General features: G+C 54.7%; 2 pseudogenes; one reads left to right on the top strand and one right to left on the bottom strand.

Annotated features, from left to right (window-relative positions):
• LOC127042186 (E3 ubiquitin-protein ligase TRIM39-like) overlaps window positions 1-6,249 on the bottom strand; it is a 15,351-nt pseudogene extending 9,102 nt beyond the window's left edge.
• Window positions 6,250-24,525: 18,276 nt separating this feature from the next.
• LOC127042172 (major histocompatibility complex class I-related gene protein-like) lies at window positions 24,526-45,015 on the top strand (annotated as a pseudogene).
• The last annotated feature ends 25,676 nt before the right edge of the window (window positions 45,016-70,691 follow it).

The raw sequence follows: 70,691 nt of genomic DNA, 5'->3' as shown, positions 1-70,691 counted from the left end.
GAGCGGCTGGGGTAGGATGAAATGGCCAGTTCAACAATCAAACACCGAGCTCACTGAACCTTACACCCTCCTCTCCTCTGCCTTGGTTTCTTCTCTGTCCCTCCTCGCTGGGCTTGTGGGGAGCGGTTTGGATGGGAGCAGCTCATGCTCAGCCGTTGTGACAGGGTCTCACTCACTGAGCAGCAAACTACTCACCCAGCCTCACACTGGGCTGTGCTCAGAGCAGAGGAGGGGCCTGAAGGATTCAGCTTGTTACCCAGCAACACATAGGCCAGGTCAGACCACAGCAGCCAGAATGGCCCCTCCTCCAGCTCATAAACTCGGCCAGCCTTGGCTAATGGGGCCTGGGGCAGTTCTGAGCGGTGCCCACACAACGCAGTCCTCACATGTCCCAGGAGAGAGGCACAGACACGTCATCCGTTACTCATCTGTGCAGCTCCCAGCACAATGGACCCAGTCCAGGCCTCACAGCACCTGGCTCAGGGACACCCAGTAACTCAGCCATGGAGGGGTCAGGATGTCAGAGTGACAGGGCCTGGTCAGACACCTGGGGAAGTGCCAGCAGGTGGCTGTAAGTAGCAGGCAAACTGCCCAGCACTGAGCACATCAGCCTCCAGCTATCACAGCTCCAAGCCTGTCAACTGGATATATGCGTGTCCTGGTGTCCCAGGCTCTGTCCAGAGCCCCAAGCACAATACAGCTGAATGCCCCAGTAGAATCCACTCACCTACGAATCTCTGCAGTGCTTCCCTCATGTCAAGGGAAATTTTATACACGTTCTTCAGGTCAGTAGAAACAGCTTCTGGTTCCTGGAGTTTCACATTCTCACTCCTGTGAAGAAAACGTCCCATCATCACTCAGCTGCTCTGTACACATTATCCCAGAACCACCACCAAGAATATAAGAGCAATGAACATAGGAAACACCTGCTCAATGTGCTTTTCACATCCTGAAAGGAAAAAGAGAATCAATGTTCTGTATTAACACAATGCGCACAAAACTGAGGGAGTCTCACTCTGGGCATCAAACTTTCATCTAGAAAATAGATCAACCCTCCCAGGCTTCACTGTATTGAACATTTCTTTCATTTATGTAGGTGAGACAGGAATTTAGCTAAAGGATTCTCCCTTCTAGGGACCCAGCCCATCACTATCTGTGTTTATCGACTGGGTTGGGTCCAATGTTCTGGGGTCAGAGCAGGGATGGGTTCAGCTCAGGATCATTCTTGTAAAATCCATTTAATCTCCCATGGCCTGACTGGGTCTCCATGAGGAGAATTCCCCTCTAACGTGAACTGTGATATTTTGGAACTGATGGAGCTTTTAGCCTCATGTTCTGTTTGTCAGAAAACCATAGAACACATTTACACTAATTGCTGGAATCCAGACCCAGGGATCTGAGTTCTAATTCAGGATGGGTGGAGAATTTTGATGCCATCTCACCTTTAGCAGCTCGACAACTGGTTGCTAACACTTCTCCTCAATCTCCGTCATCAACTGCTGCAGAGAGGAGCTTTGCTGGGAATGTTTGGTTACATTTTCCCTAGTCTCTGCAGAGACTTCCTCTCCTCCTCCAGGCTCTGCAGAAGCAGCTGCTCCTCATATCTCAGCAGTGTGCAGTTTGTTAAATTCACCTGCAATCATCTCTCTTATTCTTCACTTTCCCCTTGAAATAGAAGAATAGGAAAGGCACAGAGAAAACATGAGCCAGATGTTGAGCTACACAGAGTGGGCCTCTGTCCATGAAGCAGGGGATTAGATCAGTATCAGGTTTGTAAGGCTATTTACTTCTTTCGGAAATGTCACAGTAACAGTAGCAGGTGACTGGGATGAAGTGGCCACGGGATGGCAACAGAGGTTGTGAAGTGGATGAGCAGCACCTGGCTTAACTCTGACCTGCCCCTGCCTCTGATCACTCAGGGGGTGTCCACACTGCAATGAAAGTGTGAGTGCACCATGTGTAGACACACCCAGGCTATCTTTAATCTGGCTAGCTTGGATACTCATAGCTATGAAGTCGCAGCAGCAGCGCAGGCTATACAAGCCCACCCAGAGGTCTGGGTATTACTCAGTGACTAGCCTGCAGCTGGCTTTTGGGACCATGTAGATGCACCCTATGGACAGATTTTCCACACAGCTCCACACCCGCAACTGCGTTTGATGTTCAGAAGAGCTCAGCTCCCAGCATGCCCCTAGCCCAGCCAGCTCAGTGAATCTGAACCTCACCCATGGGGGGCAAATCATCCTCCCAGCTCCAGTGTCTGGCACAGGCACTGGGCAGATTCACTGCAGGGATTGTGGGTGCAGACTGAGAAGGAACAATCTGTTTCCTCTAGGCTGCAGAGAAGCTGCAGAGCTTTGTCATGGAGGCCAACGAAAACCGATGGCTGTAGCAGCCAACACACCGTCCACATTTGTAGGAGGGAAACAGGGGCCATGTAATAGCGAAAACACTGCACCCAATATTGAGAATTTGCCCCTATCAGAGATATCAGGGGTAGGTCTGCACCACTGTACAAGGGCCAGGAACTGCTCCTCCTCTTCTGCCTACAGGAGCTGCTGTGCTGAGATCCCCACCAGAGACACAGCCTGATGCTGCCTGCACCCTGGATGGCAGGTATCATAGGCCAGGGGAGGCTGAGCTTCCCCAAACAGGATGCAGCGCCCCTCCCTTTGGGGGCAGGCAGCAGACCTGCCACCTTTGGAGTGCTGCCTGCGCTCCTCTTCCCCCGAAGCAGAGCAGGAGGGTAGCGTGGACAGGGCCTAGAGGAAAGGAGGACAAATGGGGGTGGAGCAGTGGGCAGGGTGCTGATCTGGGCACCGGGGAGATTCCCACACTCACGCCTGGCCTCCCCAAATGCCAGATGCATGTGCTGCCCATGGCCGGCACCAAGCCTGTGCAACAGTGCAAACAACCAGAGCAGGTTCATAACCTCATCCTGGAGCTTTGCGGCCCCATCATTCCTGGGAATGCTGCAGGGGGAAGGGCTCAGGGAGGAATAAACCTGGACACTCACCTGCCACTCTGTGGTTCTCCTCCTCTCTAGACATCAGAGCCAGGACCTCTTCCAGCTCCTTCCTCAGAGGGCCCAGGGCTCCCTGGAGTTTCACCTGCAGGGGCATCGCGTGCGATAAACAGCCATTAGCCTGCCTGTCCGATGGGTGGACACTGCTGCCACCATATCATAACCTAGTCCCAGATTTGGACCTTAGCGTCCAAAATATGGGGGTTAGCATGAAACCCTCCAAGCTTAGTTACCAGCTTGGACCTGGTAAAGCTGCCAACACCCAAAAAATTAGAGTGTTTTGGGGCACTCTGCTCCACCCAAAAACCTTCCCTGACCCCAAGACCCAAATCCCTTGAGTCTCACAACAAAGGGGAATAAACCATTCCCCCCCCTTCTCCCTTTCAGGTGTTCCCTCCCTAGGTTCCTGGAGAGAGACACAGAAGCAAGCTCCGTGAATCTAAACAGAGGGACTTCACCCTCCCCGTTCCCAGTCCTGGAAAACAGAATTACCGAGAGCTAATTTTTCTTCCCCCCCTCACCCAGAGGGAATGCAAAGTCAGGCTAGTAAATCTAACACACAGATTTCCCCCTGACTTCTTCCTCCCACCAATTCCCTGGTGAGCACAGACTCAATTCCCTGGAGTTCCCCACTAAAGAAAAACTCCAACAGGTCTTAAAAGAAAGCTTTATATAAAAAGAAAAAAATACATAAAAATGGTCTCTCTGTATTAAGGTGACAAATACAGGGTCAATTACTTAAAAGAAATATGAATAAACAGCCTTATTCAAAAAGAATACAATTTAAAGCACTCCAGCAACTATACCCAGGTAAATACAATAGAAACCTTACTGCCTTACTATATTTGTACTTACAACTTGGAAACAGAAGATTAGAAAGCAGGAAACAGAAAAATCCTTCCCATAGCCGAGAGGGACAGATTTAAGACAAAGAACTCAGACACAACTTCCCTCCACCCAGATTTGAAAAAGTCTGGTTTCCTGATTGGTCCTCTGGTCAGGTGTTTCAGGTACTTCTTTCCAGGTGTAAGAGACATTAACCCTTAGCTATCTGTTTATGACAACTGTCCATACTGGCTTTTCATACACAAGCAGTAAATACCCTGGAAGCGAGCAGCAGACTCGGCTCTGCCGGCCCCAAAGGCCCCATGGGAGCAGAGACGCCAGTCTCAGAGCAGGGGCTCTGCTCCCTGCAGACACTCAGGACTTCTCAGAGCCTGTGTTTGAGCTAAAGCTTCATGTCACTGCGCACAGGCCAGAGGGGAAATAGCTGGGAAGGTTCTGAACGAACCCTCCTGCCGGTGAGAGTGAAGAGGTTGGGGCAGCACCTCACCGCACTGTACCCAGACCCAGGCCAGGAACAAGACCCAACTGTGCTCTCCTCTGCCCAGGCTCCCGTGTGGCCTCCCCCAGGAAGCAGTCCCATTAACTGCCCAGGGTGAAGCTGTGATGTGGCTGGAGGTCAGTGAGGAACAGGGAACACTCGGTCTGGGGGACTGTGTCACCCATAGTTATAACTGCTCCACAGCTGGAATAAGCCAGGGCTCTCTTCCCCTTTGACAGCGTGTGATTCATTCACACAGCACAGCAACGTGCTCCTGCCCTGTGAGCCCCGCTCTGTGCAACACCCCTGGCAGCCCCCCAGAGCCCCTCCTGAACCCCTGCCAGAGACATCCCCATTTCACTCTCTCTCTTTTCTCTGGGCCCTCGAGTTCCCTCCGCGCCTCTGCCCAAGGGCCCAGGCTGCTGCTGCAGCTGAGAGCTCCTGGGGAGCTGCTCCGTGACACCCCTGCGGTGCTGCTGCAGCTGAGAGCTCCTGGGGAGCTGCTCCGTGACACCCCTGCGGGGCTGCTGCAGCTGAGACCTCCTGGGGAGCTGCTCCGTGACACCTCTGCGGGGCTGCTGCAGCTGAGAGCTCCTGGGGAGCTGCTCCGTGACACCCCTGCGGGGCTGCTGCAGCTGAGAGCTCCTGGGGAGCTGCTCCGTGACACCCCTGCGGGGCTGCTGCAGGGAAGCAGGGAGCGATGGAGCCAGCAGGGGCTAATGAGAGACAGGAGGTGGATAAGCCAGGATCAGAATGGGGGAGGGGCAAAGGTGGCAGGATTCTTTGAAGCTCCACCCACAAAATAAGCTCCACCCGTGTGAGTCACCGAAAGGAGACACCGTGATCTGTTCAAATGGTGCAATGTTCAAAACAGGGTGGAGTTGCTGATTGGCTCCAAGGGGCTCCTGGGGCCAGACTCCCCTCAGAGGGCTAGAATGTACCCCTGGGCTCTCTGGGCCTGGTCCTTCTTTACTGGGGGAAATAAGAGGTGGCATCTCCCAAACATCACCCGCTTGTGGCACTGGAAGGAGGCGGCACTGGCAATAAATGGTGCCGCACTGTAATTCTCCCTCTGTGGTCTCACACGGGGAACAAAATAATTAGCTGTGTTGATATTTAAATGATCAGTTCTCCAGTCTGAAGGTAACACACTCACCTAGACTGGCCTGGAGCTCTTGTAATTTAAATCTCACCGATTGTTAACACCGGCCGTGGTGTAAAAATCCCCTTATTTCAGCAGCGGAAGCTGGGTTTGAAAAACATTCAGAATCTCAGAGAAAAGTTTCCCACATCAGGTATCTTTAAGACTTGATATTCTGATTCTGTCACCACACTGCCAGATCATTAAATTTTGTTAGGGCATCTCCCACACAACGAAGGCTTTACAGAGTTGAATGATGCATCACACCCATGACAGGCAACTTTCAGTGAAATCTGCCTGTAATTAAAATCCAAAGTTATTATCCATTAAACTTGACAGCAATTCCCTACCTTGTACTCCTGGGCAGCCTCCTTTATGGGAATCACCCTGTGATCCCGGGACAGATGGCAAACCACACAGAGAGAAGTTTGATCCTCTTCACAGAACAGTTTCAGAGTCTCCTGGTGTTCCCCACACACCCTCTCCTCTCTTGTTCCCTTTGCTGCCTGTAAACTCAGCCGTTTGGCTATTTCTACAACATCTGCCAGCTGCCTATTCGGCCTGAGGTTTCCCTGTTGCACAGTTTCTCTGCACTGAGGGCAGGAGATGTCTGTATCTGGTCTCTCCCAGCACTGGACGATGCAGGCTCAGCAGAAATTGTGCCCACAGTCTATAGTCACTGGGTCCTTAAAATATTCCAGATGTATGGGGCATGTAGCTTCCTCCTGGAGATTTTCCACGGGGTTGTCTGTGGCCATGGCTCCCTCTGGACAGCGTCACAGGGTTAGTTTCACTTTCCTGAGCTCAGAAATATACCCTGCCTGCAGCAGCAGCAATTCGTGTTTCCCTTCCTGGAACGGACTCAGGCTGTTTGCTAAGCTGGAGCCAGATCACTGGAGGCTTTGGTGAGAAACGTCTCAACAAGGCTCTGATCCTGCAATCAGCCCCCTTTGCTGGTGTGTGGGGTGTCACTATTGCTGGACATGGACATCAGCTTCCCCTTGTCCTGGTGAGCTGACAGAACTGTGTGTCCAAGGAGTGATATTTAGGCTTGGCAGAATTCATTTGATTTAATATGTAAATTTTGACTGAAGTATATAAACATTCTTACAAATAAATATTAATCTTATTTAAACTTTCAGTTTTTATCAATATTATTGTTCACAGTTGTGGGAAATTGGGAGGTGGGGTCAGACAATATTTTAGTCAAGACAATAATTATTTAGGACAGTAGATACAGATTCAAGAAGTTTAAAAGTGTAACTGTTAATACACAAATTGTCAAGATCTCATGTCAAAACATGCAAGTAAATATCCTTAAATTACACTCTAAGTTTTCAAGCAGCATTTTTCTTACCATACAGATTTGTAAATTTCAGTTCTTATCAATGGAAATGTTTTTTCATCAGTTTACGTGGGCAAATGTGAAGTCAACATTTACTGACATCTACCGATAAAATCTAATCCTTTCAAGTTTAGGGATATTCAATTCACAGGCCCAAAAAACTTGTGTAACCCTTCTGCCCCTCTGAGTTGGCAGCAACAAGGGCTGGGTTCAGTATCCAGGGGTTCCGTTTCAATAACCCAATGCCAAACCAGCTCGAGCCCCCACCCAGTGACCTGGGAAAATTTTACACACACCCCTAGGTGCCTCAAAGAGGCAATGCTTCCCCTCTCGCAAGCACAGAGTCTCAGTGTAGCAGAAAAGATTTAATACATGAGAGAAACAACAAACACTAAATTGGGAAAACACCTCAACTAGAGTTCATAGACCAAACCGTGAGCAAAGATCCATCCCAGGAAATTGGGCTGTGTCCTCTTTCCTGGGCTCTTGAGTCCAGCAACTCCCAAATCACCCACAGTCCCAAAAGTCCCACAATCCAAAAGTCTCTGTCCTGGGTCAGTGCAGCCCCAAAGTTCGAGAGTCTATCTGCAGAGGTCCCTCCCCCCAGCCTGGGTAGAAAGGGGAACCTTAAGTGGTTCGGGGCCAACTGCCCTGCCTCTCCGTGGGTTCTGCTCCAGCCTTCTGCACGAACTGCTCAGCTTTATCAGCCGCTGCACTCTGCTCCTCCAGCCGTCCTCACAAACTGCTCCGCTCCACCAGCTGCTCTGCTCCACCAGCTGTCCCGTGATCCGCTCCAGCCGTCCCCACAAACTGCTCCTCTCCCCCAGCCGCTCTGTTCCACAGTATAGCTTCAGGCTCCCCACTAGTTAGCACAGTACTCAGTGCTCTCAGCTCAGTAATTTCAGCTCTTTAGTGATTTCAACTCATAGTAGGGGAGCCCCAGTGCTAGTGCACCATTAGCCAAAAGTGAGTTCAGCTCAGCAACCTGTATCTGGATTCTTACGGGAATAAAAAATCAACTCTGATATTCCACAGTGGAGAGAGGAGGATGTGCAACTGGTGTTCCAGGCCCTCACAAGGGGCCCATACCATCAGGTACACACACCAGTCCCCAACCTCTCTCCCTTCATGGGGTTTGGAACCCATGTCCCATATTTAGCAAGTACCACCCAACTGAGGTTGAGTCATCTCTGTCACAAAGCAGTCCCACAGCTCCCCATTCACACAATGAGGGTGACAAACTTTTTTCCTGCCCCAACAACAAAGAAATTGGGGATCCCAGAGCTGTTAAAATAACCATCCCAGTCTGCTCTGGGCTTATGCTAAGTGGAGGGTGGATGCCAATGCAAATCTTTCCCCATCCTTTGAAATTCTTGGAATTCTTTCCACATTCCCTACAATTCACCACCAGATGTCAGGGTAGCACTCATCCTGACTCTGCTTACACTTGGTTAAACTGAAATCCATGTTTCAAAGGCCTGATGCTAACGTACGCTAAGGCAGCTCTGCCTCTCAGTCAGTGTAAAGGAGACGCAGTATCAAAAGTGTTGCCAACATTCATGATTTTTATAATGAATCTCATGAACTTAACAATGGCCGTACTGGGTCAGACCAATGTTCCATCTAGCCCAGTATCCTGTCTTCCAACAGTGGCCAATGCCAGGTGCCTCAGAGGGAATGAGCAGAACAGGTGATGGAGTGATCCATCCCTTGTTGCCCATTCCCAGCTTCTGGCAAACAGAAGTTAGGGACCCCTAAATAAAGGAAGTTTCTAGTTTTCTTGGTTGCAGAGAAAAATTTAAAGTGTGATCTGAGTCAGTCTAAAGTGTGAGAAGGCAAATAGAAAGAACTCAACATTTATTATTATTTTTATATTTTAGTCTCACAAAAGGCAATCATCATTTGGGGGGTCCTGACTCATGATTTTCAAAAGTTTGGGGTTGGCAATACTGTGCCACTGGGAACTCAGGCCTTAAATCTCCATCCCCCATGGAAAGCCCCCCAAGTTATTGCCATCATTTATCTAAAACAGCAGAATTAACAGATGGGGAAGCAGCGAGGGCAAGGTGTGGGAATGCACATGGAGCTGGGCTGTGGGCCCAAGCAGCAAATGAGCACAGCCCCCCTGGATTGGGGATGACGTAAAGGGATCCCTCAGAATGCTCAGTTTTATACTTAGGTCCTTAGAGCCTTTGCTGGAAAGGCCAGGCCTGAAAACAAACTGATCACTGCCAAGGCGTTATTGCCAGCACCACATAAGCAAAAATCAGGAAGCTGCTGAAGAAAACATGAGGGTTTTTCTTCATCAGGCTGCTGTGCAAAGACACCTGTACCTGCCAGCAATGTGGGAGCAGAGTCAGGGCAGTACCTTCAGCTGATGTTACTGGGCATGCTCACTACAAGCCAAGCAGCAAATTGGGGGAAGGCATGTGGGTTCATTTGTCCCCTCCTCCCCCCCCCCACAATGTCTCTGCTGCTGTGCTATGTGGAAGGGCTGTTACCCCCATTTAGAAGAGGGGAAAATCAGGCCCAGACAAAATAAATGACTTACCTGACTTCACACAGAGCAAAACCTGGATCTGTGCAGGCTAACTTAGCACCTTAACTACTGGGCAAACCTTTCACTCTGCAGCCAGAACCTGGGAGCAGAGGATGACGAGATGGATGGACACGCACAGACACAGAGTTTGTCTGATAATCATGTCACTGACCCTCCCCACAGGCACTAGGCCAGTCTGTGCAGAGTCAGGTGATAATGGTGAGATCACCAGTCCCTGATGTGGGCTTTCAGAGGGCTCTGCTATCCCCTGATTGCCTTCCTTTGATTGGCCCTGGCATCTAATTAGGCCTAGAAGTTTGTTTCACTGCCTTTGGGCTACGTCTCCAGAGGCAGCCTGAGACAGGGTTTTTACCTTTTTCTTTTACTCACTTGCTTGCCTGCCTTCCTTTCTATCCCTTTCCCAACCCTGGGTTCTCTCCTTTTATAGGAGGCCTTGTTTCTCCAATTGGTTGCAGCTGTGGGTGCCTGTCTCCATGATTGGCAGGTGAGGCAGCTGTGTGGGGGCGTGATCAGGCTGCTTGCCTGCAGGCAGGAGAGGCTCCCCTCCCCCTACAAAACTCTGCTCAGTATGGGCTGGGGGGGTGTAGACCCTGTTACAGGTGGACAGGAGTGAAAGTGAATCATTTTTCAGGCCTGCTCTGAAATGCTCAGGCTGTGTCTGAATACCTAGTCACTTGCTGTGCTCAGCTGCCCACCGCCCCATCTCCCCTGTGGATAAAGGGTTAAAAGATTTAAATATAGGCCCCTCAGTTGTAAGAAACAGAGCAATGGTCATGCTAAGTCTTAGCCTAATCTCGTGGGAGCTGTAGAAGCAGGGCCCACATCAGAAGCGGGTGGGAAGACAACAGAGTAGAGTCAGCGTGACCCAGCCTTGAGATAGTGATATTATGAGAACAGAAGTGAGAAAATACAGGAATGGGCAGGACATAACAAACAAACTGCAGATGTTTTTAATTAATGCAAGCTACTAAAATGTATTAATGCTTGTGTGATTTGTTTGTACTTTGGAGAAACTGAGGCAGAGATGCTCTCTGCCAGCTGTATTCTTCCCTTGCAATTGCTGAATAAAGCTGTCTCTGATTTTGTTGCTTCCAACCTGAGAGTGGAGTTCATTTCTTCCACACACCCCAGTTCTGTTTTCATTTGCTAGACAAGCTTTCCACCGGGGAACCCCCATTTCTGAACATATCCCTGTGGAGGAAGGGATGAGAAACAGAGACACAAACATCACTCCCTCACCCACAGTCTCTGCCAGTCCCTGCTCCTCATCTGGTGCAGAACTAAATTTAAAACCAGCCAACTAGGGCTGTGAGCAGGTAAATCTCCCTCCCCCAGTAGCTCCCCCAGGGCAATAACCCAATTCCTCCCCCTCCACCACATAGACAGAGGCTGACAGTCTATCTGATGGCAACTCAGGGGCCTGTGGAATGTGCTGGGATCTCAGCCTGTGCCCTAGTAGGGGAGGTGACCCCCCACACACACACACAACCACACACCCAGCACAGTCTGCCCCTATTTTCTCCCTTCTTACTAGTCCCAGCAGCAAGGCCAGGAACTAAGTCAGGAGTCGGCAACCTTTCAGAAGTGGTGTGCAGAATCTTCATTTATTGACTCTAATTTAAGGTTTCACGTGCCAGTAAAACATTTTAATGTTTTTAGAAGGTCTCTTTCTATAAGTCTATAATATATAATGTCGCTTTTCTTCTTGTATTTATAAAACTCTAAAAACAGATAAAGCCTTTAAAATTAACCTGTACCAAAAATATCATTTGGGTTCAGGTTCTTTAATTTCCAAAATGCAGCCTGGAGCAAGTATCTATGCCTGAAAGAGAAGATCCTAATGGCTGAGATGCATAAAATTGGACTGTTACAGAGCCTTTAACCCTAGCAGCACTGTTGTGCAATGGAACTGAAACAATACATATTTCCATAAACTCACCCTTTCAAAATACGCAAAGTGAGATGTATAAAAATAGCTATTGCACTAGTTTTAATTATTAATTAAATTGTTACAGATGTTGGAAATCTTGCAGCTTAACGTTATATATAAAAACATATTAATAACTTTCAAGAGATTTGTGGCTTATTTAATATTAATATCAGAGTTTGAGAGAAAACAATTCTTAGTGCGCATGAACTCTCCATCTTGTCTTTATGATTAAAGTCTTTCCAATAACAAATATACCCCCCCACACGTGTATTAAGAAAATAAAACATGAATAATTACCGTGAAGTACCGGTTAAAACTGTGCTATTGCTACTGAAAATGTCATTTTAAACAGCAATACAAGTGTAAAATAAACTATGTGTGAAAAATGATAATACCATCAGGGGCAGGTCCTCTGCTGGACAAGGGACTCGAAGTTTGGAGTGAGTTCAGTCAAGAAAAGAAGGCCCTGATTCCCCCCCCCCCCGCCAACTCCGCTGCTCTCGCCCCCTTGATCACCCAATATCTCCCCTTCCCTGATCCTCCTATGGCCCCTGACAGCTCATCCTGCTCCTCCTGCAGCCCCAGGGGTTCTCCCCCCACCCTTGGGGTTGCAGGGAGCAAGAAGAGCCTTCAAGGGCCATAGAGATGAGCTATCGGGCTGAGTAGACAGGGGACCTGCAGGACATAGAGACTAGGATGACAGTGGCAAGAGCAGATCATTTTTCCATTCCCAGTGGGCTCTTCCCCAACCCCCGTCAGTGACACTGACCAGGGATCCCCCAAGTATCACAGAGTGTCATACCCAGAGGGTTAGGGGTTAATGTCTCAGTAACCTGTAAAGGGTTAACTAGCTCAGTGAGCCTGGCTGATACCTGACCAGGGATCCCCCGAGTATCACAGAGTGTCATACCCAGAGGGTTAGGGGTTAATGTCTCTGTCAGTGAAACTGACAAAAGGTCCCCCGAGTACCACAGAGAGTCATATCCAGAGGGTGAGGGGTTAATGCCTCTGTCACCTGTAAAGGGCTAACTAGCTCAGGGAGCCTGGCTGACACCTGACCAGGGATACCCCTAGTATGATAGAGTGTCATACCCAGAAGGTTAGCCGTTAATGTCTCTGTCACCTGTAAAGGGATAACTAGCTCAGTGAGCCTGGTTGACACCTGACCAGGGATCTCCCGAGTATCACAGAGTGTCATACCCGGGGGTTAGGGGTTAATGCCTCTGTTACCTGTAAAGCGATAACTAGCTCAGTGAGCCTGGCTGACACCTGACCAGGGATCCCCCGAGTATCACAGACTGTCATACCCAGAGGGTTAGGGGTTAATGTCTCTGTTACCAGTAAAGGGTTAACTGGCTCAGTGACCCTGGCTGACATCTGACCAGAGGTCCCCGGAGTATCACAGAGTGTCATACCCATAGGGTTAGGGGTTAATGTCTTTGTTACTTGTAAAGAGTTAACTAGCTCAGTGAGCCTGGCTGACACCTGACCAGGGATCCCCCGAGAATCACAGAGTGTCATACACAGAGGGTCAGGGGTTAATGTCTCTCTCAACTGTAAAGGGTTAACTAGCTCAATGAACCTGGCTGACACCTGACCAGGGATCCCCCGAGTATCACAGAGTGTCATACCCAGAGGGTTAGAGGTTAATGTATCTGTCAGTGACACTGACCCAGGGTCCCCCGAGTATCACAGAGTGTCATACCCAGAGAGTTAGGGGTTAGAGTCTCTGTCACCTGTAAAGGGTTAACTAGCTCAGTGAGCCTGGCTGACACCTGACCAGGGGTCCCCAGAGTATCACAGAGTGTCATACCCAGAGAGTAAGGGGTTAACGTCTCTGTCACCTGTAACGGGTTAGCTAGCTCAGTGAACATGGCTGACACCTGACAAGGGATCCCCCGAGTATCACAGAGTGTCATACCCAGAGGGTTAGGTGTTAATGTCTCTCTTACCTGTAAAGGGTTAAATAGCTCTGTGAACCTGGCTGACACCTGACCAGGGATCCCCCGAGTATCACAGAGTGTCATACCACAGGGTTAGGGGTTAATGTCTCTGTTACCTGTAAAGGGTTAACTAAATCAGTGAGCCTGGCTGACACCTGACCAGGGATCCCCCGAGTATCACAGAGTGTCATACCCAGAGGGTTAGGGATTAATGTCTCTGTTACCTGTAAAGGGTTAACTAGCTCTGTGAACCTGGCTGACACCTGACCAGGGGTCCCCCGAGTATCACAGAGTGTCATACCACAGGGTTAGGGGTTAATGTCTCTGTTAACTGAAAAGGGTTAACTGGCTCAGTGAGCCTGGCTGACACCTGACCAGGGATCCCCCGAGTATCACAGAGTGTCATACCCAGATGGTTAGGGGTTAATATCTCTCTTACCTTTAAAGGTTAACTAGCTCAGTGAACCTGGCAGACACCTGACCAGGGATCCCCCGAGTATCACACAGTGTCATACCACAGGGTTAGGGGTTAATGTCTTTCTTACCTGTAAAAGGTTAACTAGCTCTGTGAACCTGGCTGACACCGGACCAGGGATTCCCCCAGAATCACAGAGTGTCATACCCAGAGGGTTAGGGGTTAATGTCTCTGTTACCTGTAAAAGGTTAATTAGCTCAGTGAACCTGGTTGTATTCTGACCAGGGGTCCTCTGAGTATCACAGAGTGTCATACCCAGAGGGTTAGGGGTTAATGTCTCTGTCACCTGTAAAGGGTTAACTAGCTCAGTGAAACTGGCTGACACCTGACCAGGGATCCCCGGAGTATCACAGAGTGTCATACCCAGAGGGTTAGGAGTTAATGTCTCTCTCACCTGTAAAGGGTTAACTAGCTCAGTGAAACTGGCTGACACCTGACCAGGGATCCCCCGAGTATCACAGAGTGTCATACCAACAGGGTTAGGGGTTAATGTCTCTGTTACCTGTAAAGGGTTAAATAGCTCAGTGAACCTGGCTGACACCTGACCAGGGGTTCCCCGAGTATCATAGAGTGTCATACCCAGAGGGTTAGGGGTTAATGTCTCTTTTACCTGTAAAGGGTTAACTAGCTCATTGAACCGGGCTGACACCTGACCAGGGGTCCTCCGAGTATCACAGAGTGTCATACCCAGAGTTTTATAGGTTAATGTCTCTGTCAGTTGTAAAGGGCTAACTAGATCAGTGAACCTGGCTGCCACCTGACCAGGAATCCCCCGAGTATCACAGAGAGTCATACCCAGAGGGTTAGGGGTTAATGTCTCTGTTACCTGGAAAGGGTTAACTAGCTCAGTGAACCTGGCTTACACCTGACTAGGGGTCCCCCGAGTATCACAGAGTGTCATACCCTCAGGGTTAGGGGTTAATGTCTCTGTTACATATAAAGGGTTAATTAGCTCAGTGAGCCTGGCTGACACCTGACCAGGGATCCCACAGGTATCATAGAGTGTCATACCCAGAGGGTTCGGGATTAATATCTCTGTCACCTGTAACGGGTTAAAAAGTTCTGACAACCTGGCTGACACTTGACCAGGGATCCCCCGAGAATCACAGAGTGTCATACCCAGAGGGTTAGGGGTTAATGTCTCTTTTACCTGTTAAGGGTTAATTAGCACAGTGAGCCTGGCTGACACCTGACCAGGGGTCCCCAGAGAATCACAGAGTGTCATAACCAGAGGGTTAGGGGTTAATGTCTCTTTTACCTGTAAAGGGTAAATAGCTCATTGAACCTGGCTGACCCTGACCAGGGGTCCCTGGAGTATCACAGAGTGTCATGCCAACAGGGTTACCAGTTAATGTCTCTGTTACCTGTAAAGGGTTAACTAGCTCAGTGAGCCTGGCTGACACCTGACAAGGGATCCACCGAGTATCACAGAGTGTCATACCCAGAGGTTAAAGGGTTCATGTCTCTGTCAGTGACGCTGACCCAGGGTCCCCCGAGTATCACAGAGTGTCATACCCATAGAGTTAGAGGTTAATGTCTCTGTCACCTGTAAAGGGTTAACTAGCTCAGTGAACCTGGCTGACACCTGAACAGGGATCCCTCGAATATGACAGAGTGTCATACCCAGAGGGTTAGGAGTTAATGTCTCTGTCACCTGTAAAGGGTTAACTAGCTCAGTGAGCCTGGCTGACATCTGACCAGGGATACCCCGAGTATCACAGAGTGTCATACCCAGAGGCTTAGGAGTTAATGTCTCTGTCACCTGTAAAGGATTAACTGGCTCAGTGATCCTTGGTGATTCCTGACCAGGGATCCCTCGAGTATCACAGAGTGTCATACCCAGAGTGTTAGGGGTTAATGTCTTTGTTACCTGTAAAGAGTTAACTAGCTCAGTTAGCCTGGCTGACACCTGACCAGGGATCCCCAGAGTATCCCAGAATGTCATACCCAGAGGGTTAGGGGTTTATGTCTCTGTCACCTGAAAAGAGTTAACTAGCTCAGTTAGCCTGGCTGACACCTGACCCGGGATCACCCGAGCATCACAGAGTGTCATACCCAGACAGTTAGGGGTTAATATCTCTGTCAGTGACACTGACCCAGGGTCCCTCGAGTATCACAGAGTGTCATACCCAGAGGGTTAGGGGTTAATGTCTATGTCACCTGTAAAGGGTTAACGCGCTATTTGAGCCTGGCTGACACCTGATAAGGGATCCCCCAAGTATCACAGAGTGTCATACCCAGAGGGTTAGGGGTTAATGTATCTGTCACCTGTAAAGGGTAAAATAGCTCAGTGAGCCTGGCTGACACCTGACCAGGCATTCTCCAAGTATCACAGAGTATCATACCAAGAGGGTTAGGGGATAATGTCTCTGTTACCTGTAAAGGGTTAACTAGCTCAGTGAGCCTAGCTGAAACCTTTCCAGGGGTCCCCCGAGTATCACAGAGTGTCTCACAAACAGAGGGTAAAGGGTTAATGTCTCTGTTACCTATAAAGTGTTAAGTACCTCAGTGAGCCTGGCTGACACCTGCCCAAGGATCCCACGAGTATCACAGAGTATCATACGCAGAAGGTTCGGAGTTAATGTCTCTGTCACCTGGATAGGGTTAACTAACTCAATGAGTTTGGCTGACAGCTGACCAGGGGTCCCCTGAGTATCACAGAGTGTCATATCCAGAGGGTTAGGGGTTAATGTCTCTGTTACCTGTAAAGGGTTAACAAGCTCAGTGAACCTGGGTGACACCTGACCAGGGATCCCCCGAGTATCACAGAGTGTCATACCCAGAGGGTCAGGGGTTAATGTCTCTGTTACCTGTAAAGGGTTAACTAGCTCAGTGAGCCTGGCTGACACCTGACCAGGGATCCTCCGATTATTACAGAGTGTCATACCCAGAGGATTCAGTATTAATATCTCTGTCACCTATAAAGGATTAACTAGCTCAATGATCCTGGGTGACACCTGACCAGGGATCCCCCGAGTATCACAGACAGTCATACCCAGAGAGTTAGGGGTTAATGTCTCTGTCAGTGACTCTGACTCAGGATCCCCCGATGATCACAGAGTGTCATACCCAGAGGGTCAGGGGTTAATGTCTCTGTCAGTGACTCTGACCCAGGGTCCCCCGAGTATCACAGAGTGTCATAACCAGAGAGTTAGGGGTTAATGTCTCTGTTACCTATAAAGGGTTACCTAGCTCAGTGAGCCTGGCTGACACCTGACCAGGAATACCCCGAGTCTCACAGAATGTCATACCCAGAGGGTTAGTGTTTAATGTCTCTGTCAGTGACACTGACACAGGGTCCCCTAAGTATCACAGAATGCCATACACAGAGGGTTAGAGGTTAATGTCTCTGTCACCTGTAAAGAGTTTACTATCTCAGTGAGCCTGGCTGACACCTGACCAGGGATCCCCCGCGTATCACAGTGTGTCATACCCAGAGGTTTAGGGGTTAACGTCTCTGTTACCTGTAAAGGACTAACTAGCTCAGTGAACCTGGTTGACACCTGACCAGGGATCCCTCGAGTATCGCAGTGTGTCATACCCAGAGGTTTAGGGGTTAATGTCTCTGTCACCTGTGAGGGTTAATTAGCTCAGTGAGCCTGGCTGACACCTTTCCAGGTTTCCTCCGAGTATCACAGAGTGTCTCACAAACACAGGGTTAAGAATTAATGTCTCTATTAAGTATAAAGGGTTAACTAGCTCAGTGAGCGTGTCTGACACCTGACCAGGGATCCCCCGATTATCACAGAGTGTCATACCCAATGGGTTATGGGTTAATGTCTCTGTCACCTGTAACGGGTTAACAAGCTCCGTGAACCTGGCTGACACCTGACCAGGGGTCACCCGAGTATCACAGAGTGTCATAAGGAGAGGATTAGGGGTTAATGTATCTGTTACCTGTAACGGGTTAACTAGCTCATTGAACCTGGCTGACACGTGACCTGGGGTCCCCCGGGTATCACAGAGTGTCACACCCAGAGGGTTAGGGGTTAATGTCTCTGTTACCTGTAAAGGGTTAACTAGCTCAGTGAACCTGGCTAACACCTGACCAGGGATCCCGCGTTAATCACAGAGTGTCATACACAGAGGATTCGGGGTTAATGTCTCTTTTACCTGTAAAGGGTTAACTAGGTCAGTGAGCCTGTCTGACACCGGACCAAGGATCCCCCGAGCATCACAGAGTGTCATACCCAGAGGGTTAGGGGTTAATGTCTCTGTCACCTGTAAAGGGTTAACTTGCTGCTCAGTGAACCTGGCTGACACCAGACCAGGGATCCCCCGAGTATCACAGAATGTCACACCCAGAGGGTCAGGGGATAATGTCTCTGTCAGTGACACTGACTCAGGGTCCCCCGAGTATCAGAGTGTCATAGCCAGAGGGTTAGGGGTTAATGTCTCTGTCACTTGTAAAGGGTTAACTAGCCCAGTGAACCTGGCTGACACCTGATAAGGGATCCCCCAAGTATCACAGAGTGTCATACCCAGAGGGTTATGGGTTAATGTCTCTGTCACCTGTAAAGGGTTAACTAGCTCAGTGAACCTGGCTAACACCTGACCAGGGATCCCCCAAGTATCACAGAGTGTCATACCCAGAAGGTTAGGGGTTAATGTCTCTGTCAGTGACACTGACCCAGGGTCCCCCAAGTATCACAGAGTGTTATACCCAGAGGGTTAGGGGTTAACGTCTCTGTCACCTATAAAGGGTTAACTAGCTCAGTGAGCCTGGCTGACATCTTGATCAGAGATCCCCCGAATATCACAGAGTGTCATACCCAGAGGGTTCGTGATTAATGTCTCTGTCACCTGTAACGGGTTAACAAGCTCAGTTGAACAGGCTGACACCTGGCCATGGATCCCCCGAGTATCACTTAGTGTCATAACCAGAGGGCTTGGGGTTAATGTCTCTGTTACCTGTAACAGGTTAACTAGCTCAGTGAACCTGGTTGACACCTGACCAGGGGTCCCTCGAGTATCACAGAGTGTCACACCCAGAGGGTTAGGGGTTAATGTCTCTGTCACCTGTAAAGGTTAACTGGCTCATTGAACCTGGCTGACTCCTGATCAGGGATCCCCCGATTATCACAGAGTGTCATACCCAGATGATTCGGGGTTAATGTCTCTGTCACCAATAAAGGATTAACTGGCTCAGTGATCCTGGTTGACACCTGACCAAGGATCCCTCGAGTATCACAGAGTGTCATAACCAGAAGGTTTGGGGTTTATGTCTCTGTCACCTGTAAAGGGTTAACTAGCTCAGTGAACCTGGCTGACACCTGACCAGGCATCCTCAGAGTATCACAAAGTGTCATACCCAGAGGGTTAGGGGTTAACGTCTCTGTCAGTGACACTGACCCAGGGTCCCCCAAGTATCACAGTGTCTCATACCCAGAGGGTTAGGGGTTAATGTCTCTGTCACCTGTAAAGGTTTAACAAGCTTAGTGAGCCTCGCTGACATCTGACCAGGGATCCCCCAAGTATCACAGGGTGTCATAAACAGAGTGTTAGGGCTTATTGTCTCTGTAACCTGTAAAGGGTTAACTAGTTCAGTGTACCTGGCTCACACCTGACAAGGATTCTCCGAAGTATCACAGAGTGTCATACCCGAGGGTTAGGGGTTAATGTCTCTGTCACCTGTAAAGGGTTAACTAGCTCAGTGAGCCTGGCTGACACATGATAAGCTATCCCCCAAGTATCACAGAGTGTCATAAACAGAGCGTTAGGGGTTATTGTCTCTGTCACCTGTAAAGGGCTATCTAGCTCAGTGAACCTGGCTGACACCTGACCAGGGACCCCCCGAGCATCACGGACTGTCATGCCCAGAGGGTTAGGGGTTAATGTCTCTGTCACCTGTAAAGGGTTAACTAGCTCAGTGAGCCTGGCTGACACATGATAAGCTATCCCCCAAGTATCACAGAGTGTCATAAACAGAGCGTTAGGGGTTATTCTCTCTGTCACCTGTAAAGGGCTATCTAGCTCATTGAACCTGGCTGACACCTGACCAGGGATCCCCCGAGTATCACAGAATGTCTTACCCAGAGGGTTAGGGGTTAATGTCTCTGTCAATGACAGTGACCCATTGTCCCCCAAGTATCACAGAGTGTCATACCCAGAGGGTTAGGGGTTAAAGTCTCTGTTAGTGACACTGACCCAGGGTCCCCCGAGTATCACAGAGTGTCATAACCAGATGGTTAGAGATTAATGTCTCTGTCACCTGTAAAGGGCTAAATAGCTAAGTGAACCTGACTGACAGCTGAACAGGGTCCCCCGAGTATCACAGAGTGCTATACCCAGAGGGTTAGGGGTTAATGTCTCTGTAACCTGTAAAGGGTTAACTAGCTCAGTGAGCCTGGATGACACCTGACCAGAGGTCCCCCTTGTATCACAGTTGGTCATGCCCAGAGGGTTAGGGGTTAATGTCTCTGTTACCTATAAAGGGTTAACTAGCTCAGTGAGCCTGGCTGACACCTGACCAGGGATCCCCCGAGTATCACAGAGTGTCATACCCAGACAGTTAGGGGTTAATGTCTCTGTCAGTGACACTGACCCAGGGTCCCCCGAGTATCACAGAGTGTCATACCCAGAGCGTTAGGGGTTAATGTCTCTGTCGCCTCTAAAGGGCTAACTACCTTAGTGAACCTGGCTGACACCTGACCAGAGATCCCCCAAGTATCACAGAGTGTCATACCCAGAGGGTCAGGGGTTAATGTCTCTATTACCTGTAAAGGGTTAACTAGCTCATTGAGCCTGGCTGACACCTGACCAGGGATCCCCCGAGTATCACAGAGTGCTATACCCAGAGGGTTAGGAGTTAATGTCTCTGTCACCTGTAATGGGTTAACTAGCTCTGTGAGCCTGGCTGATACCTGACCAGAGATTCCCCGAGTATCACGGGGTGTCATACCCAGAGGGTCAGGGTTTCATATCTCCATCAACTGTAAGGGGTTCCCTAGCTAAGTGAACCTTGCTGACAGCTGACCAGGGATCCCCCGAGTATCACAGAATGTCATACCCAGAGGGTTAGGGGTTAATGTTTATGTCACCTGTAAAAGGTTAACTATCTCAGTGAGCCTGGCTGACAACTGACTAAGGATGCCCCAAGTATCACAGAGTGTCATACCCAGAGGGTTAGAGGTTAATGTCTCTGTCACCTGTAAAGTGTTAACTAGCTCAGTGAGCCTGGGCGACACCTGACCAGGGATCCCTGAAGTATCACAGACTGTCATACCCAAAGGGTTAGGGGTTAATGTCTCTGTCACCTGTAAAGGGTTAACTAGCTCAGTGAACCCGGCTGACACCTGACCAGGGATCCCTCGAGTATGATAGAGTGTCATACCCAGAGGGTTAGGGGTTAATGTCTCTGTCAATGACACTGACCCAGGGTCCCCCGAGTATCACAGAGTGTCATACCCAGAGGGTTAGGGAATAATGTCTCTATTACCTGTAAAGGGTTAACTAGCTCAGTGAGCCTGGCTGACACCTGACCAGGGGTCCCCTGAGAATCACAGAGTGTCATACCCAGAGGGTTAGGGGTTAATATCTCTGTTACCTGTAAAGGGTTAACTAGCTCAGTGAGCCTGGGCGACACCTGACCAGGGATCCCTGCAGTATCACAGAGTGTCATAACCAGAGGGTTAGGGGTTAATGTCTCTGTCACCTATAAAGGGCTAACTAGCTCAGTGAACCTGGCTGACACCTGACCAGTGATCCCCGTGTATCACAGAGTGTCTCACAAACAGAGGGTTAAGGGTTAATTTCTCTGTTACCTGTAAAGCGATAACTAGCTCAGTGAACCTGGCTGACACCTGGCCAGGGATCCCCCGAGTATCACAGAGTGTCATACCCAGAGGGTTAGGGTTTAATGTCTCTGTCATCTATAAAGGGCTAACTAGCTCAGTGAACCTGGCTGACACCTGACCAGTGATCCCCGTGTATCACAGAGTGTCTCACAAACAGAGGGTTAAGGGTTAATTTCTCTGTTACCTGTAAAGCGATAACTAGCTCAGTGAACCTGGCTGACACCTGGCCAGGGATCCCCCGAGTATCACAGAGTGTCATACCCAGAGGGTTAGGGGTTAATGTCTCTGTCACCTGTAAAGGGTTAACTAGCTCAGTGAGCCTGGCTGACACCTGACCAGGGGTCCCCCGAGTATCACAGAGTGTCATACCGAGAGGGTTAGGGGTTAATGTCTCTGTCACCTGTAAAGAGTTAACTAGCTCAGTGAGCCTGGTTGACACCTGACCAGGGATCCCCCGATTATCACAGAGTGTCATACCCAGAAGGTTAGGGGTTAATGTCTCTGTCAATGACACTGACCCAGAGTCCCCCGAGTATCACAGAGTGTCATACCCAGAGCGTTAGGGGTTAATGTCTCTGTCACCTGTAAAGGGTTAACTAGCTCAGTGAACCTGGTTGACACCTGACCAGGGATCCCCCGAGTATCACAGAGTGTCATACCCAGAGCGTTAGGGGTTAATGTCTCTGTCACCTGTAAAGGGTTAACTAGCTCAGTGAACCTGGTTGACACCTGACCAGGGATCCCCCGAGTATCACAGAGTGTCATACCCAGAAGGTTAGGGGTTAATGTCTCTGTCAATGACACTGACCCAGAGTCCCCCGAGTATCACAGAGTGTCATACCCAGAGGGTTAGGGGTTAATTTCTCTGTCACCTGTAAAGGGTTAACTAGCTCAGTGAACCCGGCTGACACCTGACCAGGGGTCCAATGGGGGGACAAGACACTTTCAGAGCTCGGTGGGGGGACGTCTTTGTTTGGGTTTTGGGGTTTTGTTTGTTCTCTCTGGGGGCTAGGAGAGGCCAGACATGCATCCAGCTTCCTCCAATCTTTCTGAAAAAGTCTCTTCTGCTAAATTTAGTAAGTACCAGTTAGAAAGGTGGTTTAGTCTTTTATTTTCTGTATTGCAAATCTGTATTTTGCTGGAAGGATTGTATCTCTGTTTGCTGCAACTTGTATTGTGCTGGGGGAAGGATTCTCTCTAGTCTCTATAAGCTGAAAGACCCTGTAACATTTTTCCATCTTGATATTACAGAGATAATTTTTTACTTTTTCTTTCTTTTATTAAAAGCTTTTCTTTTCAAGAACCTTATTGATTTTTTCCCTTGTCTAAGACTCAAGGGGCGGGGGGGTCTGCACTTACAGGGAATTGGTGGGAGAAAAGAGAGAACGGGGAAGGAAAAGCCTGATTTCTCTCTATGTTAGGAATCTGTCTCTCTCTCAGGGAGTGGTGAGGGGGAAAAGAGGAGGGGGAAAGGAAAATTTCCTCTTTGTTTTAGATTCATGGAGCTTGAATCTGTATGGTCTCTCCAGGATAAGCCAGAGAGGGGATGCCTGGGAGAGGCAATGGTGCGGGAAAGGGTTTACTTTCCTTGTGTTAAGATCCAAGGGGGTTTGGGTCTTGGGGGTCCCCAGGGAAGAGTTTGGGGAGTCAGAAAGTGTCCCAAAACACTATATTTTTAGGTGGTGGCAGCTCTATCATTTCTAAACTAGTAATTAGGCTTAGAGGGGTTCATGCAGGTACCCCATCTTTTGGATGCTAAGGTTCAGAGTGGGGGATCATACTTTGACATAGAGGATAGCAGCAAACCGGCTGCACAATCCCTGGGGCAGTGGGGCAGTGATGAGATCAGCTTCTCTATCTCACCAACCTAATGATCTCTATGGTGTGACACCAGAGACTGCACAGAGCTGAGACCGGATGCAACTGCCTGGGTCACAGAGACTTCATGATAGAAAGTCCACAGGAGCAGATCATAGAGACTACACTCTCTTTCCCTTTCCCCCCACCCCCGGGTCTCAGGGACACAGGCTGAGCTGGGATCCTACTCCCAGTACCCAGAGCCGAGGTCGGATTGATTCTCTCTCCAGGGATCTGCAAGGGTGCCCCTGTCCTGCCTGGCTGATGTCAATATCTCTCTGTGAGATCATCGCCTCCCCACCACCTTTGTCCAATAGGCTGAGGTCCTGCCAAAGGCCCTTGTGATGTCACTGCCACACCCACCCCTCCCCTGCAGGGCTCACGTCCTGCCCCTGTCCAGCCACATTGGATGTTTGAGCTGCTTCCCCTGGATCACCCCACTCAATGGCTCTTCACTGTGGGGATGACACCGGCTACACAGTAGAACACGAGTCGCTCTTCCCCATGTTATGCTCAGTTATTCATAAATTAGCAGACTTTATGGACAGAAGAGACAATTAGAGCATGTAATCTGACACCCTGCATAGTGCTTGCTTTCTGTAGAGCATAGTAGCTAGTTTTTCACTAAACACATTCCAGAAAGGCATCTAGTCTTCATTAGAAGACATCAAGAAATGAGCAATTCCCATCGTTTCCCTTTCTAGTTTGTTCCTTTGATTCATCCTCACTGTTGAATATTTGTGTCCTATTTCTAATATGAGTTGGTCTCTTTTGAGTTTCCAGCCACTGAATCTTGTTATGCTTTTCTCTGCTAGATTAATGAGCCCTTTAATACCCAATATTTTCTCTCCATGAAGTCACTTCAACACTTCAAAGATGTCACCTCCTGATCTTTTGATCATCTAAACAGGCCGAGCTCTTTCAATAGCTCACTAGCAGGCATTTTTCTCCACTCCTCAAAACGTTTCATTGTTTTTTGCTGCCCCATCTCCAATATTTCAAAATCTTTTTCAAAGGTGGATGCCAAAACTGGATTCACTATTCCAAGATCAGTCTTACCGATGGTGTGTCACCTCCCTATGCTACTCACTGCTCTTTTCCTACATCCATAGCATCATGCTGGGTGCTCATGTTGAATGGCTTCCCCAGCATGGCCCCTAAATCATCTTCACGGTTAGTGCTTTCCTGGATACACTTCCCCATTCTGTAGGTGTGGCCTGCATGCTTTGCTGCTAGGTATAGGACCTTTCATTTGGTTCTTTTCAAACTTGTTTTTTTTTTAATGGGGCCAGCTTATCAAGGGATCTGATTGCTCTGTGTCACTGCCCTGTCCTTTGCATTAATTACCATTCTGCTGGTATTTTATCACTCACCAATGTTAGTGGCAGTGATTTTATATTGCGTTGTAGTTCATTGATATTTATTTTCAAGAATTAGTCCTTGAGAGACTCTTCATATCCTGAGTGCCCAAAACCTGCTCCGCACAGTGCAGCGAGAAAAGGCCATCCAGCCCAGCTGTTCCATAGGGGCTAAGCACAGAACAAACTTAGGCGCTTGTGTTATCCATAGGTTCTGAACAACAGGTGGGGGTCATCAGCTTACAAAGACACTCTAGACCGGTAGCGTAGACTGGACCCAAATGTATCTACGTTTCCCACCTTGCAAAATAAGAGAAAGAAAAAACAGAACCTTGGTTTGCTTTATTTTATAGTTGTGGAAACTGAGGCACACACAAGCAAAGAGATTCGCTCATGGTCAAAAAGCCAGGAATAGAAAATGGCAGATCTGCTGATAGTCAGTCCTGGGCCCTAGCCACGTTTATTCTGGCCTCTCTGCTTCAGCTCCAGTAACAACCCGAGTAGAGGTTTTCTTCTTCTGCATGTTTTTAACTTCACGTCACTGCAGAAGAAAGAGATTTTTTCTTACCAGCTGGCTCGAATGCATGTAGATGTCTTTCCAGAAGATGTGCTCTGGCTTAGTCACATGTCATAGGTTTTCTGGAGGATGCACTAGGTGATGTTTTAGGGCCTGTATTATACACATGTTTTAGGGCTGTACCATCCATCCTCGCTACTCCTTCTACCAGCTCTGCAGATGCCCCTTCCCCAACTCCCAGGGCATACACCCAGGTGGTGCGACCTCTCCACCTGCCACTACATCATCTCCTCCAACCACTGCCTCCGCTACCATCTATAGAGGCTGAGGCCTCTTTCCCCCCTTGACCAGGAAGCACGGCATCCATTGCCTCCTGGTGCCCACCTCGCCCCATGTGGAGACCTATGTGCGGGCCTTGGTGAGGGTGGTGGGGCTGACGGCCATCGTTGCAGCCTCCAAAATGTATGGAAAAATCGTCTTCTTCCTAGCTTCGGAGGCCATGTCCCAGGATGCGGTGGAGAAGGGCCTGGCCGTGGGGGGCATGTTCATCCCCCTGGAGCCGTTGGAAGACCTGGGTGTCTGGTTAGTCCTGACCTCCATCCTTCCCTTCCTGCCCAATGCCACCCTGCTGCCCTCCCCTTCTACCATGGGGAGACTAATCTCTTTCATCAGCCCTCTTCCATTGGGCTGCAAAGACCCCGCCCTCCATCACGTCCTCTCCTTCTGCCAGCAGGTGTAGTTTCAACTGTGTGATGGAGAGGCACTCAAGGGTTCCTTCCTTGTCCCCTGCCAGGGACCCCACTACCGGGTGCATTATTCCACAGGGGAGGCCCGGTACTACCTCTACCGGGAGATGGGACACGTCTGGAGGGACTGCCCCTTGGCCCAGCATGGAGGAGCGTCCGGGACCCCCGAGCTCTGGGAGGGCACTGGCCCCATCAATGCCGGTACCCCTGGCTGCCCGGCACCTGGATCTGCCCCTCCTCCTTCCCAGTTCACCACTGCTCCCGCTCGGGTCTGAGGGGTACCTCCCCCAGTGTGCCCAGACAAGCGGGAGAGCCCCACTACCTCTGTCTGCTATCTGGCAGGGTCTGTGGAGGAGGATTCGATGAGGATACCGCCTGGCATGGGAGGGGACCATCCCAGGGAGGATCCTCTCTCCCTCATGCTGCCCTACCATTGCCTCCCTGAGTCCCCAGTCATTGCCCTTGCTCCCTGACCCGACCCGTTAGCCAGCCCCCAGACGATGCCATGGAGGGATGGGCCCTAGTACAGGGGAAGCAGAGCAAGGGGAAGACTCAAGCTCTGCTCCTTCCCACCGATTTGGAAGCCCCCTGGAAGACCAGGAAGGGGGGCACCAATGCCGAGCCTTTCGCTTTTTCCCCGGCAACTCCCATTCAATGGTGCTGGCAGGGGACAATGTGGCAGCACCGGAAGGTAACATCGCCCCTTCTCCGAAGTCCCCGATGGAGCCCCTCCCGCCCCTTTACCATCTGAAACCCCTACAAGCCCTGAGGCGAGCATCGCTTCAGGTGCTGGCAGGAAGAGCCCTGGGGTGGTGGAAGGCGATCTCCCCTCCATCTGTGTGGTGATCGAGGCCCTGGATCTGACCCAGGTCACCCAGAGTGAGGACGATCCTCTGCCACCGGGCCTTGATCTGGACGACCTCACCCTGGCCCCCCTTTCCCTGTGCTCCATCTCCCAAGCTGTTGCCTCTGCTCCCACGTCCGAGAAGCCGCTGGACACTTCCACTGACCCGGCCACAGATGGCACCCCGCTAGCCACCGCCGAGCCTCTTGAGGCGACACCCACTGTTGTGCTGCCGGGACTCGAGTCATCAGAGGAATCCCTCGTTGGTGCGGGGCTGCCAACCTCTTTCCCGGGTGGGGGCCCTATCGCTGATTCCCCATCTACGGATTCTGTGGCCACACCACCTGCCTTAGAGCACGAGCCTGGCATCACCGAGGGTCCCCCTCCAACCCCACAGACCCCTGAGCCCTACCGTGGGATGCCACCCCCCAGTGACCTGGCCACTGGGGCCCCCGGTTCCTCTGCCGCTCCTTTCCCTGTCCCTATTCCTGACCCCAGCCCTGTCCCTACTCCTGATCCCAGCCCTGCCCCGAAAGCAAACCCCTGCCCTTTCTCCTCCACCTCCTATGATGTTATTGCCACTACTGGGGCCGACTCCTTCCCCTTCCCCTTCCCAGAGGATGACCCCCAGGGAGCGGCTTTTGTGTTTCCCTGTCCCGACCCATTAGGGGCTGCTGTCTTGCCTCCGCCATCCCCCATTGCGCCGGGGATCGAGGCAGGCTGCGTGGCACCGGCCCATTGGTTGCCACGCATGAGCGTAGCTAGGGTGGGAGCAGGGTGATCGACTGCTTCTCCTGAGCACATTATCCAAAAGTGGTGCATTAAGCTCCAAATCCGTGGGTGCTCCGGGGCTGGAGCACCCACAGGGAAAATTTGGTGGGCGCGAGCACCCACCAGCAGCGTCCCGGTGCCAGCTTACCTCCACTCTGCCTCCACCTCCTCCCCTGAATCCTCTGCCCAGTTTCTCCCCCTCCCCCCTGCTTCCCGTGAATCAGCTGTTCGCGCGGGGTGCCTGGAAGGATGGAGAAGCAAGCGGCAGCTTCAAGCTCAGGCCCAGGGAGGCAGAGACGGAATGGAGGCTGTATCACTCGCAGTTTCCACTGCAGGACAATACGCTGGTGGTGAATTGACAATGCAGCGGCGGAAGGGCCTGATCTGTGTACCTGTGCGGGGCAGCCTGCTCTGCCGTACTGCTGGGGAACATGCCTGGAGGGGATTGGTCATGGGGATAGTCCCAGCCCTGCGACCGCACTCACTGGCAGCTGCCTCCCTGGCTGGACTCCAAGGACTGGGAGCAGGAGTGGAGCTGTGTGGCCCCCAGACAGAGACATGGATGAGCTCTGTCCACCAAGACGAACCCTGGATCTGCTGAGTCAGCCCTTAGCCTATGGAGTGGGTCTCAAGCTTTTGTACTGGTGACCCCTTTCACACAGCAACCCTCTGAGTGAGACCTCTCCCCCTCTTATAAATTAAAAACACTTTTTAATATATTTAACCCCATTGTAAATGCTGGATGCAAAGCGAGGTTTGGGGTGGAGGCTAACAGATCACAGCCCCCCATGTGGTAACCTTGTGACCCCTTGAGGGGTCCTGACCCCCCAGTTTGAGAACCCCTGGCCTATAGCACCAGCTGGGCTCTGCTCGGTACATGCTGCCCACATGGGCTGGAAACTTGGGCCACAACTTTTATGTGGCACCTTTTTTTATTTGCCACCTTGCTTTTACTAGGCTGTGTGATCCGGGAGTGGGGGGGGGCAGGAAAAGGGCTGAGGGCCACCCCTTAGCAGCACCCTCCCCTGTCCCTCTCAGCCTGGGGCCCAGCAGAGACTGCTGAGTTTATGCAGCGGAAGGAGCTCCCCTGCTGGAGCCCTTCCTCCCTTAGGCAGGGGAAGCCCAGCTTTGCAAGGGGCTAGGAGAGTTTGGGAAAGATGCTGCTCTCCAGACCTTGTTTCTCCTCTTAACTCTCCCTCCCTCCCAGCTGGGAACTGGTGCCATCCCCAGAGCCTGTGTCCTGGGTACTCTGTCATTCTGCATCTTGTTTTTTCCAGTCTCAGCTCTCTTCTCTGACTGCTGCAGAGATGCCCCACTGAGGGCATCACTGAGTTGCACTGTGCTGGGTGCTGTCTGCAGCCTGCACTCCTGATAGGTCAGCTTTAGTTTTGAAGGTGTTTTTTAAAATGTTTTCAAGCTACCTTCCCCTCTCGCAAGACGCAGTGCTGGGGGAGGGGAAAGGAGGGGAGGGAAGGGAAGGGCTGGGCCCTTCCTGATGCCTCAAGATGTTTAAAAAAGCCTTTTGGGCCTTTATTTTTTGTCTACATTTGTTACCTTTAGAAGCAGTCTGCTCTCCCCTGTTCCTGCTAGAAGTCTTCTTTCAGGAGCAGAGAGTTTGGCAGGGTGGGAGTATGGCTTCTGCCTGCTGACAAGGGATGGCATGCTGGGGCCTTGCACAGACCTCTTCCACCTTGAGTGTCTGGCAAAGCCTTGGGTTCTGCACCAAGCTCTTCCTATCCAAAGAGCTGTGGCTCTTGGTCTCGGATGCCACAATTTTGCTAGACCTCAAGCCCTTCAGAATCCTCCAGCTCAGGATGGCTAGCCCCTTGCACCACTGTGGCTCCATTTCTATGTTTAGCACACTAGCTTGATCAGCACTAGCACGGGTATGTGGACACAAGCCGGAAATTACACCTCCCTTTTCCAGTGGAAACATAACCCAAATCATGGGGCTATTTCCTTTCATCCACCCTCTGTATGTATGGGCAGGAGAATTATTGACCTTGTGCATATGTAATGGTGTTTAGTGTTTGTAAGACAGGGTATAATAATCACACTTCCAAATTGCAATGAACTGTGGAAAAGTTTCTGTGTCGTGTGAGAGATGTTACTTATACCTAGATGCACTCCCCTTCCCCACTCCCAGCCTTACGCATGCTGGCTTGGGAATATCACTGTGTAGTGTCAGCTTTTAAGACACTTTTCACGTGCACCACTTCTTGTATTACGGTAAGTTTAAACAAGCTACAGTACGTTGGGACATTAATACTGGGCCAAAAGATACCTGATGAGGTTCAAGAAGGACAAGTGCAGAGTTCTGCACTTATGACAGAAGAATCCCATTCACTGTTACTGTCATGGTATAAATCCCCACTCTGAACCTTAGAGTCCAAAAGATGGGGTACCAGCATGAATTCCTCTAAGCTCAATTACCAGCTGAGATCCTGTAGTGCTGCCATCAACCAGGACTTGGAGTGCCTGGTACACTCTGGTCCCTCCAAAACCTTCCCTGGGGACCCTAAGACCCAGACCCCCTGGATCTTAACACAAGGAAAGTAAACGCTTTCCCCCACCGTTGCCTCTCCCAGGCTTTCCCTCCCTGGATTACCCTGGAAGATCACTGTGATCCAAACTCCTTGAATCTTACAACAAAGGGAAATGCACCTTCCCCCTTCCTCTTTCTCTCCCTGTCTCCCACCAATTCCCTGGTGAGTACAGACTCAATTCCCTTGAGCCTCAACAAGGGGAAAAAATTAATCAGGTCTTAAAAAAGAAAAATTTTTAATAAAAGAAAGGAAAAAGTAAAACTTGTCTTTGTAATTAAGATGGTAAAGGTTACAGGGTCTTTCAGCTTATAGACACTAGAGAGAAGCCTTCCCCCCAGCACAAATACAAATTAAAATCCTTCCAGCAAAATACACATTTGCAAATAAAGAAAACAATCAAAAAGACTAAACCGCCTTCTACTGGTACTTACTATTTGAACAGAAAATTAGAGAGCCTGTAGGTACGTCTGGTTACTCTCAGAACCCAGAGAGAACAACAGACAAACAAAAAACACACAAACAAAGACTTCCCTCCACAGAGATTTGAAAGTATCTTGTCTTCTGATTGGTCCTCTGGTCAGGTGGTCCAGGTTCACTGCTTGTAACCCTTTACAGGTAAAAGAGACATTAACTCTTAACTATCTGTTTATGACAGTTACAGACTAGGGACCGAATGGCTAGGAAGCAGTTCTGCAGAAAAGGACCTAGGGGTTACAGTGGACGAGATGCTGGATATGAGTCAACAGTGTGCCCTTGTTGCCAAGAAGGCTAATGGCATTTTAGGCTGTATAAATAGTGGCATTGCCAGCAGATCGAGGGATGTGATCATTCCCCTCTATTCAACATTGGTAAGGCCTCATCTGGAGTACTGTGTCCAGTTTTGGGCCCCACACTACAAGAAGGATGTGGAAAAATTGGGAAGAGTCCAGCGAAGGGAAGCAAAAATGATTAGAGGGCTGGAGTACATGACTTATGAGGAGAGGCTGAGGGAACTGGAATTGTTTAGTCTGCAGAAGAGAAGAATGAGGGGGATTTGACAGCTGCTTTCAACTACCTGAAAGGGGGTTCCAAAGAGGATGGATCTAGACTGTTCTCAGTGGTACCTGATGACAGAACAAGGAGTAATGGTCTCAAGTGGCAGTGGGGGAGGTTTAAGTTGGATATTAGGAAAAACTTTTTCACTCAGGGAGTGGTGAAGCACTGGAATGGGTTCCCTAGGGAGGTGGTGGAATCTCCTTCCTTAGAGGTTTTTAAGGTCAGGCTTGACAAAGCCCTGGCTGGGATGATTTAGTTGGAAATTGGTCCTGCTTTGAGCAGGGGGTTGGACTAGATGATCTCCTGAGGTTCCTTCTAACCCTGATATTCTATGATTCCATTCTATTACAGGGTTTGTATTAGCATATTAAAAGCAATAACACTTAACAGACCAGTATATCCAGGACATTGCTAGCACACTTTTCTCCCACCGATACCGAGTAGTTGCACTGTCATCTCCCATAGCTACTTATATTGCAGCTTTTTTTTTTGTTAAAACTAAATTGGGAGGAAAGACTACTGATTCAGAACTTGTTTAAAGGCTACTTTCTTGCTAAAGGGTGTAGGCTTGGAGGGAGGAAGGTTTCTATAATGTGGTCAAGATCAGGTGTTTTATCCAAAATGAGAATATGAATGGTGCCGGTCTTCTTGGTGGCTGGCTGACCTTGAATTATAGTCAAAAGTCAGAGGGTGACTCTTTTCCTTCCTCACATTTTGGTTGAGGATTCCATTGATAAAGGGATTGGCCTCAAATACCTTGTTGTAGGACTCTTCCATGGTGTAGTTTTCATCTCGGGAAGGCCCAGTCTTAATTATATTAAAGCATGTACTTTAGTCTTTGTAATTATCTGTTATAGCTTTTTATGAAAGCAGGAGTAAAATAAAAGTAGCTGCAATAGTTCCACAGTTAACTAAAACTGAAAATTTACATAATTTAAATCAGACTCCTAATCTTAATTTTTGCTTAATAAATAAATCCATAAGAAAACCCTGTTGGGAAACTGCTACAGTTTACTTAGAAAGTGCACTTCTCTTATATAGGTCATAAGGATCCTATCTGTCTGAATACTGGCTGCTCTTTCCTTCTTTGATCTGCAGAGTGACTGACGCTTTTCAGACATCAGTTGTGGGTACAGGAGGGTTTTGCTGCATCTTCATTCTTGGCCCCAGCTACTGTTCTCCCTTCTTGTTGCATTGACAGTGGGTGAGTGTGTCTCGCCTCTTTTTTAAAATCATGTATGCTAGGGACAGTCTTGTCCTCTTCTCCTCTCCTGATGTCAGTGTAGATGCAGGCAATGCAAAATGTACTACAGTCATACAGTATCTGAAATGCAAAGTTGCATTTCTCTGATCTGAAGTTTGAAGAACAATGTGGAGCTAGCTATTTTACGGGATGTCTAGATTTCGTTCCTGTAGTAACAGAACTGGTGATAGGAAACAGGAAGAGGTTTGTTTTTTGTCAATGGTGGTGTGTGTGCGTGTGTCTGTGTGTGTGTGTGCGTGCATGTGTGTACAGTTTAAATTGGTTAAAAACTCTTAACTTTCAGTACTCAGAGTTTCAGAGATGTTAGACTGTCATAAAGATGTCTTTTATTTAAAAAAATCCCATGAATAAAGCTACTTTAAGGGAAATTACTGCTTTGTCCAACACTGAAGAGTTATGAGATCTTTGCTCATCAATTCTCATAAAACTTGTATTTGTCATGTGGTTTTGGTGGCTTTAGTATTACGATCTATTATAAATAAAGTGCATTTCATTGACTGATTTTAAAATGAAATTAGTAACTGGAAAAAATGGCCAGTAATTTTTTTTAAACCTGTGACAATTATATACTTTAGATTCTAGAAAGTAAATCTAAAGTTCTCCTGTGAAATGCTGGCTGTACAAACCCTTCTGTGGCTGGATCATTCTTGTGTTTTTATTTTAAGTACAAATAAATATGTATAACAAATTTAAAGGTATGTAATTAGTAATTTGATATGTCAGGTGGCTCCTTTTTTATGTGTTCGTGCCCCTTGGTGTTAGAACCTGGCTCCACCACTGCTGCAGAAGCCTGCCTCACAGCCATGCTTGGAGCGGCAAAATTCGTAGAGCCGCCCCTGTAAGTGCCAGTGTCTTTAATACAATTAAGTTAATTTGTGAAGATTCAGTAAAGTAGAACCCCTTCTCTATTTCTTTATCAAATCATATTTGTTGTGTCCTTATAACCAAGAACATGAAGAGTCCAGCAGAACAGGGGGTGACATGATCCTGGTCTGTGCATACACACAGGGAGATTTCTGGGCACAGCGGGCCCTTTAACATCATGGACCCAGGCTGGGAGCTGACGTGAGACAAATTCAGACTCAAAATAAGGGGCAAGGTTTTTGCAGGGAGCGGACTCCCCACTGCCAGTTTATCTAGGGCTGTGGGGTATTTACAGACACTTACAGTCTTTAAATTGAGCTTGGACATCTCTTTAAAAACACACTGTAGCTCAACCAGCAGATATAGGCTGGGTACAGGGCTTCCTGGCTGTGATGCACTCTGTTACACAGGAGGCCCTTCTAAATGATCTGAACGCTCCTTCAGAGACCTCCACTAAAGGTCAGACCACTGGGCCCCTGTAGCTCAGTCTCCCCCACCCTGCTATGGCCACCCTGGAGCAGACCCTGGGTGTTTAACAGACTGTATGAAAAGTAGAGGTTAAAGTTCCCTTCATTTTCCCCTGACCCCATCAGCTACGGGCTTGTCCCCTGACATAGCACAGTTCAGACCCCTTATATCCTCCCCTTGGTCAGGAGTGCTGCCAGCTTTTTTGGCACCCTAGGCAGTGGAAGGTCCTGCCCCCGAAATGGCACCCCCAACAGAGGCAGGAGAAGGTCCCACCCCTGAAATACCGACGATGACTGGGGCGGCCGAAGATCCAGCCACCGTGGTCACCACCCCCCAAATGTTAATGTCCAAGCTGACCGCCTAGGTCACCTAATGGGTTGTGCCAGCTCTGCCCCCGGTATAATAGGATCCTCGCCTTAGCCATATAAATGCCTGGCCTTGCTTTGAATTCTGTGGTGATCTTGGCCTCACTGAGTTCTGGTGAGGGTGAGTCCTACAGGGATCCCACGTTCACGCCACCCCAAGAACACCAGACCGCCAGGGTTGGGATAAAGCTGTTATCAGCCTGAAAGGTCCAGCTCTCAGCACAAGGCCATCTGCTGGTCCTGTTCCTGAACTGCAGATGGTAGAGGTAGGTCCCTTAGGCTGGGAGCCAGGACTCCTAGGTTCTCTCCCTGGCTCTGGGAGGGAAGGGTTAGAGTGGGGAGCCAGGACTCCTCAGTTCTCTCCCTGGCTCAGGAAGGAGAGGGGCCGGAGGGTTAGAGTGGGGAGCCAGGATTCCTGGGTTCTATCCGAGCTCTGTCACTTACTCAGCATGATATTGTTAGGCCTGAATAAAGATATTGCAGACAAAACCAGGTATGCCAACCTGACCAAAGTCAGGCTAACAGAGGTTTGTGGGTAATTCCTGAGTGGAAAACACTGAGAAGCAGCAGCATGTCTCACAAGCGCTGGGAAAAAGTGAGATAAGAGAGAAGCTGCATTCCTGGCATAGTACCAGATGTGCTGTGTTAGGAGCAGCTTGTTCAAAGAACTGATAAGAGCCCTAGTTTCCCAGCCTCCTTGTTTTCACTCCCTGGTTTTGTTCTTTGTTTGTTTTTAACTCCCCTACATTTCTAACTTTAGGTATGTATGTATACTAAAGGTGTCTAGTTTCTAGTTGTTAAAAGAAGGGAGTGGGTTGCTCCAGTGAATAATTTATGACGCGACAGAACTGTCTATATAGGCTTATACTAAGATGTAAAGAGCAGGCTGGTTCACTCGGGAGACGAGCTGCTCTCTATAGATGCGTGCACTTGTCAATAAAGAGCTTTTGATCGGACCTTGCTGGTGTTGCCTGTCTCTCTCGCGGTCAGACAACGAACTTTGCCGTCGGGGTTAGAGTCCCTGACAACATCACCTCTCCAGCTGGTATTTTCATAGGGTGTCCTTGCTCCGATCAAGCCTCATTATCACCCCTTGGATGCTGCTTCAACAGACCCCGGCGCTGCGGTCCCTCACTCGCTCTCATTGGCTGGCCGGGCTCCCATGGGCAGCACCCCTGTGAAAGCAAAAGAGGAACTAGAAGTCTCAGGGAGGGGGAGGGTACAGGGTCGGGGCAATCTAGACGATCCCCTAGGGCGCTAGGATTTGGGGGGTGCCATTTTCTTCAGCAGTGACCGCGGTGGCTGGAACTTTGGCTGCCCTGGTCGCCGCCGGCATTTAAGCAGAGGGAGCTGGGAAGTGCGGGGAGGGCCGCCTGCAGCAAGTAAGGAGAGGGGGAAACTGCACGCAGGGGAACTCCCCGGCCCAGCTCTCCCCTGCCCCCCCTCCCCGAGCACGCCGTGGCTGCTTCACTTCTCCCTCCTCCCGGGCTTGTGGCACCTAAGCTGATTGGCTCCGCAAGCCTGGGAGGCAGGAGAAGAGAAGCAGTGATTGCGTGCTCGGGGAGGAGGCAGGGCAGGGGTGAGATGCTTCACTTCTCCCACCTTCCGGGCTTGTGGCACCTAAGCTGATTGGCTCCACAAGCCTGGGAGGCAGGAGAAGAGAAGCAGTGATTGCGTGCTCGGGGAGGAGGCAGGGCAGGGGTGAGATGCTTCACTTCTCCCGCCTCCCAGGCCTGCGGCGCCAATCAGCATAGGCGCCACATGCCTGGGAGGTGGGAGAAGTGAAGCAGCGTCGGGGTGCTTGTGCTCGTGCACCGAGCAGGGGTGAGCTGGGGGGGGCGGTGCCTCAGGGCGGAGGGTGTGGGGTGGGAAGCTGCCGCAAGGAGGGCACCTCAGGGCGGAGGAACGGAGCTGCCGCGAGGGGAAGGATCTCGGGGCGGGGGCGCTGGGGGGGAGGGCGCAAGGTGGAAGTTTCGCCTAGGGTGCGAAACATCCTTGCACCAGCTCTGGGAGGGTACCAGGCTTGGGCGCTCAGGCAGTTTGTCCTTCCTTCCCCAGGGCTGGGGGAGAGCAGCTGCAGCCCCTTCCCCAGGAGAATGGCCCTGACGCTGGGGCTCTGGTTCTTCCTGCTGGGAGCGGCGGGAGCTGCGGATGAATGGGGCTGGGACAGGACAGAGGGATGCGGGGGCGGCATCTGTTGTGCTCCCGGCCACACACAGGGAAGTTTGATCAAGGCTCTGCTGGAAGGCTGTCCCATACCGTGGCTCCAGTGCTGCTGAGAGCTGGCCGGTAACATGCACCCAAACCCGGGAGGGACAAAGCAGGCTGCTCCCTGGGTCAGCGCTCAGCCCACCATGTTTGGGGCTGCTCTGGCCACATTGACTGCCGCCCCCACGTGGCTCCACAGCCCTCTGGCTCTTACTCTACAACCCCAACCGCCCTCAACACACCGCAAAGCAGGGCTCAGAGCCTGGACTCCTGGGTTCTCCTGGCTCTGGGATGGGAGTGGGATCTGGCAGGGGGGTGGGGATGGGGACTGTGAGTCTGGACTTCTGGGTTCTAGCCCAGCTCTGGGAGGTGAGTGGGGTCTGGTGGGTAGGGGTGGGTAATTGGGAGCCAGGGCTCCTGAATTCTCTTCCTAGCTGTAAGGCTCTCCCACATGGGAAGCATCAAGGGATCTAGGTCCTGCTCTCTGGATCCCAGAGCGTGAGCTGGGGGTCGAGTCTAACCTATGTCCTCTGGTCCAGTGGCGCAGCACAGCTGGGACTTCCTGTTCACAGGGGTTCGGGGATCCCCAACTTCTTCTTGCTTGGGCAGGTGGATGGTCTGGGGGTGGCCTATTACAACAGCACCACCCTGAAGCTGAGCCCCACCTGGGACTGGATGCGCAGGGCCGTAGAGCCTGGCAATTTCTGAAGCAAGATGCAGGAGCTGCTGGGTTACAAGGAGGGGTTCCAGCACATCGTGGGCTGGCTGCTGGAGTGCTACAACCAGACAGGCAGTGAGGGATCCCGTGACTCCTGAGGGGCCCCCAATCCAGCCTGACTGGCCTCTGGGTGGGGAAGGGCTGTCTAGGGGTCTGACCCTCAGCACGGGGGGCATGGGGTTCTTGCTCCCCAGCTGAGCTGTGGGTACAATGGGCTCTGCAAGGGGAACGCAATGGAGGGGTAACAAAACAACCCCTTAACAGCACAGCCCATGCAGAGTGGGAGTGGGAAAGGCTCTGTCCCCAGAGAGCTGGTGAGTTACAGCGAGGGGCTAAAGCTACCTGGTGAGGAATGGCGGGGAGCAGGGTGAGGGGGACCGTGTGAGGAGCTGGAGCGACTAGGATCCAGGGCTGGGGACAGGGTGGGAATCGAGGGGGAAGGTGAAGGGAGCAATACTGAGGAGAGTGGAGGGAAGGAAGCAAGCAGGCGGGGCAGAGAGGGATGGTAGAAGATGAAGAGGACCATGGTGAGGGCAGGGCATGCAGGTGCCAGCGGCTGCGGGACGGGTGGGTGAGGGGAAGTGGATCTGAAGGAGGAGACAGTGGGTGCTGGGAGGGTGAACTGGGGGGACACAAAGCTGAAGGGTGTGGGGGTTGTGAAAGCTGGTGGGAGGAGGTTGCTAAGGATCTTGGAGCGGGGGCCAGGGGCTCATAGACTCATAGATTCTAGGATCAGAAGGGACCCAATGTGATCATCTAGTCTGACCCCCTGCACAAAGCAGGCCACAGAACCCTACCCATCCACTTCTATAACAAACCCCTAACCTATGTCCGAGTTATTGAAGTCTTCAAATTGTGGTTTGAAGACCTCAAACTGCAGAGAATCCACCAGCAAGTGACCCATGCCCCACGCTGCAGAGGAAGGCGAAAAACCTCCGGGGCCTCTGCCAATCTGCCCTGGAGGAAAATTCCTTCTCAACCCAAAATATGGTGATCAGCTAAACCCTGAGCATGTGGGCAAGACTCACCAGCCAGCACTCAGAGAAGAATTCTCTGCAGTAACTCAGATCCCATCCCAACCAGCATCCCATCACCGACCAGTGGGCATACTTATCTGCTGATAATCAAATATCAATTGCCAAAATTAGGCTATCCCATCATACCATCCCTTCCATAAACTTATCAAGCTTAGTCTTAAAGCCAGATATGTCTTTTGCCCCCACTACTCCCCTTGGAAGGCTGTTCCAGAACTTCACTCCTCTAATGGTTAGAAACCTTCATCTAATTTCAAGTCTAAACTTCCTAGTATCCAGTTTATACCCCTTTGTTCTTGTATCTACATTGGTACTAAGCTTAAATAATTCTTCTCCCTCCCTAATATTAATCCCTCTGATATATTTATAAAGAGCAAGCATCTCCCCCCTCAGCCTTCTTTTGGCTAGACTAAATAAGCCAAGCTCTTTGAGTCTCCTTTCATATGACAGGTTTTCCATTCCTCGGATCATCCTAGTAGCCCGTCTCTGAACCTGTTCCAGGTTGAATTCATCCTTCTTAAACATGGGAGACCAGAACTGCACACAGTATTCTAGGTGAGGTCTCACCTGTGCCTTATATAACGGTACTAACACCTCCTTATCTTTGCTGGAAATACCTCTCCTGATGCATCCTAAAACTGCATTAGCTTTTTTAACAGCCATATCACATTGGCGGCTCATAGTCATCTTGTGATCAACCAATACTCCAAGGTCCTTCTCTTCCTCTGTTGCTTCCAACTGATGTGTCCCCAATGTATATCTAAAATTCTTATTATTAATCCCTAAGTGCATGACCTTGCACTTTTCACTATTACATTTCATTCTATTACTATTACTCCAGTTTACAAGGTCATCCAGATCTTCCTGTATGATATCCCAGTCCTTCTCTGTGTTAGAAATACCCCCCAGCTTTGTGTCATCCACAAACTTTATTAGCACATTCCCGCTTTTTGTGCCAAGGTCGATAATAAAAAGGTTAAATAAGATTGGTCCCAAAACTGATCCTTGAGGAACTCCACTAGTAACCTCCTTCCAGCCTGACAGTTCACCCTTCAGTACCACCCGTTGGAGTCTCCCCTTTAATCAGTTCCTTATCCACCTTTCAATTCTCATATTGATCCCCATCTTTTCCAATTTGACTAATAATTCCCCATGTGGAATCGTGTCAAATGCCTTACTGAAATCGAGGTAAATTAGGTCTACCACATTTCCTTTGTCTAAATAATCTGTCACCTTCTCAAAGAAGGAGATCAAGTTGGTTTGGCACGATCTACCTTTAGTAAAACCATGTTGTACTTTGTCCCAATTACCATTGACTTAAATGTCCTTAACTACTTTCTCCTTCAAAATTTTTTCCAAGACCTTACGTACTACAGATGTCAAACTAACAGGCCTATAGTTACTCAGATCACTCTTTCTCCCTTTCTTAAAGATAGGAACTATGTTAGCAATTCTCCAGTCGTACGGTACAACCCCTGAGTTTACCGATTCATTAAAAATTCTTGCTAACGGGCTTGCAATTTCATGCGCCAGTTCCTTTAATATTCTTGGATGAAGATTGTCTGGGCCCTCCGATATTGTCCCATTAAGCTGTTCAAGTTTGGCTTCTACCTCAGATGTGGTAATATCCACCTCCATATCCTCATTCCCGTTTGTCATCCTTCCATTACCCCTAAACTCCTCATTAGCCTTATTAAAGACTGAGGCAAAAGTACTTATTTAGATATTGGGCCATGCCTAGGTTATCCTTAACCTCCTTTCTATCCTCAGTGTTTAGCTGTCCCACTTCTTCTTTCTTTGTTTTCTTCTTATTTATATGGCTATAGAACCTTTTACTATTGGTTTTAATTCCCTTTGCAAGGTTCAACTCTACTTGGCTTTTAGCCTTTCTCACTTTATCCCTACATGTTCTGACCTCACTAAGGCAGCTTTCCTTGCTAATCCCACCCTTCTTCCACTCCTTGTAGGCTTTCTGCTTTTTCTTAATCACCTCTCTGAGATGCTTGCTCATCCAGCTTGGTCTACAACTCCTGCCTATGTTTTTTTTTCCCCTTTCTTGGGATGCAGACTTCCGATAGTTTCCGCAGCTGCGACTTAAAGTAATTCCAGGCCTCCTTCACTTTTATATCCACAAGTTTTTCAGTCCAATCCACTTCCCTAAGTAATTTCCTTAATTCTTTAAAGTAAGCCCTTTTGAAATAAAAAACTCTAGTCCAAGATCTATTTTTGTTTATCCTTCCATCTAGTTTGAACTGAATTAACTCATGATCACTCGAACCAAGGTTGTCCCCTACAACCATTTCTTCTATGAGGTCCTCACTGCTCACCAAAACCAAATCTAAAATGGCATCCCCTCTTGTCGGTTCGTCAACTACTTGGTGAAGGAATCCATCAGCTATGACATTCAGAAAAATCTGAGCCCTATTTTCTTGCTAGCACTTGTCCTCCAGTCTATATCTGGGAAGCTAAAGTCTCCCATGATCACACATTTCCCATTAGTGTTTACTTCATTAAAAACATTAAAGAGGTCTCTATCCATATCCAAATCAGATCCCGGCGGTCTGTAGCACACCCCAAGGACTATCTCAGGGGAGGTTCTAGTAGCTTTCTTTCCCACTGTGACTTTTGCCCAGACAGACTCTGTCTTGTCCATTCTATCACTTCTTATTTCTTTACAGTTAACCTCCTCATTGATGTACAATGCTACTCCACCACCTTTGCCTTTATTTCTGTCTTTCCTAAACAGCACATAGCCTTCAATACCTGTGCTCCAGTCATGACTACTATTCCACCACGTTTCTGTTATCCCTATAATATCTGGTTTCACTTCCTGCACCAGTAGCTCTAGTTCCTCCATTTTGTTCCCTAGGCTCCGCGCATTAGTGTACAGACATCTTAATTTTTGCAGTTTGGCTTCACTCACATTCTTTACCCTGTTAGGCACAGACATTCTACCACCAGCATCACCTGTTAGTCTGCCATCTACACTACCCTTCCTCCTTATGCCAATTCTTCTGTCCACGGCTGTATCCCCTCTTACTTTGTTTACTTTCCTCTCAAGGTTAAATTCTGGCGTGGAGATCTCCTGGACATCTCCCAGCCATCTCCCTCAAAGTTCTAGTTTAAAGCTCTCTTAATCAGGTCGGCGAGCCTCCATCCTAGAAGTTTATTTCCCTCCTTACTCAGGTGAAGTCCATCCCAAGAGAACAGTCTTCTGTCCGTAAATGCTTCCCAATGGCCGTACATCCCAAAGCCCTTCTTATAGCACCACTGCCTGAGCCATCTGTTGATCTCCATAATCTTGTCACACCTTTCTTGCCTTCTCTAGGAACCCGCAGAATCCCACTGAAGATCACCTGAGCCTCGATTTCCTTAAGCGTCTTCCCCAGTCTGGCATAGTCTCCCTTGATACATTCTAGAGAGTATCTAGCCGTATCATTCGTTCCCACATGAAGGACAATCAACGGATTCTTCCCTGCTCCTGCTAGGATCCTTTTCAGCCTCAGGTCCACATCCTGTATCTTAGCACCCGGCATACAGCACACCCTTCTGTTCTCCCGATCAGCTCTAGTTACAGGCCTGTCTATTCTTCTCAGTAAGGAGTCTCCAATCACCTAGACCTGCCTTTTCCTGGTGACAGTGCGCTTCTCCGGTCTATCTCCCGCACCCACCGGCTGCAAGTCCTCTCGATTCCTATTCCCCCTTGCAATCCTCCTTGGGCTCATATTTGGTGTTGCCTCCATTGACTCCTCCTCTCCTCTTGCAGGACTATCAGCTCAAGTATATGGAGGGGATGTTATGATAGGATCGTCAATTTGGGCAATTGATCTTGAATTACCACCAGACAGGTCTGCTCAATGGTCTGCGGGGAGATGTTGCATGCGATGGGTACTGAGTTGCTGTGGAGAACTCCTTCTTGGGTGCTGGCTGGTGACTCTTGCCCACATGCTCAGGGTTTAGCTGATCGCCATATTTGGGGTCGGGAAGGAATTTTCCTCCAGGGCGGATTGGCAGGTGCCCTGGAGGTTTTTCGCCTTCCCCTGCAGCGTGGGGCACGGGTCGCTTGCTGGTGGTGTCTCTGCAGCTTGAGGTCTTCAAACCATTTTTGAGGATTTCAATAACTCGGTCCTGGGATAGGGGTTGTATAAAATTGGATGGGTGGGGTTCTGTGGCCTGCCTTGTGCAGGAGGTCAGACTAGATGATCAGATTGGTCCCTTCTGACCTATGAGTCTATGAGTCTATGAGTCTATGAGCTCTTCTCTTTTTCCTTGCCCTCTCTCCTTCAGCGACCACCTGCTGTGCCCCTTCTTCATTTTCCAACTCTGCAAACCTGTTCCTGAGTTCTATTTCTCCTTCACTGGCCCGTCTTTTCCTCTGCCTGGTTCTCTTAGTCACATGCTTCCACCGTCCACTTTCCTCACCCAGCAGTCTCTCCTCTGAATTCTTTGGTCCTGCTTCCATCTGCACATCTGAGCTTATCCCTTCAGCCCCCTCGTGTCTGTGCTCCATCGTCTGCTCAAACCCCCTTCTGAACTCAACCAGAGTTTGCACCTGCATCTCCAGTCCTCAGATCTTCTCTTCCATCAGCTCTAACAGGCGGCACTTCATGCAGACAAAGCTCTTTTCAGGCTCCCCCTCCAGGATCATGTACATGCCGCAGCTTCCACATCCAGTCATCCTCATTGTGTCCTTCACTGCTGCCTCTGTATCAGTCATGGCCTTCCCACCTGACGCCTGGTAGTCAACACAACACAAGCCTCCAGCAGGCACCAGACCACCACCCTATCGCTTGACTTGCTTGTCAGTTCCTCTGTCTTAGTCTCCCCTGCAACCTCCCCCTGGAAGCTCCCTCTGAAACTCCCCTGTTTACAGCTCTGGTTGCTGGCTCCTGTGCCGCTGCAGCTGAGGAGCTTGGACTGGATACAGTGAGGTCCAGGAGATCCAGGGAAATGAGCCATGGGTTGGGAAGAGAATTTTGGCAGAGGTCTTGGACATGTGGGCAGGGAGAGGACAGAGGGATTAGCCTGAGGGAGACTATGGGGGGCTAATGGGAGAGTTGGCACAGAGAGGCTGGTAGGGCTGTCAGTGCTGCACTGGTAATATCCTGTGGAAGATAGTTCTGCAGACCCTCAAGAACTTCTTCATCCACAATCACTGTGTGACGCTGCCTCTTTTTCCCGTCCTCAGCAGGGGTGCACACACTGCAGCTGCGCGTGGGCTGCTCCCTGTGGGATGACTCCCCCCAAGCCGGGGTGCTGCACTACGCCTACAACAGCCAGGACTTCATTGGCTTTGACGGGCAGCGGGGGCTGTGGGTGGTGGCCGTGCAGCCAGCTGTGCTGTCCAAGCAGTGCTGGGAGGCCGACCGGCCCTGGTGCCAGTTCCTGCAGCACTACCTGCAGCAGGAGTGTGTGGAGACGCTGAGGAGCCTCATCCAGCATGGCAGGGAGACCCTGGGGCGCCAGTATGAGTGGGAGCAGCTGGCAGCATCGGGGTGGGGAAGTGGGAGGAGGGAAGCGGGGGCCCCCAAACAGCCAGGTCTGGCCCAGGGGGACCCAGCGGGGCAGGGGAGCCTGAGCACAGTCACTGGTAGGGACATACCTGGACTCAGAGACAGGGCTGGTGCAGGAAAATGCTCCCACACTCTCTAACGTCTTGTCTGCACAGTGCCCCCTGAGGTCTCGGTTTCCTGCAGAGATGCCCTCGATGGCTCTGTCACCCTCTCCTGCCATGCCAGGTGCTTTTACCCACCTCCCATCCACATCTCCTGCATGCGGGGTGAAGAAGACATCCTGGCAGAGACAGACTCCTGCGGGATCCTGCCCAATGCCTACAGCACCTACTACACGCAGTCATTCCTGGAGATCTCCCTGCAGCAGGACGGGCACAGCTATGCCTGCCGGGTAGAGCACACCAGCCTGCCGGAGCCCACAGTCATCTGGGGTAAGGGGGGGTGTCTGTCCCCATGCGCCCTCCTGCCTCCACTTCCACATGCCAGCCTCCCTCCCTTCCCACCCCAGTAACCGTCTCCTGTCTCCGTCCCCACTGTCCCCAGTAAGAAGGGGCCCCTGTCCCCTGGGGTCCTGGTCTCCCTCGTTCTGGCCTTGCTGGCTGGGGCTGGGGCTGCAGTAACCGCTGTTATCATGTGGAGGAGAAATCACTCAGGTGAAGGGATAGGGGAAGATTCTGGGGGCAGGGCTGGGAGGGCAGAGCCCAGGGAGGGGGCAGGGCTGGGGGGGCAGAGCCCAGGGACGGGGCAGGGCTGGAGGGCAGAGGGAGTGAGAGAAGTGGGGGAGCAGGCTCTTGTTGGAGCAGAGCGCAGTGCGGGCATGTGGGCGGGGGCTCCTGGGCTCTCTTTGGGGGCACTGAAGGTTGGTCTGGCCTGGAGAGATGGGGCCAGGATCATTGCAGAGGCTGCCTCCCTCTGGGTGAGGCGGGCAGTTTGGGTTACTGGGGGTCTTTATCTGGAGGAGTTGGGATGAGGGGGTCACCGGGGGATTCCCATCTGGATGAGGCCTCGGGGCAGCAGGGAGGGTCTGATGAGGGGGTCACTCCCAGGTCAGACACCCCCTATTCCCCTCCAATGACTTGCTCCCTCTCTCTGTCCAGGCCCTGTCAGACCCAGATACACCCCTACAGCCTGTGAGTAAAACCCGAGGTACCAGCCCTGATCCCCTGTGCCATGGAAGGGAGCGGGGATCCCGTGGCAGGAGGCAGTGGGTGAACATGGTACTGATTCCCCCAGGGAGGGGAGTTTCTGTGGGGGGATCCCAGCCCTGAGCACCTCCCACGCTCATACACTGATGCCACCTCTGGGCTGGTTCCTTCTGTCTCCCCAGCAGCAGCTGCAGAGGATGCTGGTCCCAGTGCCGCGTCATGACGGAAGGGGCCCTATTCCCACGGATACCCCAGTGTGGGACCCTGGCACTCAACACAGGGTGACCCTGCCCCAGCTACACACCCTGCCAGCCCTGAGATCCTGACCCCCATGATCCTCTCGCCCAGGGCGCTGGGCTCCGCTAGTGTCTTACTCATGCGTGATAGTGACACAGACTTGGCGGCGTTGGGAGCTCTTCGTGACAAGGGGCATCGGGGTCCGTCTGTTACAGGGATGGAGGGCAGGGGCTGTGTTACAAGGATTTGGGGGTGTTGGGAGCTGTGTGTTACAAGGATTTGGGGGTGTTGGTGGCTACTTGTTACAGGGATTTGGGCTTTCTGTTTCTGAATCTCACAGGTTTTTGTGTGTCATCTCCCTGCCCAGCTGCCGTGGGGCCCTTTTCCAGGCTGATACCCTGCCTGGGCTTTGCCCCGGGGTCCTACCCTGAGATCCCAGCTGTGTTTCCCCTGCACCCACTCATGGAGCTAATTCACTCCCTGACTTCACAGAGTGTTTTTGCACAGATGATGCTCGGGTTTGTCTTTTACTATTTAAAACAGTGGTCCCTAAAGGCCCTGGTGGAGATCAGGGCCCTGTTGTGCTGGGCACTGCCCAGGCCACAACTGAGATCAGGGCCCCGTCGTGCTTGGCGCTACCCAGACCCTGACTGAGATCAGGGCCCAGTCATGCCAGGTGCTACCCAGACTCCGACCGAGATCAGGGCCTTGTTGTGCCCACACCTGCAGTGAGAGAAAGACTCTGCCCGGAACAGCTCGCCAGATAAACAGCGCAGACAGTTTAAGGACCCATCCCTTGTGTCCCAGACCCCTGTACTCTGGTTCAGCATCGCTCTGAGATGCAGGGCCTGGTTCTCCTCTCATGCAGCCAAGCCTCTCCGCACCCAGCTCCCCTCTCCCCAGTGCTGTCCCTGCTGATTCATCCTGGGGGCAGCAAGTGGAGAGTCAGCCTCCAAACCCTCGTCCCAGCCAGAGGTGGGCTCTGGCTCTGTTCTCTGCTGGCGTCCGCCTCCCATGGATCGCCCCAGCCCTGCTTCATCAGGGTGGGTGCGCACGGCGCATCCCGTCCCACTGCCTGGTAAACTCAGGAACCAGACACAGCCACTGGGGAGTCTGGCCAGCTGCACTCTCGCTGGGCCGGTCCCAGAGAGCACTGGGGTCACATTACTGTAGGACACACCGTAAAGAGACGGTAAATTTCAGTGCTGCTTTGGAGCTGTCCCCGGGCGCTGGGGAGCCCCCACTGCTGCCCCGGCCTGCAGAGAGTGGGGTTCTTGGCTGTAGCTGGTACCAGTTCCTTGTTGCAATGTAAGATGAACCAAGGCCTCGGCGTGGTGAGTCACATCGATAACCTGCTGTCCCTACCGTGGTGGTAACGGTTGGTCTCTCCTGGTGCGCGTTAACTTCGTGTGCTGAGTGGTCTGTGTCCCGGTCCCCGGAAAAGCTCTGACCTCCCCCCGGCCTGTCCATCTCCTGTCCTGGGACCAGCCCCAGAAACGGTACATCGACTGCCAGGAAAACCCTCTTCAACTTCATAGACCCCCTGAGACGCAACTGCCCCTTCGCCATCCCCTGCCAATGGGGCAGGGCAATAGCTGTGCCAGGGCAGACTCAGGGGCCCGTCTACCTCGATGTCCCCCCCACCTGCCCTGGAACAGACCGTGGGCCCATCCAGTCTGATAAACAAACACCCCCATCTCCACCCCCCAGACACACACTGGACAATGGGTCCATCTCAGTCAGTCTCCCCCCTCTGCTGCCCTGAGAAGCTGTGTTGGAGCTCAGTCCCTGTGAATACCCCCCACTGACCCACTCAAGTGGGGTGAGGTCCCAGATGGGGGAGGCTCCTCTTAGCCTGGTTTCCCAACCTAAGAGAGACCGGCCCAGGGCAGGATCCAATACCCACCAATACCAGTGCCCCCCACAGTGACTGTCAGGGGTGGCTCTAGGGATTTTGCTGCCCCAAGCACGGCAGGCAGGCTGCCTTCGGTGGCTTGCCTGCGGAGGGTCCACTGGTCCCGCGGCTTCAGTGGACCTCCCGTAGGCGTACCTGCAGAGGATCCGCTGGTCCTGCGGCTTCGGACCTTCTGCCGGCTCACCCGCGGGAGGTCCACTGAAGCCGCAGGGCCAGCGGACCCTCCGCAGGCAAGCCATCGAAGGCAGCCTGCCTGCCGCCCTCTCAGCGACCGGCAGAGCACCCTTTGCGGCTTGCCACCCCAAGCACGCGCTTGGCATGCTGGGGCCTGGAGCCTCCCCTGGTGACTGTACTGCAGCACGGGGCAAAATGCATGGGGCCCAGAGCCACCCCCTCCCCGAAAGGGAGGAGACTAACCATAAATAGTGCCCAGAAATGATGTAACCAGCCAAGTGTCTTGTAAAGGCAAAAAACCCAGGGGTTGGGTCATTGTTATCCACAGGGGCTGGGAGCCAGGACTCCTGAGTTCTCTCCAGGCTCTGGGAAGGGAGTGGGATCTAGTAGCTTAGAGCTGGGAGCCAGGACTCCTAGATTTTGTTCCCACCTTTGCTGTTTTCACATAGCAAATCAGTCACTTTCCTCTTTGTGCCTCTCCCCATCTATGAAGTGGGGGCAGTAATGCTCTAGAAGTACTGGGGATTATTGTGTCATCACTCACTGCAAGGGGAGGGGGCTGTGGTGTTTAATTCAATTAATGAAGTGCGTGAAGTTCCCAGCATGACAGATGGTACCCGGAAGTTCTCCAGCCTGGGTGCTGCTGGAGGTCAGATGAGATGAGCCAACGGTGCCATCTGGCCTTAGAATAAATAAATAAAAATCTCTAGAGGAGGTGATAGGGATGGGCAGAGAATTAATTCATTGTTACTTAATTGCTGTTCTGGTAACTAAAGCCCCGGGGCCAAGTTTTCAGCTGGGACAAACTCCCGCCCAGCAACCTTAGCAAGGCCAAGGATGGGCCCTGGCTGTTCCCAGGTGGATGCCAGCGTCCCACTGCCAGGGGTGCCACCTCTTGTGACTCTATTGTGAGTCTCATTATCTTTGGTGTTTCCTTAAAGCCCCAGCTCCTGGAGTCACTTGAGCAGGGGAGACTCTCGGCCTTCGCTAGTGAAAGGGACATTTCCAGCTCTTTGTACTTGTCCAGAAAAGTCTGAAATTGTGACCCAAGAGCTCCCTGAAGGCTGGAAAAGACAAAGATGGGGTGGTCCCAGTGGGTGGAGCCTCAGGGGTGGGGGCGGGTGGCTGCCCAGACTGCACTAACCACAGATCCGGGGTTTGGGGACTCAGGGGTAGGCACGGGGCGCTGTCCATGGTGCATTAGTTAGGGGGCAGGGCGGTGCCTGGGGTTCCCTGCTGCTCTCATCCCTGCTAAGTGTCACTTTCCCATGACCAGCCTGCCCAGCGACCGGTGACGCAGACGGCTCTCTGCGTCACTATTGGATGGGACGTGCATGAGCCTGGGATGGTGGGAAAGGAGCCAATTCCTGATGAGCAGTGGGAACGGGCCAGTGTGATGACACGTTGAGCAACCCTCCCATTTTGGAACTAGGTGCAGTTTCCGCCACACAACGTAACCATCTGGGCTCCTCCTCAGGACTTGCTGCTGCCTGGTCCATGGGGTCGCGAATCAGGAGTGTAGCGAGGCGGTGTGGCTACCCTCCTCCTCAGGGAGGGTCGAGCCCCGCCAGGGGCTGGAAGGGGCGGGGCAACAGGGCACTGGACCCGCCCCTCAGAAGGTCAGGAGGCGACCCGGAAGTATAAAAGCCGGCCGGCGGTGCTCAGTTGGAACCCAGCCACCGTCGTGACCAGAACTCCCAAAAGGTGTTCGTGGCTGGGAGGCTGCTGAGACCCAGGGCAGTTGCCTGACTGGCCGGACCTTCCCCGTGCCCGCTACGAGGAGGAGCTGCTGAGCTTCCCAGCGCCCGCAACGAGGAGGAGCTGCCGGAGCTTCCCCATGCTCGCTACGAGGTGGAGCTGCCGACCTTCCCCACGCCCACTACACAGAGGAGCTGGTGGAGATTCCCTTCGCCAGCTATGAGGAGGAGCTGCCGAGCATCCCCGCGCCCGCTACACAGAGGAGCTGGCGGAGCTGCCCTTTGCCAGCTATGAGGAGGAGCTGCCGCAGCTGCCCCGTGCCCGCTACGAGGAGGAGCTGCCGCAGTCGCCCCATGCCCGCTAAGAGGAGCACCCGAAGCTGCCCAACACCGGCTACGCGGAGGAGCTGCCGGAGCTTCCCCGCACCCGCTACACCGAGGAGCTGTCGGAGCTGCCCCACACCTGCTACGAGGAGGAGCTGCCGGAGCTTCCCCGCGCCCGCTACGAGGAGGAGCTGCCGGAGCCGACCCGAGCCCGCTATGAGGAGGAGCTGCCAGAGTCGCCCCGCATCCGCTACGAGGAGGAGCTGCCGGAGCTGACCCGCGCCTGCTACGAGGAGGAGCTGCCGGAGCTTCCCCGAGCCCGCTACGCCGAGGAGCTGCCGGAGCTTCCCCGCGCCCGCTACGAGGAGGAGCTGCCGGAGCTTCGCCGCGCCCGCTAGGAGGAGGAGCTGCCAGAGCCGCCCTGCGCCGGCTACGAGGAGGAGCTGCTGAGCTTCCCAGCGCCCCCTACGAGGAGGAGCTGCTGGACCTTCCCCGCGCCCGCTACACGGAGGAGCTGCTGGAGCTTCCCCGCGCCCGCTAGGAGGAGGAGCTGACGGAGCTTCCCTGCGCCCACTACGAGGAGGAGCATCCGGAGCTTCCCCGCTCCCGCTACGAGGAAGAGCTGCCGGAGCTGACCCACACCCGCTACGAGGAGGAGCTGCCGGAGCCGACCAGAGCCCGCTACGAGGAGGAGCTGCCAGAGTCGCCCCGCATCCGCTACGAGGAGGAGCTGCCGGAGCTGACCCGCGCCTGCTACGAGGAGGAGCTGCCGGAGGTTCCCCGAGCCCGCTACGCCGAGGAGCTGCTGGAGCTTCCCCGCAAACGCTACGAGGAGGAGCTGCCGGAGCTTCGCCGCGCCCGCTAGGAGGAGGAGCTGCCAGAGCCGCCCTGTGCCGGCTACGAGGAGGAGCTGCTGAGCTTCTCAGTGCCCCCTACGAGGAGGAGCTGCTGGACCTTCCCCGCGCCCGCTACACGGAGGAGCTGCTGGAGCTTCCCCGCGCCCACAACGAGGAGCTGCGGGAGCTGCCCCGCACCCGCTACTCCGAGGAGCTGCCGGAGCTTCCCCGCTCCCGCTACGAGGAGGAGCAGCCAGAGCTTCCCCGCGCCCGCTAGGAGGAGGAGCTGACGGAGCTTCCCTGCGCCCACTACGAAGAGGAGCATCCGGAGCTTCCCCGCTCCCGCTACGAGGAAGAGCTGCCGGAGCTGCCCCGCACCCGCTACGAGGAGGAGCTGCCGGAGCTGCCCCGCACCCGCTACGAGGAGGAGCTACCGGAGCTTCCCCGCGCCCGCTACGAGGAGTGCTGCCGGAGCTTCCCCGCGCCCGCTACGAGGAGTGCTGCCGGAGCTGCCCTGCGCCCGCTACGCCGAGGAGCTGCCAGAACTTCCCCGCACCCGCTACGAGGAGGAGCTGCCGGAGCTTCGCCGCGCCCGCTAGTAGGAGGAGCTGCCGGAGCCACTGCATCCCGGCTACGAGGAGGAGCTGTCGGAGCTACCCCGCGCCCGCTACGAGGAGGAGCTGCTGAGCTTCCCAGCGCCCGCTACGAGGAGGAGCTGCCGGAGCTTCCCCGCGCCCGCTACGCGGAGGAGCTGCTGGAGCTTCCCCACACCCACAACGAGGAGCTGCCGGAGCTGCCTCGCACCTGCTACGCCGAGGAGCTGTGGGAGCTGCCCCGCACCCGCTACGAAGAGGAGTTGCCGGGGCTTCCCCGAGCCCGCTACGAGAAGGAGCTGCCGGAGCTTCCCAGTGCTCTCTAGGAGGAGGAGCTGCCGGATCTTCCCTGCACCCGCTACGAGGAGGAGCTTCTGGGGGTGCCCCGCGCCCGCTACTCCGAGGAGCTGCCTCAGCTTCCCCGCGCCCGCTAGGAGGAGGAGCTGCCGGAGCTAGCCCACGCCCGTTATGAGGAGGAGCTGCCGGAACTTCCTCGAGCCCGCTACGCCGAGGAGCTGCCGGAGCTGCCCCGTGCCCAATACGAGGAGGAGCTGCCAGAGCTTCCCCGCGCCCGCTACGCGGAGGAGCTACTGGAGCTTCCCCGCGCCCACTACGAGAAGGAGGTGCCAGAGCTGCCCCGCGCCCGCTACGAGGAGCTGCCAGAGCTGCCCTGCGCCCGCTACACCGAGGAGCTGCCGGAGCTGCCCAGCACCCGCTACGCCGAGGAGATGCCGGAGCTTCCCCGCGCCCGCTATGAGGAGGAGCTGCCAGAGCTGCCCTGAGCCCGCTAGGAGGAGGAGCTGCTGGAGCCGCCCCGCACCCGCTACGAGGAGGAGCTGCCAGAGCTGCCCCGTGGCCGCTATGAGGAAGAGCTGCCGGAGCTGCCCTGTGCCCACTACGAGGAGGAGCTGCCGGAGCTGCCCCACACCAGCTAGGAGGAGGAGCTGCCGGAGCTGCCCGCGCCCGCTACAAGGAGGACCTGCCGGAGCTTCCCAGCACCCGCTACGCTGAGAAGCTGCCGCAGCTGCCCCGCGCTCGCTACGAGGAAGAGCTGCCGGAGCTGCCCCACGCCCGCTAGGAGGAGGAACTGCCGGAGCTTCCCCGCGTCCGCTACGAGGAGGAGCTGCCAGAGCTTCCCCGCACCCGCTACGAGGAGGAGCTGCCGGAGCTTCGCCGCGCCCGCTAGGAGGAGCAGCTGCCGGATCCACCCCGTGCCGGCTACGAGGAGGAGCTGTTGGAGCTAACCCGCGCCAGCTACAAGGAGGAGCTGCTGAGCTTCCCAGCGCCCGCTACGAGGAGGAGCTGCCAGAGCTTCCCCACGCCCACAACGAGGAGCTGCCGGAGCTGCCCCGCACCTGCTACGCCGAGGAGCTGCGGGAGCTGCCCCGTACGTGCTACGAGGAGGAGTTGCCGGAACTTCCCAGCACCCGCTACGAGGAGGAGCTGCCGGAGCTTCCCAGTGCCCGCTAGGAGGAGGAGCTGCCGGAGCTTCCCCGCGTCCGCTAGGAGGAGGAGCTGCCGGAGCTTCCCCGCGTCCGCTACGAGTAGGAGCTGCCGGAGCTGCCCTGCGCCCGTTATGAGGAGGAGCTGCCGGAACTTCCCCGCGCCCGCTACGCCGAGGAGCTGCCGGAGCTTCTCTGTGCCCCGTACGAGAAGGAGCTGCTGGAGCGGCCCCGCACCCGCTACGAGGGGGACCTGCCGGAGCTGCCCTGCGCCCGCTACGAGGAGGAGCTGCCCCGCGCCCGCTACGAGGAGGAGCTGCCGGAGCTGCCCCGCGTCCGCCATGAGGAGGAGCTGCTGGAGCTGCCCCGTGCCCGCTACGAGGAGGAGCTGCCGGAGCTTCCCCGCGCTCGTTACTAGGAGGAGCTGCCGAAGCTTCTCCGCGCCCGCTACGAGGAGGAGCTCCCGGAGCTGCCCTGCGCCCGCTACGCCGAGGAGCTGCCATAGCCTCCCCACACCCGCTACGAGGAGGAGCTGCCGGAGCTTCGCCGTGCCAGCTACGAGGAGGAGCTGCCTGAGCTTCGCCACACCCGCAACGAGGAGGAGCTGCCGGAGCTGCCCCACACCTGCTAGGAGGAGGAGCTGCTGGAGCTTCCCCGTGCCCGCTACGAGAAAGAGCTGCCGGAGCTGCCCTGCGCCCGCTACAAGGAGGAGCTGCCGGAGCTGCCCAGCGCCCACTACGCCGAGGAGCTGCCGGAGCTGCCCCGCGCCCGCTACGAGAAAGAGCTGCCGGAGCTGCCCTGCACCCGCTATGCCGAGGAGCAGCCAGAGCTTCCCCGCACCTGCTAGGAGGAGGAGCTGCCGGAGCTTCGCCGCGCCCGCTAGGAGGAGGAGCTGCCGGAGCCGCCCCGTGCTGGCTACGAGGAGCAGCTGTCGGAGCTGCTCCACGCCCGCTACGAGGAGGAGCTGCGGGAGCTGCCCTGCACCCGCTACGAGGAGGAGCTGCCGGAGCTTCCCCGCACCCGCTACGAGGAGGAGCTGCCAGAGCTTCCCCGTGCCCGCTCGGAGGAGGAGCAGCCGGAGCTTCCCCGTGCCCGCTACGAGGAGGAGCTGCTGGAGCTTCCCCAGACCCGCTACGAGGAGGAGCTGCCGGAGCTTCCCCGCGCCCACTACGAGGAGCTGCCGGAGCTGCACCGTGCCCGCTACGCCGAGGAGCTGCCAGAGCTGCCCAGCGCCCACTATGCCGAGGAGCTGCCAGAGCTTCCCCGCGCCCACTATGAGGAGGAGCTACCGGAGCTGCCCCGCGCCCGCTAGGAGGAGGAACTGCTGGAGCTTCCCCGCGCCCGCTACGAGGAGGAGCTTCCAGAGCTTTCCTGCGCCCGCTAGGAGGAGGAGCTGCCGGAGCTTCCCCGCGCCCGCTACGAGGAGGAGCTGCCGGAGCTTCCCCGCACCCGCTACGAGGAGGAGCTGCCGGAGCTGCCCCGCGCCCGCTCGAGGAAGAGCTGCCGGAGCTTCCCCGCACCCGCTATGAGGAGGAGCTGCCGGAGCTTCACCGCGCCCGCTACGAGGAGGAGCTGCCGGAGCTGCCCTGCGCCCGCTACGCCGAGGAGCTGCCAGAACTTCCCCGCACCCGCTATGAGGAGGAGCTGCCGGAGCTTCACCGCGCCCGCTACGAGGAGGAGCTGCCGGAGCTACCCCGCGCCCGCTACGAGGAGGAGCTGCTGGAGCTTCCCCACACCAACAAAGAGGAGCTGCCGGAGCTGCCTCGCACTTGCTACGCCGAGGAGCTGCGGGAGCTGCCCCGCACCCGCTACGAAGAGGAGTTGCCGGGGCTTCCCCGAGCCCACTACGAGAAGGAGCTGCCGGAGCTTCCCCGTGCTCTCTAGGAGGAGGAGCTGCCGGATCTTCCCTGCACCCGCTACGAGGAAGAGCTGCTGGAGCTGCCCCGCGCCCGCTACGCCGAGGAGCTGCCTCAGCTTCCCCGCGCCCGCTAGGAGGAGGAGCTGCCGGAGCTAGCCCATGCCCGTTATGAGGAGGAGCTGCCGGAACTTCCTCGAGCCCGCTACGCCGAGGAGCTGCCGGAGCTGCCCCGCGCCCAATACGAGGAGGAGCTGCCGGAGCTTCCCTGCGCCCGATATGCCGAGGAGCTGCCGGAGCTTCCCCTCTCCCGCTACGAGGAGGAGGTGCCAGAACTGCCCTGCGCCCGCTACGAGGAGCTGCCGGAGCTGCCCTGCGCCCGCTACGCCGAGGAGCTGCCGGAGCTTCCCCGCGCCCGCTATGAGGAGGAGCTGCCAGAGCTACCCTGAGCCCGCTAGGAGGAGGAACTGCTGGAGCTTCCCCACGCCCGCTACGAGGAGGAGCTGCCAGAGCTTCCCCACGCCCGCTAGGAGGAGGAGCTGCTGGAGCCGCCCCGCACCCGCTACGAGGAGGAGCTGCCGCAGCTGCCCCGTGGCCGCTATGAGGAGGAGCTGCCGGAGCTGCCCTGCGCCCACTACGAGGAGGAGCTGCCGGAGCTGCCCCACACCAGCTAGGAGGAGGAGCTGCCGGAGCTTTCCCGCGCCCGCTATGAGGAGGAGCTGCCGGAGCTGCCCGCGCCCGCTACGAGGAGGACCTGCCGGAGCTGCCCAGCGCCCGCTACGCTGAGAAGCTGCCGCAGCTGCCCCGCGCCAGCTACGAGGAAGAGCTGCCGGAGCTGCCCCGCGCCCGCTAGGAGGAGGAACTGCCGGAGCTTCCCCGCGTCCGCTACGAGGAGGAGCTGCCAGAGCTTCCCCGCACCCGCTATGAGGAGGAGCTCCCGGAGCTTCGCCGCACCCGGTAGGAGGAACAGCTGCCGGATCCACCCCGTGCCGGCTACGAGGAGGAGCTGTCGGAGCTAACCCGCGCCAGCTACAAGGAGGAGCTGCTGAGCTTCCCAGCGCCCGCTACGAGGAGGAGCTGCCAGAGCTTCCCTGCGTCCGCTACGCGGAGGAACTGCCGGAGCTGCCCCGCACCTGCTACGCCGAGGAGCTGTGGGAGCTGCCCCGTACGTGCTACGAGGAGGAGTTGCCGGAACTTCCCAGCGCCCGCTACGAGGAGGAGCTGCCGGAGCTTCCCCGTGCCCGCTAGGAGGAGGAGCTGCCAGAGCTTCCCCGCGTCCGCTAGGAGGAGGAGCTGCCGGAGCTTCCCCGCGTCTGCTACGAGTAGAAGCTGCCGGAGCTGCCCTGCGCCCGTTATAAGGAGGAGCTGCCGGAACTTCCCAGCGCCCGCTACGCGGAGGAGCTACCGGAGCTTCCCAGCGCCCGCTACGAGGAGGAGCTGCTGGAGCTTCCCCACGCCCACAACGAGGAGCTGCCGGAGCTGCCCCGCACCCGCTACGCCAAGGAGCTGCAGGAGCTGCCCCGCACCCACTACGAGGAGGAGCTGCCGGAGCTTCCCCGCGCCCGCTACGAGGAGGAGCTGCTGGAGCTTCCCCGTGCCCGCTAGGAGGAGGAGCTGCCGGAGCTTCCCCGCGCCCGGTACGAGGAGGAGCTGCCGGAGCTGCCCCGCGCCCGTTACGAGGAGGAGCTGCTGGAACTTCCCCGCGCCCGCTACGCCGAGGAGCTGCCGGAGCTTCCCCGTGCCACGTACGAGGATGAGCTGCTGTAGTTGCCCCGCACCCGCTACGAGGAGGAACTGCCAGAGCCGCCCCGCGCCCGCTACGAGGAGGAGCTGCCGGAGCTGCCCTGCGCCCGCTACGAGGAGGAGCTGCCGGAGCTTCCCCGCGCCCGCTACGCTGAGGAGCTGCCAGAGCCACCCCATGCCGGCTACGAGGGGGAGCTGCCGGAGCTGCCCCGTGCCCGCTAGGAGGAGGAACTTCCAGAGCTTCCCCACGCCCTCTACGAGGAGGAGCTGCCAGAGCTTCCCCGCGCCCGCTAGGAGGATGAGCTGCCGGAGTTTCCCCGTGATCGCTACGAGGAGGAGCTGCTGGAGCCGCCCCACACCCGCTACGAGGAGGAGCTGCCGGAGCTGCTCCGTGGCCGCTACGAGGAGGAGCTGCCGGAGCTTCCCTGCGCCCACTACGAGGAGGAACTGCCGGAGCTTCCCCGCGCCTGCTACGAGGAGGAGCTGCCGGAGCTGCCCCGTGCCCGCTGCGCCGAGGAGCTGTTGCAGCTTCCCCGTGCCCCATACGAGGATGAGCTGCTGGAGCCGCCCCGCACCTGCTACGAGGAGGAGCTGCCAGAGCCGCCCCGTGCCTGCTACGAGGAGGAGCTGCCGGAGCTGCCCTGTGCCCGCTACGAGGAGGAGCTGCCGGAGCTGCCCTGCGCCCACTACGAGGAGGAGCTGCCGGAGCTTCCCCGCGCACGCTACGATTAGGAGCTGCCGGAGCTTCGCCACACCCGCTACACCGAGGAGCTGCCGGAGCTTCCCCGCGCCCGCTACGAGGAGGAGCTGCCGGAGCTGCCCCGCGCCCGCTAGGAGGAGGAATTGCCGGAGCTTCCCCGCGCCCACTACGAGGAGGAGCTGCCAGAGCTTCCCCGCGCCCGCTAGGTGGATGAGCTGCCGGAGTTTCCCGTGGCCGCTACGAGGAGGAGCTGCCGGAGCTTCCCCGCGCCCGCTAGGAGGAGGAATTGCCGGAGCTTCCCCGCGCCCACTACGAGGAGGAGCTGCCAGAGCTTCCCCGCGCCCGCTAGGTGGATGAGCTGCCGGAGTTTCCCGTGGCCGCTACGAGGAGGAGCTGCCGGAGCTGCCCCGTGCCCGCTGCGCCGAGGAGCTGTTGGAGCTTCCCCACACCCGCTACGAGGAGGAGCTGCCGGAGCTGCCCCGTGGCCGCTACTAGGAGGAGCTGCTGGAGCCGCCCCGCACCCGCTACGAGGAGGAGCTGCCGGAGCTGCCCCGTGGCCGCTACGAGGAGGAGCTGCCGGAGCTGCCCCATGCCCGCTGCGCCGAGGAGCTGTTGGAGCTTCCCCACACCCGCTACGAGGAGGAGCTGCCGGAGCAGCCCCGTGGCCGCTACGAGGAGGAGCTGCCAGAGCTTCCCCGCGTCTGCTACGAGGAGGAGCTGCCAAAGCTGCCCCACGCCCGCTACGAGGAGCTGCCGGAGCTGCCCCGCGCCCGTTACGAGGAGGAGCTGCCGGAGCTTCCCCGCACCCGCTACGAGGAGGAGCTGCTGGATCTTCCCCGCACCCGCTACGAGGAGGAGCTGCTGGATCTTTCCCGCACCCGCTACACTGAGGAGCTGCCAGAGCCGCCACGCGCCCGCTACGAGGAGGAGCTGCCGGAGCTGCCCCGCGCCCGCTACGAGGAGGAGCTGACGGAGCTTCCCCGCGCCTGCTACGAGGAGGAGCTGCCGGAGCTGCCCCACACCCGCTACGAGGAGGAGCTGCCAGAGTTGTCCTGAGCCCGCTACGAGGAGGAGCTGCCGGAACTGCCCCACACCCTCTACGAGGAGGTGCTGCCGGAGCTGCTCCGCGCCCACTACGAGGAAGAGCTGCCGGAGCTGCACCGCGCCCGCTATGAGGAGGAGCTGCCGGAGCTTCCCAGCGCCCGCTACGAGGAGGAGCTGCCGGAGCTTCCCCGTGCCCGCTACACTGAGGAGCTGCCGGAGCTTCCCCGCATCCGCTACGAGGAGGAGCTGCCAAAGCTGCCCCATGCCCGCTACGAGGAGGAGCTGCCGGAGCTGCCCCGTGGCCGCTACTAGGAGGAGCTGCCGGAGCTGCCCCGTGGCCGCTACGAGGAGGAGCTGCCAGAGCTTCCCCGCGTCCACTACGAGGAGGAGCTGCCAAAGCTGCCCCACGCCCGCTACGAGGAGCTGCCGAAGCTGCCCCGCGCCCGCTGCGAGGAGGAGCTGCCGGAGCTTCCCCGCGCCCGCTACGAGGAGGAGCTGCTGGATCTTCCCCGCACCCGCTACACTGAGGAGCTGCCAGAGCCGCCCCGCGCCCGCTACGAGGAGGAGCTGCCGGAGTTGCCCCACACCCGCTACGAGGAGGAGCTGCCAGAGTTGTCCTGAGCCCGCTACGAGGAGGAGCTGCCGGAACTGCCCCACACCCTCTACGAGGAGGTGCTGCCGGAGCTGCCCCGTGCCCACTACGAGGAGGAGCTGCCGGAGCTGCACCGCGCCCGCTATGAGGAGGAGCTGCCGGAGCTTCCCAGCGCCCGCTACGAGGAGGAGCTCCCGGAGCTGCCCTGCGCCCACTACGAGGAGGAGCTGCCGGAGCTTCTCCGTGCCCGCTACACTGAGGAGCTGCCGGAGCTTGCCCTCGCCCGCTACGAGGAGGAGCTGCCGGAGCTTCCCCGCGCCCGCTACACGGAGAAGCTACCGGAGCTTCCCCGCGCCCGCTACGTGGAGGAGCTACCGGAGCTTCCCCGCGCACGCTACGATTAGGAGCTGCCGGAGCTTCGCCACACCCGCTACACCGAGGAGCTGCCGGAGCTTCCCCGCGCCCGCTACGAGGAGGAGCTGCCGGAGCTGCCCCGCGCCCGCTAGGAGGAGGAATTGCCGGAGCTTCCCCGCGCCCACTACGAGGAGGAGCTGCCAGAGCTTCCCCGCGCCCGCTAGGTGGATGAGCTGCCGGAGTTTCCCGTGGCCGCTACGAGGAGGAGCTGCCGGAGCTTCCCCGCGCCCGCTAGGAGGAGGAATTGCCGGAGCTTCCCCGCGCCCACTACGAGGAGGAGCTGCCAGAGCTTCCCCGCGCCCGCTAGGTGGATGAGCTGCCGGAGTTTCCCGTGGCCGCTACGAGGAGGAGCTGCCGGAGCTGCCCCGTGCCCGCTGCGCCGAGGAGCTGTTGGAGCTTCCCCACACCCGCTACGAGGAGGAGCTGCCGGAGCTGCCCCGTGGCCGCTACTAGGAGGAGCTGCTGGAGCCGCCCCGCACCCGCTACGAGGAGGAGCTGCCGGAGCTGCCCCGTGGCCGCTACGAGGAGGAGCTGCCGGAGCTGCCCCATGCCCGCTGCGCCGAGGAGCTGTTGGAGCTTCCCCACACCCGCTACGAGGAGGAGCTGCCGGAGCAGCCCCGTGGCCGCTACGAGGAGGAGCTGCCAGAGCTTCCCCACGCCCGCTACGCGGAGCAGCTGCTGGAGCTTCCCCACGCCCACAACGAGGAGCTGCCGGAGCTGCCCCGCACCCGCTACACCAAGGAGCTGCGGGAGCTGCCCAGCACCCACTACGAGAAAGAGTTGCCGGAGCTTCCCCGCGCCCACTACGAGGAGGAGCAGCCGGAGCTTCCCCGCTCCCGCTACAAGGAGCTGCCGCAGCTGCCCCGCGCCCGCTACGCCAAGGAGCTGCGGGAGCTGCCCTGCACCCACTACGAGGAGGAGTTGCCGGAGCTTCCCCGCGCCCGCTACGAGGAGGAGCTGCTGGAGCTTCCCCGTGCCCGCTAGGAGGAGGAGCTGCCGGAGCTTCCCCGAGCCCGGTACGAGGAGGAGCTGCCGGAGCTGCCCCGCGCCCGTTACGAGGAGGAGCTGCTGGAACTTCCCCGCGCCTGCTACGCCGAGGAGCTGCCGGAGCTTCCCCGTGCCCTGTACGAGGATGAGCTGCTGTAGCCGCCCCGCACCCGCTACGAGGAGGAACTGCCAGAGCCGCCCCGCGCCCGCTACGAGGAGGAGCTGCCGGAGCTGCCCTGCACCCGCTACGAGGAGGAGCTGCCGGAGCTTCCCCGCGCCCGCTACGCTGAGGAGCTGCCGGAGCTTACCCTCGCCCGCTACGAGGAGGAGCTGCCAAAGCTTCCCCGTGTCCGCTACGTGGAGGAGCTACCGGAGCTTCTCCGCGCCCGCTACGAGGAGGAGCTGCCGGAGCCACCCCATGCCGGCTACGAGGGGGAGCTCCCGGAGCTGCCCCGCGCCCGCTAGGAGGAGGAACTGCCGGAGCTTCCCCGCGCCCACTACGAGGAGGAGCAGCCGGAGCTTCCCCGCTCCCGCTACAAGGAGCTGCCGCAGCTGCCCCGCGCCCGCTACGCCAAGGAGCTGCGGGAGCTGCCCTGCACCCACTACGAGGAGGAGTTGCCGGAGCTTCCCCGCGCCCGCTACGAGGAGGAGCTGCTGGAGCTTCCCCGTGCCCGCTAGGAGGAGGAGCTGCCGGAGCTTCCCCGCGCCCGGTACGAGGAGGAGCTGCCGGAGCTGCCCCGCGCCCGTTACGAGGAGGAGCTGCCGGAGCTTCCCCGTGCCCTGTACGAGGATGAGCTGCTGTAGCCGCCCCGCACCCGCTACGAGGAGGAACTGCCAGAGCCGCCCCGCGCCCGCTACGAGGAGGAGCTGCCGGAGCTGCCCTGCACCCGCTACGAGGAGGAGCTGCCGGAGCTTCCCCGCGCCCGCTACGCTGAGGAGCTGCCGGAGCTTACCCTCGCCCGCTACGAGGAGGAGCTGCCAAAGCTTCCCCGTGTCCGCTACGTGGAGGAGCTACCGGAGCTTCTCCGCGCCCGCTACGAGGAGGAGCTGCCGGAGCCACCCCATGCCGGCTACGAGGGGGAGCTCCCGGAGCTGCCCGGCGCCCGCTAGGAGGAGGAACTGCCGGAGCTTCCCCGCGCCCACTACGAGGAGGAGCTGCCAGAGCTTCCCCGCGCCCGCTTGGAGGATGAGCTGCCGGAGTTTCCCCGTGATCGCTACGAGGAGGAGCTGCCGGAGCCGCCCCGCACCCGCTACGAGGAGGAGCTGCCGGAGCTGCCCCGTGGCCGCTACGAGGAGGAGCTGCCGGAGCTTCCCTGCGCCCACTACGAGGAGGAGCTGCCGGAGCTTCCCCGCGCCTGCTACGAGGAGGAGCTGCCGGAGCTGCCCCGTTCCTGCTGCGCCGAGGAGCTGTTGGAGCTTCCCCACACCCGCTAGGAGGAGGAGCTGCCTGAGCTGCCCTGCGCCCGCTACGCCGAGGAGCTGCCGGAGCTTCCCCGTGCCCCGTACGAGGATGAGCTGCTGGAGCCGCCCTGCACCTGCTACGAGGAGGAGCTGCCAGAGCCGCCCCGTGCCCGCTACGAGGAGGAGCTGCCGGAGCTGCCCTGTGCCCGCTACGAGGAGGAGCTTCTGGAGCTGCCCTGCGCCCACTACGAGGAGGAGCTGCCGGAGCTTCCCCGCGCACGCTACGATTAGGAGCTGCCGGAGCTTCGCCACACCCACTACACCAAGGAGCTGCCGGAGCTTCCCCGCGCCCGCTACGAGGAGGAGCTGCCGGAGCTTCGCCACACCCGCTACACCGAGGAGCTGCCGGAGCTTCCCCGCGCCCGCTAGGAGGATGAGCTGCCGGAGTTTCCCCGTGATCGCTACGAGGAGGAGCTGCTGTAGCCGCCCCGCACCCGCTACGAGGAGGAACTGCCAGAGCCGCCCCGCGCCCGCTACGAGGAGGAGCTGCTGGAGCTTCCCCGCGCCCGCTACGCTGAGGAGCTGCCGGAGCTTACCCTCGCCCGCTACGAGGAGGAGCTGCCAAAGCTTCCCCGTGTCCGCTACGTGGAGGAGCTACCGGAGCTTCTCCGCGCCCGCTACGAGGAGGAGCTGCCGGAGCCACCCCATGCCGGCTACGAGGGGGAGCTCCCGGAGCTGCCCCGCGCCCGCTAGGAGGAGGAACTGCCGGAGCTTCCCCGCGCCCGCTAGGAGGATGAGCTGCCGGAGTTTCCCCGTGATCGCTACGAGGAGGAGCTGCTGGAGCCGCCCCGCACCCGCTACGAGGAGGAGCTGCCGGAGCTGCCCCGTGGCCGCTACGAGGAGGAGCTGCCGGAGCTTCCCTGCGCCCACTACGAGGAGGAGCTGCCGGAGCTTCCCCGCGCCCGCTAGGAGGATGAGCTGCCGAAGCTGCCCCGTGCCCGCTGCGCCGAGGAGCTGTTGGAGCTTCCCCACACCCGCTACGAGGAGCAGCTGCCGGAGCTGCCCCGTGGCCGCTACGAGCAGGAGCTGCCGGAGCTTCCCCGCGTCCGCTACGAGGAGGAGCTGCCAAAGCTGCCCCACGCCCGCTACGAGGAGCTGCCGGAGCTGCCCCGCGCCCGCTACGAGGAGGAGCTGCTGGATCTTTCCCGCACCCGCTACACTGAGGAGCTGCCAGAGCCGCCCCGCGCCCGCTACGAGGAGGAGCTGCCGGAGCTGCCCCGCGCCCGCTACGAGGAGGAGCTGACGGAGCTTCCCCGCGCCTGCTACGAGGAGGAGCTGCCAGAGCTGCCCCACACCTGCTACGAGGAGGAGCTGCCAGAGTTGTCCTGAGCCCGCTACGAGGAGGAGCTGCCAGAACTGCCCCACACCCTCTACGAGGAGGTGCTGCCGGAGCTGCCCCGCGCCCACTACGAGGAGGAGCTGCCGGAGCTGCCCCACACCCGCTACGAGGAGCTGCCGGAGCTGCCCTGCGCCCGCTACGAGGAGGAGCTGCCCCGCGCCCGCTACGAGGAGGAGCTGCCGGAGCTGCCCCACACCCGCTACGAGGAGGAGTTGCAGGAGCTTCCCCGCGCCCGCTACGTGGAGGAGCTGCCGGATTCTATCCCGTCCCTGCTGTTACCTCGAGGAACTCCTGGAGCAACCCTGGCCTTACTTCCCAGAGGTACTGCCGTACCTACCAGCCAGCCCCAGCCGGGAGGGGCCCAGGCTACTGGATTTCCCAGGGGCTGACGCCACAGAACAAGTAGACCCCGAGAAGGAGATTGGAAGTAGCCCGGGGGCAGCCGACCCCAGTCAGGCTGCAAGTGTACCTGACCCATGTCTGTGTGTTGCGGTCAGGAACCCCGCTGACTGTTAGCGGTGATAGCCGCTACTAGGGCCCCGGGCTGGAACGCAGCGGAGTGGGTGGGCCTGCATTCCCCCTGCCACCCGTACCCAGGTGGCAGAATCCCCTTCTCCCCGGCCCTAAGGAGGCCATCAAGTCTAGTGACTGACTGCTCAGCTCTGAGCTACGAGGGTCTGAGCCTTTGTAACTGTGTGTTTGCTGCCCTGCCCGAAGCAAGGGCTGGGCCCCCCTCAACTGTGCCACTGCTCGGTCCTGCCCCAAAGGGCTCGAGCTGCCTGAACTTTTGACTGCTCGACCCTGAGCCACGAGGGTCCGAGCCTTTGTAACTGTGTGTTTGGTGCCCCACCCTAGAGCAGAAGGCCGGGCCCCGGGTGACTATGCAGCGTCGCCCAGCCCTGCAGAAAGGGGCTGACATAGACGACGTGTATCGAGGCCGGTGTGGCTCCCCTCCTCCTCAGGGAGCCCCGGCCATGTGCCTTCACAGGAGGGACAGGGTTTGTGGTCGAAAACACTCACAATCTGCTTCCTCCTGGCTAATGTGCCAAATTGATCTATTGCAAGGGTAGGCAACCTATGGCAGGGGTGGCACGCGAGTTGATTTTCAGAGGCACTCACACTGCCCAGGTCTGGGGGGCTCTGCATTTTAATTTAATTTTAAATGAAACTTCTTAAGCATTTTAAAACCTTATTTACTTTATATACAACAATTGTTTAGTTAAATATTATAGACTTAGAGAGAGAGACCTAAAACATTAAACCGCGGAACCTTAAATCAGAGAGAATGAATGAAGACTCAGCACAGCACTTCGGAAAGGTTGCCGACCCCGGATCTCTTGGATGCTTGAGGCGCTCTTTCACTTTTCTGTATGTAAATACCTGAGAAGGGAGGTAAGATTCGAGGGTACAGAGCACACCGCTGACCCCAAGGTGATACCAGCTACAGATACACCCGGCAGGAAAGTGACTCTGCACCAGCGGCCCCTCCTCGCCCCAGCTCTGCTCCCGGGAGGGAGAGCGGGCATGGCGGGGGGGACTGCGAGTCCCAGGGCTGCTGCCCTCCCCCCCCGGCTTTGCTTTCCTTGAGCCGAGCCAGCTACAGCCGGGCAGTGCCTGAGTCACATTCAGTCTGTTCCGATCCCCCCTCCATTGATCAGCTGTTGCTTCCCACCCCACTCCGCCCCCGGTTCCCACTCAGTCATTCCAGATTTCAGCTCCCTCCCCCACACCCTGGCAGCACCCCCCACCCTCCACTTTCCCCGTTCTGCCTCCACCCAGGAAGGGGGGAGGGGCAGCACAGGGAAGTGCAAACAGAGTGAGGCTATTCGTAGGCGCTGCTTCATCCCCACAGCTGGAGCAAGCTTTGGCTGGTGGTGCTGAGCAGGGGAATTATTGCAAACCCAGTGACCCACGGAAAGCGGGAATAGCAGCTTGCGGGGGGCACTGACCCCCCCTGCACTGGCACACGCCAGCCAGCTCAGTGCCCTCGGGTGGAACTGTCTCTGTCAGAGGGATTTGCTCTGCCACAGTCAGGGATGCGGATCATTACTTGTACACTACGAAATTAGTTCAATTTAATAGAAGTCAATTTTTTAGAAATCCATTTGATACAGTCATTTGTGTGTGTCCCCACTAAGTGCCTTAAGTCGGTGGTGTGTGTCCACAGTACTGAGGCTAGCATCGACTTCCGGAGCATTGCATTGTGGTAGCTATCCCACAGTTCCCGCAGTCTCCGCTGCCCATTGGAATTCTGGGTTGCGCTCCCAATGCCTGATGGGGCAAAAACAATGTCGCAGGTGGTTCTGGGTACATGTCATCAGCCCCTCCTCCCCACCCTCCATCCCTCCCTCCATGAAAACAACGGCAAAAAGTCATTTCTCACCTTTTTTCCTGGGTTACCTGTGCAGATGACATACCACGGCAAGCATGGAGCCCACTCAGCTCACTGTCACCGTGTGTCTCCTGGGTACCGCTGACAAACGTGGTACTGTAGTGCTACACAGCAGCAGCTCCTTGCCTTTGCAAGTTTGCAAAGACGGTTACCAGTCATACTGTACTGTCTGCTGCTGTCTCGTGATTGCTCCTGCCTGGCCTAGGTGAGGTTGGTCGGGGGCACTTGGGCAGACATGGATGCTCCTGGCTGGCCTTGGTGAGGTCAGTCGGTGGCACCTGGGCAAAAGTGGGAATGACTCCCCAGGTCATTCTTTTCTTTAACTTTTGTGTAATGGCTATTCAGTCCTGCCTGGAATATCAAGCAAGCTTACTAAAGAACCAGAGAGGCAAACGGCTGCTCTAGGTCAGAGCCCCAGACATCCCACAGAAATAATGAGCCGCGTGCCATTCTAGGGGTGCCCCTACAACTACCCCACCCATTGCTTCCCTTCTCCCCCACCTCTCCCGGGCTACCTTGGCAGTTATCCCCCCATTTGAGTGATGAATTAATAAAGAATGCATGAATTTGAAACAACACTGACTTTACTGCTCCTTCCTACTGTCCAGGCGTCATGAGCCATGGGAGCAAGGGGTAGGCTGGGATAATGTGCTACCGTGCGGTGCTGCCGACTGGGAGAGCAGCCTGAGGCAGAAGCCTCCAGCTGGCATGATATTCCAGGCAGGACTGAATCTCCATTACATAAAACTTAAAGAGAGAATGACATGAAGTCATTTTCATTTTTGTCCAGGCATCCCTGACCGACCTCACCGAGGCTGGCCAAGAGCACTCATGTTTGCCCAAGCGCCCCCGACCGACCTCACTGAGGCCAGCCAGAAGCACCCATGGGACTATGATGATGGCTACCGGTCATACTGAACCATCTGCCGCCCGCAAGGAAAGGCAAGGGGATGCTGCTGTGTAGCACTGCAGTACCGTGTCTGCCAGCAGCACCCAGGAGACATATAGTGACAATGAAAAAAGGTGAGAAAAGATTTTTTCCCATTGCTTTTATGGAGAGGGGGCCCTGATGACATGTACCCAGAACCACCTGCAACAATATTTTTGACCCATCAGACATTAGGAGCTCAACACAGAATTCAAATATTTGGCGGAGACTGCGGGAACTGTGGGATGGCTACAGTCATCAGTCGCCCCTCCCTCACTGAGAGCAACAACTGAGAATTGTTTTCCCCTTTTTTCCAAACAGACACCATAGCACGGTAAGCATGGAGCCCGCTCAGATCGCCACGGCAGTTATGTTCACTGAAAACAGCACGTGCATTATCCTGCAGTATATGCAGCACCAGAGGCTGTAGCAAAGGCAGAGTGGTCACGAGAGTGATGAGGACATGGACACAGACTTCTCTAAAAGCATAGACTATGGCAATGTGTCCATCCTGCTGACAATGGGGCAGGCTCAAGCCATTGAACACCAATTCTGGGCCCGGGAAACAAGCACAGACTGGTGGGACCTCATAGTCTCACAGGTCTGAGATGATTCACAGTGGCTACGAAAATTTCACATGCGTAAGAGAACTTTCATGGAATTTTGTGACTTGCTTTCCCCTGCCCTGAAGAGCAAGAATACGTGTTATGTCCTCAGGAACATCATCCAAGAACTGCTCCATTTGTATGAGGAGGTGCAGTTCTTCCAAGGATTTAACATTGTGTCCTGATATCCAGGCCTCATAATTTTTCCCAACGTAGTAGGTGTGTTTGGGAAATGACACATCTGGTTTCCACTTTTGGGTTCTGAAACGCCGACGGGCATGATCCGGGGTTATCCCCATTCTGTATCTGGCCTTGGTTTGAAAAAGTTTATAGTTGTTCATTTGCTCCTTAGGCATTTCAGCTGCCACCTCTGCTAAAGGTCCACTGAGCTGTGGCCTCAGTTCTACCATGTACTGGTCTTCAGGGATGCTGTACCCAAGACAGGCCCTTTCAAAATTTTCTAAGAAGGCCTCGGTGTCATCACCTGCCTTGTAGGTGGGAAATTTCCTGTGCTGTGGAACAATCATTGGCGCAGGGTTGTTAGGATTGGCTGTGTTTTGCTTAGCCTTTTCTAATTCCATGGCCTGTCAGTGGGCTTCCCTCTGGAGTTCCAGCTGTTTTTGGTGGTCTGCATCTTTGCCTGCTTGCTCTCTTTTGTAGGCTGCCTCTCTTTCTCTTTCTCTGAGCTCCATCTCTTGTAGTTTTTTTTCCATATCTCGCCTGTGCTCAGCGTCTTTGATTTGTTCTTCGGCCTGCATTTTTGCCTTAGAAGGCATAGTTCCTGTTTTCTTGTGTTGGGGTGCCCTCCGGTGTTTATTGTCTGAACTGCAGGCTCTGTTGTCTCCTGGGGTCTGCCTAGCAACAGTGCCTTTTTCCCTTTCTTCCTCTAGATAATCTTTTAAATGTAAAGTAAACCAGAAAAACCACTTTATTTGCATGTGTATTGTGCTGGTATTTGACTCCTAATGGGAGTGCTATTGTGTGACAAAAGACCCGTAATAGTTCCTTAATGGTTCCTTGCTTAATATGCAAGCCACAACTGCCATAGAGAGCAGAGAAAAAAAAATTCTCTCTAGTTCCTTTTAAAACCAAACCCTCTCTGCTTAAAAGCCCCTAGCAGAGAAAAGAAAAATATAATATTCCTATTGGCTTCTGGATTCTATCTATCTCACCACTGCACACCATGTCATAACATATTCCCAGATTTGGACCTTAGTGTCCAAAATATGGGTGTTAGCATGAAAACCTCCAAGCTTAGTTACCAGCTTGGACCTGGTAAAGCTGCCACCACCCAAAAAATTAGAGTGTTTTGGGGCACTCTGGTCCCCCCAAAAACCTTCCCTGGGGACCCCAAGACCCAAATTCCTGGAGTCTCACAACAAAGGAGAATAAACCATTTCCCTTCCCCCCCCTCCAGGTGTTCCCTCCCTGGGTTCCTGGAGAGATACACAGAAGCAAGCTCCGTGAATCTAAACAGAGGGACTCCACCCTCTCCTATTTCCAGTCCTGGAAACACAAGCACTTCCCTCTTCACCCAGAGAGTATGCAAAGTCAGGCTAGTAAATCTAACACACACAGATTTCCCCCTGACTTCTTCCTCCCACCAATTCCCTGGTGAGCTACAGACTCAATTCCCTGGAGTTCCCCACTAAAGAAAAACTCCAACAGGTCTTAAAAAGAAAGCTTTATGTAAAAAGAAAGAAAAATACATAAAAATGGTCTCTCTGTATTAAGGTGACAAATACAGGGTCAATTGCTTAAAAGAAATATGAATAAACAGCCTTATCCACAAAGAATACAATTTAACACATTCCAGCAACTACACACATGTAAATACAAAAAAAAAAACCTATGGTCTTCCTATCTTTGTACTTACAACTTGGAAACAAAAGATTAGAAAAGCAGGAGGTGGAAAAATCCTCTCATAGCCGAGAGAGTACAGGCATAAGACAAGAACAAAGGACTCACATACAAACTTCCCTCCACCCAGATTTGAAAAAGTCTTGTTTCCTGATTGGTCCTCTGGTCAGGTTTTTCAGGTTACTCCTTTCCAGGTGAAAGAGACATTAACCCTTAGCTATCTGTTTATGACACTCAGCGACACCAATATTCCCATCATTATTAGTGCTTGCTGTGTGCTCCACAATATCTGTGAGAGTAAGGGGGAGATGTTTATGGTGGGGTGGGAGGTTGAGGCAAATAATCTGGCCACTGATTTTGCACAGCCAGATACCAGGGTGATTAGAAGAGCACAGCAGTGCGTACTGCACATCAGAGAAGCTTTGAAAACCAGTTTCATGACTGGTCAGGGGGTATGGTGTGAAAGTTCTGTTTGTTTCTCCTTGACAAAAACCTGCTCCCTTGGTTCACTCTACTTCCCTGTAAATAAACCGCCCTCCCCTCCCTTCTTTGATCACCTCTTACAGAGGCAATAAAGTCATTGTTGTTCAAAATTCCTGCATTCTTTATTACTTTGTCACATAAATAGGAAAATAACTGCCAAGGTAGCCCGGGAGGGTTGGAGGAGGAGGGAAGCAATGGGTGGCGTGGTGGAGGATGGGAGGAGGGAAGGACAAGGCCACACTGCACTTCAAAGCTTATTGAATGCCAGTTTTCTGTTGCTTGGGCAGTCCTCTGGGGTGGAGTGGCTGGGTGGCCAGAGGCCCCGCACTGTGTTCTTGGGCGTCTGGGTGAGGAGGCTATGGAAGTTGGGGAGGAAGGCGGTTGGTCACACAGGGGCTGCAGTAGTGGTCTGTGTTCCTCCTGCTGCCTGTCCTGCTCAACAATACACCAGAGAACATGAGTTTGATCCTCAAGTAGCCTAAGCATTGCTTCCTGCCTCCTTTCATCATGCTGACGCCACATCTCCTCTCACTCGTCCCTTGTGTTCATTTTGTGCTTTCCTGTACTCTGACACTGTCTGCCTCCGAGCATTCTGCTGGGCTCTTTCAGTGCGGGAGGACTGCATGAGCTCAGATAACATGTCACTGCGAGTGCATTTTTTTTGCCTTCTAATCTTCGCTAGCCTCTGGGATGGAGATGATAAAGCAAGCATTGAAACATTTGCAGCTGCTGGAGGAAAAAAAAGGGAGAGTAGTATTTAAAAAGACACATCTTAGAGAACAATGAGTACACGCTTCCATGATGAACCAAGCTGTTAACATTACATAGCACTTACTTGCGGGGTGGGTCTTTTGCTCATGGTTTGTGTTATGAATCCTGTTTGTGGTGTTTCCCCAACATAATGCCGCATTGTTTCCTTCCTTTATTAAAAAGCTTTGTCTACACTCAGACTTCGTGTTTGTGAGAGGGGAAGTATTGCCTCGTAGAAGCGCCCAGGGGGGAGGTATGTAATTGTCCCAGGTCACTGGGTGGGGGTTTGAGTCGGTTTTGCATTGTGTTATTGAAACGGAACCCCTGGATACTGAACCCAGCCCTTGTGGCTGCCAATTCTGATGGGTAGGAGGGTTACATAAGTTTAAAATAAATTAGTGTTTTTTTAAATAATGTCACTGTTTGCCCAAATGGTCACTTTGGCTGCTGTGGGATCCCCAGTCTCTTTGTTATTGGGGCAGGAGTAATAAAGGGTTGTTATCCTGGTTCTATGAATCAAGGACAGTAGAACTGTACTTAGTATTTTATGACAAAGGGACTCACCCTCAACCAAGGAGCACTCACTAGGCAAGGGATATGGGTGTGTTGCGGAGTGGGGGAGAGGGGGCAGATGAATTGATGAATGAGGTAGGTAGGTAGGTAGGTAGATAGATAGGCAGACAGGCAGGCAGGCACTGGCACCTGGTAGTGTGGGTCCTAAATATCACTTTGATCCCTTCTCTCTCCACTGTGTAATAACAGAGCTAATTTTGACTCCATTAGGAGTCTTGTTACATGCTGCAGAGCTGAAATCTGATACCTGAGTCTGAGTATTAGGCCTACTTTGGACTAGTGGTGCACCAGCACTGAGGCTTCCCTAATTCCAGCTAAACTCGCTAAAGAGCTGACATTACTAAAAACTGAGATCACTGAGAGCTGTGTTAAGTGCGCGGGGCCTGAAGACAAGTTGGTGAGTGGCAAGCAGAGCAGAAAGCAGGCCAGCTGGCAGTGAGGACTGCAGCAGAACCCCATGGAGAGGCATGGCACTTGGCCGTTAACCTGAGCAGTGCAGCATGTAAGATGCCCCCCGCCCAACCCCCATACCTCCCTCCACTTCCACCCTGCCTGGGAGGTAAACTCCGCAGATGAACTTCTGAACTCGGGGGACTGCACTGACCAAGGACAGAAACTGTGGGTGGGGTGACTTTTGGGTTGCTGGACTTAAGACCCTGAGGGGAAAAGGACATGCCAAACTTACTTGGGAGTTGGTCATTTGCTCATGGTTTGTTTTATGAATCCTGTTTGTGGTGTTTCCCCAACATAATGCCACGTTGTTTCCCTCCTTTATTAAAAGGCTTTTGCTACACTCAGACTCTGTGCTTGCAAGAGGGGAAGTATTGCCTTTTAGAGGTGTCTAGGGAGTGTTGCGTAATTATCCCAGGTCACTGGATGGCGGGTCGAGCTGGTTTTGCATCATGTTATTGACACAGAACCCCTAGATACTGAACTCGGCCTTCGTTGCTGCCAA

Source organism: Gopherus flavomarginatus, unplaced genomic scaffold (assembly GCF_025201925.1).
Source record: "Gopherus flavomarginatus isolate rGopFla2 unplaced genomic scaffold, rGopFla2.mat.asm mat_scaffold_34_arrow_ctg1, whole genome shotgun sequence".
Taxonomy (NCBI): domain Eukaryota; kingdom Metazoa; phylum Chordata; order Testudines; family Testudinidae; genus Gopherus; species Gopherus flavomarginatus.
This window is presented reverse-complemented; position numbering and strand designations above follow the sequence as displayed.